We start from the raw sequence: 72,089 nt of genomic DNA, 5'->3' as shown, positions 1-72,089 counted from the left end.
ACTGTACTAGCTTCTATCCCTGATGAACACAAAGCCAAGCAGATAAAAGAACTGGACCTGGACAGAGAAAAGCTGCCTGTTGAAAGAGCACTTGGAATCCGATGGAACATTGAAAGGGATGTGTTTACCTTCCAGGTCACTGTCAAGAACAGACCCCTTACAAGAAGAGGTATTCTCTCAACTGTCAGCTCTATTTATGATCCATTAGGTTTCCTCGCCCCATTCGTATTAAAGGCAAAGCAAATTCTTCAAGTGCTCTGCAAGCTAAAGTGTGGATGGGACGAAGTCATCCCTGAAGAACACTCTATTTCATGGAAGAGATGGCTCTCAGAGCTGGACCAGCTCTCCAGATTCCAGATCAACAGGTGTATGATGCCGGAGAACTTTGGTCAAATCAAGACCGCACAGCTGCATCACTTCGGTGATGCAAGTGAACAAGGTTATGGCACGGCAAGCTACCTTAGGTTCACAAACGTTATGGAAAAGGTCCACATCGCATTCATACTGGGGAAATCAAGGGTGACTCCACTCAAGCAGATGACGATCCCCAGACTGGAACTTGCTGCAGCAACATTGGCAGTGCGAGTGGACAGGATGTTAAGGTTGGAGCTCCAGATTGAACTTGAGGAGTCAACTTTCTGGACAGACAGCCAGTCGGTGCTAAAATACATCCGCAACGATACCAAGAGATTCCATACTTTTGTGGCGAATAGGGTTGCTATGATCCGTGACCTATCGAAAGCAAAACAGTGGAGGTATTTGAACTCCAAACACAACCCAGCCGATGATGCCTCAAGAGGATTACATGTTGAAACTTTCCTGAACTCAAAGAGATGGCGCAAAGGACCAGAATTCCTGGAGAAAACAGAAACACAATGGCCGAAAGTCCCCGAGGAGCTTGGCTCCATCCCTCCAGATGATGCAGAGGTGAGAAAAGACGTCATCGTAAACAGTACATGTGTGGAAGAAAAGAGTCCGACCAGCAAACTGATTGAGTACTATTCAACATGGAACAGCTTGAAGAAAGCAGTTGCCTGGATGCTGAAACTGAAGAGACTTCTACTACAGTTAAGCCAGAAAAGGAAAGTTCTCACCCAAACTGATCCAGGATCAGATCAGAGTCTGACAAACTCACTGAAGGAACAAATTGACAAGTTCAAACTGACGTTTGGAAAAGAAAGTCTGTCTGTAGATGACCTAGATGAAGCAGAAAAGGTCATCATTCGATTTGAGCAACGACAGCACTTTAAACAAGAAATTGCACTAGTTGTAAAAGGAAAACAATGTGCCAAGAGAAGCGGCTCAATCTGTAAGCTTGATCCAATAGTTGACAATGGCATTCTGAGAGTAGGAGGAAGGTTAAGCAAAGCTGCTATGCCTACGGAACTAAAGAATCCTATGATCCTGCCCAAAGACTCCTACATCTCCAGACTGATCTTACTCCACATCCATGAGCAGGTTGGCCACTCTGGGAGAGGTCACATGCTTTCTAGACTTCGCCAGCGATATTGGATACCCTGTGCCAACTCCTTAGCAAGGAAGATCCTTAAGAGCTGTGTCTTCTGCAGGCGGATGCAAGCCAGAGCTGGGGAACAGAAGATGGCTGACCTTCCACAAGATCGGGTAGCACCTGATTTGCCGCCTTTCACCCATGTGGGCATAGATTACTTTGGCCCCATAGAGGTGAAGCGAGGCCGCGTTCATGTGAAGCGGTTTGGTGTGATCTTTACTTGCCTTGTGAGTCGAGCTGTCCATCTAGAAGTTGCTAGTTATCTGGATACTGATTCCTGCATCAATGCCCTGCGCAGGTTCATCTGTCGAAGGGGCCCAGTAACAAGTATCAGAACAGACAATGGCACCAACTTTGTTGGAACACACAGAGAGCTAGGAGAAGCTCTGAAAGAGCTGGATCACAACAAGATTCAAAATAAATTACTGAAGGAAGGAGTGACATGGTCATTCAACCCTCCCTCTGGAGCCCACCATGGGGGGGTATGGGAGAGGTTGATCCGACTGGTGAAAAAGATCCTCTATTCAGTCCTTAAAGAGCAAGTACTGGATGATGAGGCTTTGCAGACAGCCTTGTGTGAAGTTGAGGCGATTATGAACGACAGACCAATCACTACTGTAACAAATGACCCTAACGATCTAGAACCCCTGACTCCGAACCATCTGCTTCATCTGAAAGCAAAGCCAGTCCTGCCACCAGGACTATTCCAGAGAAGTGACCTATACTCACGAAGGAGATGGAAGCAAGTACAATATATCACTGACCTCTTCTGGAAGAGATGGATCAGGGAGTATCTTCCACTTATGCAGGAGCGGAACAAGTGGAACAAAACTAAGAGAAACTTCAGTCCTGGTGACCTTGTGGTCATCGTCGATGACACCGCCCCAAGGAACTCTTGGCTAATGGGGCGTGTGGTGAAGGCTTTGCCAGGGGCCAAAGGTCTTGTCCGGAGCGTCATGGTTAAGACTAAGACCAATATCCTACAGAGACCTATCAATAAACTCTGTCTGCTCCTTGAGGCGACGAAGTGAGACACACACACACACACACACACAGTGCTCCATCTTTGAATCACGTGCACCTCTGATTCGTTGATGTCGTACTCTTACATTCTTTGATGTCATACATTTTGTGGACGTCAAACTATTGACATTTTTTGGAAGTTGAACACCTTTACACTTCAACTCAGACTGAGATCTATGGACTATTTTCCTATATGGCACCTTGTATATTTGTATATAGCTATGAACTGTAATGGTGCTCTGGTATAGAATGTTTTTGTATTGGCTCTACGTTTGAATATTAAGTAATTGTTGTGCATTCAGTGCAGTCAACAATTAGGGGCCGGTATGTTAGAGCCGATTTGGGCATATTTTGTATAAAAGACTGAACATACTGAGCTCCATGTACATTTGTGTAAATATATTAAATATTAATGTATATGATGAAATATTAGGTACGTACCTTTATGATTTATTTACCGGATTGAGATATATTCATTTGTTATTAGTGTAACTCAGTTTTTGGCCCCCCCTCTTGCCCATTCATTGTACTGTGTTAATTGGGTTAGTATAAAGGCAGGAAGTTGGGCCTTCGGGGGGAGGAGTCCTTGCTAGATGCGGGAGCGGTATAGTTTTTTGACCATATAGACATACAGAAATACAGACAGACAGGTCATATTATATTATGTATTTGCATTTCAAGTAATCTCTGCTTTAAGTTGATTGGAGAATACCTTTTTGTTAGATAAGAAGAATAAACATTTTCTGTTGCACTATATCCCTGGATCTCATTGAATGTTTGGCCGTTTGGAAACGTTGAGTGTGGACTGTATGCGTCCGAAACAACCCCGCTTCAGGCTAGGGCAGTGGCTATGGTAAAGAGGAAAGGAAGCCACTACACAGGAGATTGGAGGGAGAAGGATTGAGCAGAGGGAAGAGATGATAGGATGGAAGAGGAAAGAGTAGCGGGAGAGAGCGAAGGTTGCGACGGCGCATTACCATCTGAGTAGGGGCAGAGTGAGTAGTGTTGGAGGAGAGCGAGAGAGAAAAGGATACAAAGTAGTGGTCGGAGACATGGAGGGGAGTTGCAGTGAGATTAGTAGAAGAACAGCATCTAGTAAAGATGAGGTCAAGCGTATTGCCTGCCTTGTGAGTGGGGGTGGGGGGACGGGGGGGGGGGGGGGGGGACGGTGAGAGGGTGAGGTCAAAAGAGGAGAGCAGTGGAAAGAAGGAGGCAGAGAGAAATTAGTCAAATGTAGACGTAGGGAGGTTGAAGTCACCCAGAACTGTGAGGGGTGAGCCATCCTCAGGAAAGGAGCTTATCAAGGCGTCAAGCTCATTGATGAACTCTCCAAGGGAACCTGGAGGGCGATAAATGACAAGGATGTTAAGCTTGAATGGGCTTATATAAGGTCCCACAGTTGACAGTGCATATCAGAGCAAAAACCAAGCCATGAGGTCGAAGGAATTGTTCGTAGATCTCTGGGACAGGATTGTGTCGAGGCACAGATCTGGGGAAGGGTACCAAAAATGTCTGCACCATTGAAGGTCCCCAAGAACACAGTGGCCTCCATCATTCTTAAATAGAAGAAGTTTGGAACCACCAAGACTCTTCCTAGAGCTAGCTGCCCGGCCAAACTGAGCAATTGGAGGAGAAGGGCCTTGGTCAGGGAGGTAACCAAGAACCCGATGGTCACTCTGACAGAGTTCCAGAGTTCCTCTGTGGAGATGGGAGAGACTTCCAGAAGGACAACCATCTCTGCAGCACTCCACCAATCAAGCCTTTATGGTAGAGTGGCCAGGCGGAAGCCACTCCTCAGTAAAAGGGACATGAAATCCTGCTTAGAGTTTGCCAAAAGGCACCTAAAGGACTCTCAGACCATGAGAAACAAGATTCTCTGGTCTGATGAAACCAAGATTGAACTCTTTGGCCTAAATGCCAAGGGTCATGTCTGGAGGAAACCTGGCACCATCCCAACGGTGAAGCATGGTGGTGGCAGCATGATGCTGTGTTGATGTTTTTCAGCGGCAGGGACTGGGAGACTAGTCAGGATCGAGGGAAAGATGAACAGAGTAAAGTACAAAGAGATCCTGGATGAAAACCTTCTCCAGAGCACTCAGGACCTCAGACTGGGGTAAAGGTTCACCTTCCAACAGGACAACGACCCTAAGCACACAGCCAAGACAACGCAGGAGTGGCTTTTGGACAAGTCTCTGAATGTCCTTGAGTGGCCCAGCCAGAGCTCGAACTTGAACCCTATCGAACATCTCTGGAGAGACCTGAATATAGCTGTGCAGCGACGCTCCCCATCCAACCTGATCGAGTTTGAAAGAATATGCAGAGAACAATGGGATAAACTCCCCAAATACAGGTGTGCCAAGAATACCTTAGTGAAGGGTCTGAAATGTGATATAACTGTTTTTGCTGTGTCATTGTGGGGTATTGTGTATAGATTGAGGGAAAAAAAACAATTGAATCCATTTTAGAATACGGCTGTAACGTAACAAAATGTGGAAAAAGTCAATGGGTCTGAATACTTTCCGAATGCACTGTAGCTTGATCAAATTCATTGACATTTAATTAAGGCTATGAGATGGCCCTTGTAGCAATTGAAGCTCCAGCTCCGCTTGCCTAAAATACTTAATGACATAATCACGTTCAAAAACTTTTCCTATAACTTTGACTCAAAACATATGCTGCTGCTACTGTTTCTTATCTTTCACTGTCTTCCTAGCTATATGTACCTATCTACCTCAATGACCTCGTACCCCTGCACATCGACTCAGTACTGGTACCCCGTGTATATACAGTGAGCTCCAAAAGTATTGGGACAGTGATTATTTAATTTTTGGGACTCTGTACTCGAGCACTTAGGATTTAAATTATAGAATGACTATGAAGTTAAAGTTAAAGCGCAGACTGTCAGCTTTAATTTGAGGGTATTTTCATCCACATCGGGTGAACTGTTTAGCCATTTTTTTACATAGTCCCCCCATTTTAGGGGACCAAACGTATTGGGACAAATTCACTTATGTGTATTAAAGCAGTAAAAGTTTAAGTATTTGGTTCCATATTCATAGCATGCAATGACTATTTGTTGGATGCATTGCTGTTTGTTTTGGTTGTGTTTCAGATTATTTTGTGCCCAATAGAAATGAATGGTAAATAATGTATTGTGTAATTTTGGAGTCACTTTTATTATAAATAAGAACAGAATATGTTTCTAAACACTTATACATTAATGTGGATGCTTCCATGATTATGGATAATCCTGAATAAATCGTGAATAATTATGAGTGAGAACGTTATAGACGCACAGATATTATTGTGTGTACTCCTGCAGATGTTGCTCAAACACATATATTACCTGTGGAGCTCTCTATTGAATGGTGTTTACCTCTTTAAACATCACACTGCAGAGTGCATCTCTCGCTCCCTCTCTCTCTCCCTTTCTCTCTCTATCCCCATCTCCCTGCCTCCCTCTCCCTCCCCCCTCTCTCAATTTTAGGCCCTTTTTAGACCTACACATGCCTCCTGTAAGACCCTATGATCCGTGAACCGTACATGATAGACAACATATTTGGTGTCATTATATAACACTTTAGAACCCATGGCAGATGTCGACGGCCATTCTTTAAATTACTATAGCTGCCGCGAATGGCCTTGTTTTTCTAACAATAATATCTGTGTCAATATCGCAAAATTAACTTGCTAACAACCTGTTGTCGTATTCACGTGGCTGTTGTCATCAACCAGAAACAGCGTATGCTGTAATTTTACTTTTCAACCTTTTTTAAACTTCATTACTGAAAAAGACAGCGCCGAAGCAGACACGACTTTCCACTGAGAAAGAGGCTTTATCCATGGTGGTTGGTGATACGGATGTGGAGCTCATATGATGACTTGGATATTTGTTTACATAGCCAGCTAACAAGTTGCTTGTTTCAATTCATTTGGAAACTGTCCCAGCTTCGTAACTAATCAGCTAACATTGGCGAACACTGTAGTTAGTCTGTCAGGCAAGAAAGCAATAGTTGATTGGAGGAGAGTGAGCGAGAGTGTGTGTGTGTGTGTGTGTGTGTGTCATGGGAGGCGTGTAACTGTATGTGGAATGAGAGGCGTGTAACTGTATCACACAATTTATTATGGAAACCCCTTATTAGGAAGAGAGTATGTGTATGGTTGAGAAAAAGACAGGAAGGAAGGGAGAAAGTGTGAAAGGCAGAGAGAGAGATTATGTTCCTGACTACAATTGTATCCTATTTGTTGCTTCTCTCCTCTCCCTCTTTTACTCTATTCCTTTAGATTAGTGAAAGCGAAGGAAGTGATGTGGAGAGTCAGGGCTCAGCAACAAAAGGCAGGGAGGAAGAGGAGTTAGAGATGATTGGAGGGATAGAGATGTGGAGCGAGAGGAGAGTGAAGAGGAGGGTGAGGAGAGTGGAGGGAGAGGAACATGGAGAGGGAGAGGAGGAAGAGGAGGGAGAAGACAAAGCAGAGGGAGAAGACAAAGCAGAAGGAGAAGACAAAGCAGAGGGAGAGGACAAAGCAGAGGGAGAGGACAAAGCAGAGGGAGAGGACAAAGCAGAGGGAGAGGACAAAGCAGAGGGAGAGGACAAAGCAGAGGGAGAGGGGGAGGAAGAGGGATGGGAAGAGGGAGAACACACCTGAGAGGGGAGCCTACGTTTCCATGGCGTGTCTGCCCCAAGTCCCACCATTCACCCTTGTACCACACAATCTGGGCCTAAAGTGACAGTGGCAGGGGTTTTGGAGTTGTTTTTAAAAGTGGTAGGAACTTATATCTGCTCCAGAGCTTGTAATGGATTACAACAGGAAAATGGGCAGGGTTGACTATCCTGACCAACTGAGGAGCTATTACAATGTTGGACGCACAGGCAGAAAATGGTGGAAGTAAGCGTTTTGGGGGATGCTCAACATTGCCATCATAAATGCGTACATTGTGTGGGGGACTCTGCAAAGTCCCCTTCCCAGAAACCGCAGGCGCTTGTCCCTGAAGGCATTCGAAATGCAGCTTGTGCATTCACTTTGTGATATGGCTATAGTGGCAGGAAGAGGGGATCCAAGGGTGAAGCATCAGGGCGTGTGGACTGAGTTGTAACTCATTTGAAAGCAGGTGAAGTTTGAAGGGTGCATCCGGAGTGGGCGCAGGGTAAAGAGTGGGAGATGTGTAGACATTTCCTTTGGGTGCTCTATGTGCCACTTTGCAGGATGGGGCCGTGCTTCCATTAGTTCCATGACATGTTGTAGGCTAAATTGAAACACTAAAGTGTTTATATTAATTTATCCTACAAATATTTTGTCTCTGAAAAGTTGTTGTGTATTATATCTTCTGTCATTATCTAATACTTGTTGCATTCACTGAATTGTCAAAGTAGGCTACTATTTCTACATTTTGTTACAGGCCTGGTCTGTACTAAATCTTATTGAGAGAGGTTACCTACAGTACATTTTGAAATAATCTGCATTTTTACATTGTTACAGAAGTAAGAATCATTGTCAATCAAATAGCCTACTTTGTGTGGGTTTTGAAATACTTTCTGAATATAATCCTCTGGTAACATTTTGGATAATTTTTTATTCATATGTAAATAATATATATAAGTAAAATATGTTATACTTGGTAGATTGTGAGTGAGTCATTTTGTTAAATTTACTACAATTTAAATACTCTAGGGCAGGGGTGTCAAACTCATTTTAGCTCAGGGGCCACATGGAGGAAAATCTATTCCCAAGTGGGCCGGACCGGAAAAATCATGGTATATATAACTTAAAAACAACAACTTCAGATTGTTTTCTTTGTTTTAATACGATCAACATACAACATAAAGCTGGAGCCTGAGGACAGTGTGTCCAAAATAGTACAAGCACAACATCACTATTAATCATAAAACACGTCAAGTTTATTTGAAAATTCTAAAGAAAAAGAACACACAAACACACAATGCCTCAGTGATTAACAGAACTGTTTCACAGATCACATAACTATATCAGGGTGTCATTTCTCAGGCAGAAATGTAGATAAAAATAATGAAATCATGTTCCCCAAACAAGTGCAAGAACCACAGAGTCAAGAATAGGTTAAATATACAAATAAAATAAAATCAATTAAAAACAATAGCACATCAACATAAAAACATATAAACATAAAGCTGGAGCCTGAGGACAGTGTCCAAAAGCACAACATCACTATAAATCATAAAACACCTCAAGTTATTTGAAAGTTCTGAGGACAAAGAACACACAAACACACAATGCCTCAGTGATTAACAGAATTATATCACAGAACTATATCAGGGTGTCATTTCTCAGGCAGAAATGTAGATAAAAATAATGAAATCCTGTTCCCCAAACAAGTGCAAGAACCACAGAGTCAAGAATAGGTTAAATATACAAATAAAATAAAATCAATTAAAAACAATAGCACATCAACATAAAAACATATAAACATAAATCTGAAAGCGTTGCTCAAACTCCCGTAACAGTCCCGTTATTTTATCTTTGAACCGCTTCATGTCTGCCACATGTTGGGTCGCGCACACATTTTTCAGACAGGGGAAGTGAGCTGCATCACCACCGGCAAGTTGCGTCTCCCACAATGACAGCTTCAACTTGAAAGAAGGTATGCTGTCATAATACTGCGTGACAACTTTGTTGCGCCCTTGCAGCTGTTTGTTCAAGTTATTCAGGTGCTCTGTAACATCCACCATAAATGCAAGGTCCTGCATCCATTCTGCGGAATGAAATTCTAACACTGGTTTGCCCTTTTCTTCCATGAACTGTTCAATTTCTTCTCGTAAATCAAAGAAACGCCTCAGCACAGCACCTCGGCTTAACCATCTTACCTCAGTGTGGTATGGCAGGCCATAGATGTGGTCTTTCTCTCTGAGAAGGCTGTCAAACTGACGGTGATTCAGGCTTCTGGATCGGATGAAATTAACAGTTTGGATGACCACCTTCATGACGTTATCCATCTTTAATGACTTGCAACACAAAGCCTCCTGGTGCAAAATACAGTGAAAAGTCAAAAAATCACGTCCTCCATTTGCAGATTGCACTTTCTCTCTGAACTTTGTCACAACGCCTGCTTTTTTCCCGATCATTGAGGGCGCACCATCTGTAGCCAGGCTGACAGCGCGGGACCAGTCCACTCCGACCCTGTCCAGCGCGCCGACGAGTGCGGTAAAAATATCAGCTGCTGTCGTTGTATCTGTCATCGGCACCAACTCCACGAACTCCTCGGTGACGGTCAATGTGTCATCAACTCCGCGGATGAAAATGGCCAGTTGTGCAACATCTGTAATGTCCGTGCTTTCATCAATTGCAACCGAAAACGCAATAAATGACTTTACTTTTTGCTTCAACTGGCTGTCCAAATCCACTGAAAAATCGGAAATCCTGTCTGCAACTGTGTTTCTTGTCAGGCTGATATTTGCAAAAGCCTGCTGCTTTTCAGGGCACACAATCTCCGCTGCCTTCATCATGCATGTTTTTACAAATTCACCCTCACTAAATGGTTTTGAAGCCACTGCGATTTCATTAGCAATGAGGTAGCTAGCTTTCACTGCAGCGTCACTGATGTCTCGGCTGTGAGTAAACACAGACTGCTGTTTCTTCAGACCCGCCAACAGTTCATTCACCTGCTCTCATCTCCGCTGTCCTTGAAAGTTGTCATATTTGTCGGCATGAAGACTCACATAGTGGCGACGAAGGTTATATTCTTTCAGCATAAATAGGATGACCATTTTTCTTGGAACACTCTGCACTCTGCGTCCACTTTTTTCTTTTTTGACAGAGACATATTGGGGCAATGAGGGTGCCAAAGCACATAATGTTAAAAGTAGAAGCCGTAATAAATATCGCGGGCAAAACAAAGTAGCTCATTGGCTGCATGTGCTTGACCTACTTGCTCTGCCCCGGTATAAACAGTTTGCTTGCTTAACACAATTGCTATTGCGCCATCCAGTGGACGCAATTGGAACAGCAGTTTATTTTATTGAAAAATTGCAGCGCATTTTTATACTTTACAAAATTATTATTATTATTATTATTTTAATTTTTATTTATTTTTTAAATCATCTCGCGGGCCGGATTAAACCCGTTTGCGGGCCTGATCCGGCCCGCGGGCCGGTTTTTTGATAGTGAGTGTCTTTTATACAATGGAAGAAAACATTATTGTTATTCCTATTGACATGAATATGGTGTCATATTAAATAATAGGTTTTGCTCTTTTAAAACTAAGTTAACTTGTAATTGTCATTTGTTCTTTGTTTTTGAGCTATGTCTGTTTGAAATCTGTGAAAAAATTAGCTTTAGCTTGAATATTCTCAGTATTCTACAGCAGCATTCGAGAATTATGTTGGGGTCTAAAGGGTTAAACTCCTTATTGTGTGCTCTAACACATGCATGACTAGATTGTGAAATGAAAAAATGCACATTACTTTATACAACAAATAATATGAATATCTCAAAAGTACCCTTTTTGATTTTGTTCATTTCAAGACATTGTTTGGAACAATATACTTTATACGTACACCAAATCTCCAGAGCTAATTTTGAAGTTATTATCAATTGTATAAGCACCACTAACAAAGTGAACCTGAAGATTGTTTCAAAGGGAACTCCCCCTGCTGGTGATTTGCTGAATGTGCAATCCAAAACGAGGGCTATGATTGGTTAATGACCTATGCTGTCAATTTCTGTGTACAGTTGTGGTCAAAAGTTTTGAGAATGACACAAGTATTGGTCTTCACAAAGTTTGCTGCTTCAGTGTTTATAGATATTTTTGTCAGATGTTACTATGGTATACTGAAGTATAATTACAAGCATTCCATAAGTGTCAAAGGATTTTATTGATAATTACATTAAGTTTATGCAAAGAGTCGATATTTGTAGTGTTGACCCTTCTTTTTCAAGACCTCTGCAATCCGCCCTGGCATGCTGTCAATTAACTTCTGGGCTACATCCTGACTGATGGCAGCCCATTCTTGCATAATCAATGCTTGGAGTTTGTCAGAATTTGTGTGTTTTTGTTTGTCCACCCGCCTCTTGAGGATTGACCACAAGTTCTCAATGGGTTTAAGGTCTGGGGAGTTTCCTGGCCATGGACCCAACATTTCGATGTTTTGTTCCCCGAGCCACTTAGTTATCACTTTTGCCTTATGGCAAGGTGCTCCATCATGCTGGAACAGGCATTGTTCGTCACCAAACTGTTCTTGGATGGTTGGGAGAAGTTGCTCTCAGAGGATGTGTTGGTACCATTCTTTATTCATGGCTGTGTTCTTAGGCAAAATTGTGAGTGAGGCCACTCCCTTGGCTGAGAAGCAACCCCACACATGAATGGTCTCAGGATGCTTTACTGTTGGCATGACACAGGACTGATGGTAGCTCTCACCTTGTCTTCTCCGGACAAGCTTTTTTCCGGATGCCCCAAACAATCGGAAAGGGGATTCATCAGAGAAAATGACTTTACCCCAGTCCTCAGCAGTCCAATCCCTGTACCTTTTGCAGAATATCAGTCTGTCCCTGATGTTTTTCCTGGAGAGAAGTGGCTTCCTCGCTGCCCTTCTTGACACCAGGCCATCCTCCAAAAGTCTTCGCCTCACTGTGTGTGCAGATGCACTCACACCTGCCTGCTGCCATTCCTGAGTAAGCTCTGCACTGGTGGTGCCCCGATCCCGCAGCTGAATCAACTTTAGGAGACGGTCCTGGTGCTTGCTGGACCTTTTTGGGCGCCCTGACGCCTTCTTCACAACAATTGAACCTCTCTCCTTGAAGTTCTTGATGATCCGATAAATGGTTGATTTAGGTGCAATCTCAATAGCAGCATATCCTTGCCTGTGAAGCCCTTTTTGTGCAAAGCAATGATGACGGCACGTGTTTCCTTGCAGGTAACCATGCTTAATAGAGGAAGAACAATGATTTCAAGCACCACCCTCCTTTTAAAGCTTCTAGTCTGTTATTCTAACTCAATCCGCATGACAGAGTGATCTCCAGCCTTGTCCTCGTCAACACTCTCACCTGTGTTAACAAGAGAATCACTGACATGATGTCAGCTGGTCCTTTTGTGGCAGGGCTGAAATGCAGTGGAAATGTTTTTTGGGGATTAAGTTAATTTTCATGGCAAAGAGGGATTAATTGCAATTAATCTGATCACTCTTCATAACATTATGGAGTATATGCAAATTAGCATCATAAAAACTGAGGCAGCAGACTTTGTGAAAATTAATATTTGTGTCATTCTCAAAACTTTTGACCACGACTTTATATAATGGGTAATATCTTCAAATGTACCATAGAGCCCACTCTGGAAATTTGACGTGTTTGAAGAGTATATTGTTCCAAACAATGTGTAAAAAAATAAGCAATATTAAAACAGGTACTTTTTAGATATTTAATGTTGAATAAATTCATGTGAAAATTGTATTTCAGATTCTAGTTATATGCCACACTTGAGAGCAAGGAGTATAATGACACCAAGATGTTTTCTGGATCATGTACTGTTCACGAATCATCGGGTCTTACAGGAAGCATGTACAGTACCTTCAGAAAGTGTTCATACCCCTTATTCCACATTTTGTTGTGTTACAGCCTGAATTCAAACTGGTTTTTAAGCTCAGCCATCTACACACAACAACCCATAATGACAAAGTGAAAACATGTTTTTTAGAAATGTTTGCACATTTATTGAAAATGAAATACAGTACCAGTCAAAAGTTTGGACACACATACTCATTCAGGGGTTTTTCTTTATTTGTACTATTTTCTACATTGTAGAATAACAGTGAAGACATCAAAACTATGAAATAACACATATGGAATCATGTAGTAACCAAATATATTTTATATTTGAGATTATTCAAAGTAGCCACCCTTTGCCTTGATGACAGCTTTGCACACACTTGGCATTCTCTCAACCAGCTTCACCTGGAATGCTTTTCCAACAGTGTTGAAGGAGTTCCCACATATGCTGAGCACTTGTTGGCTGCTTTTCCTTCACTCTGCGGTCCAACTCATCCCAAACCATCTCAATTGGGTTAAGGTCTGATGACTGTGGAGGCCAGGACATCTGATGCAGCACTCCATCACTCTCCTTCTTGGTCAAATAGCCCTTACACAGCCTGGAGATGTGTTGGGTCATTGTCCTGTTGAAAAACAAATGATAGTCCCACAAAGCACAAACGAGATGGGATGGCTTATCGCTGCAGAATGCTGTGGTAACCTTGCTGGTTAAGTGTGCCTTGAATTCTAAATAAATCACTGACAGTGTCACCAGCAAAGTACCATCACACCTTCTCCTCCATGCTTCACTTTTGGAATCACACATGCAGAGATCATCATTTCACCAACTATGCGTCTCACAAAGACTAGGTGGTTGGAACCAAAAATCTCAAATTTGGACTCATCAGACCAAAGGACAGATTTCCACCTGTCTATTGTCCATTGCTCATGTTTCTTGGCCCAAGCAAGTCTCTTCTTCTTATTGGTGTCTAGTAGTGGTTTCTTTGCAGTAATTCACCCATGAAGGTCTTGTTCACACAGTCTCCTCTGAACAGTAGATGTGTCTGTTACTTGAACTCTGTGAAGCATTTATTTAGGATGCAATTTCTGAGGCTGGTAACTGTAATTAACTTATCCTCTGCAGCAGAGGTAACTCTGGGTCTTCCTTTCCTGTGGCGGTCCTCATGAGAGCCAGTTTCATCATAGCGCTTGATGGTTTTTGCGACTGCACTCGAAGAAACTATAAAAGTTCTTGAAATGTTCCGGATTGACTGACCTTCATGTCTTAAAGTAATGATGGACTGTCGTTTCTCTTTGCTTATTTGAGCTGTTCTTTCCATAATATGGACTTGGTCTTTTACCAAATAGGGCTATCTTCTGTATACCACCCCTACCTTGTCACAACACAACTGATTGGCTCAAACGCATTAAGAAGGAAAGAAATTCCACAAATTAACTTTTAAGAAGGCACACCTGTTAATTGAAATGCATTCCAGGTGACTACCTCATGAAGCTGGTTGAGAGAATGCCAAGCGTGTGCAAAGCTGTCATCAAGGTAAAGGGTGGCTGCTTTGAAGAATATCAAATATATTTAGATTTGTTTAACACTTCTTTGGTTACTACATTATTCCATGTGTGTTATTTCATAGTTTTGATGTCTTCACTATTATTCTACAATGTAGAAAATAGAATGCATTGCATTGATATGGGCATTGGGTTGCTAAGCAGAGAAGTGTTGCACGTCATCATCACTGGCAATTCCTGTTCTAATTATGCCTGAATTTCACACATAGAACTGAGGTCACCACACAGGTGTTTCTTTCACTCTCTTCCCCAATAAAAAAAATAAGAAAACATATTAACCATTGTCTATAAATAGTGTATTACGCACAAGCTGCTGATATGACGGCAAAGGTGTTTTTGTCACTCTCTCCTTAGTTAAACCACATGTAAGATGTACATGTAAAGATGGAAACATAATATACTCATACAATAGTTGTTTGTCCTATTAGATGAAGTACAAACACAATCAACCTGAAACTAATCTAAAGCAAAAAATGTAAGAGAAATACAGTAATGGTTTACTCTCTAGGCCCTACATATCTTACTAAGCCATAACTACTCCTCCCTCTAATACTACTGATAGATTAATTATTAATGACTAATTATTACACCCTGAAACTGTGTATAATGTGTGAGTGTAGGACCAGTAAAGGCTATGGCATTGAGCCACTATTTAGCAATGTGAGTAAGAGTCAGGCCAGACAACAAAGACAACTGAGAAACTAAGATAAAGAGGCCTCCCAATTTAGGGAGGGGAGAAACTGTTATGAAAACATGGTGCAGAATATTGTGAGAACGGCAATAACTGAGTAAAGCAGGGAGTAGGATATGTGTGTGTGTGTGTGTATGTATGTGTGTATGTATGTGTGTATATGTGTGTGTGTGTGTGAACTGAAGGTCAGTAGAGCAGTTTTAGAGTGGAAAACTACAGCCCGCCTACAGAGGGAAGGGATTTCTTTTTGTATGACGTATGAGTATAAAAGATGGACTCTGAAATTGTGATGGCAGAATTCTCAATGAATAAATATCTCTGACCATGCAGACCGGGACTCTGGCCGTTACTTAAATCCCAAAAGACTTACAACCTTTTGGGAGACGCACAGAGACACTAAAATAGTTTGTTAAAAAATTCACTTAACAGCTTGGTCCTTCTGAGCCGGACTCCAATACCCTGTTTCTGTCATTCCAGGTAACTCTGAAAACCGTCGACGGGCGAATGATACATTCGTAAATAGAAAGTCCTGCCCTTTGACATTAAGGGTTAAAACAGGCCAGAGGACACCTGATTAATGACAGAGACGGTGACGGAATCCAAACCTACATTGAATCTCGGCTGCAAGGATAAGGTCAGTAGTCTTTATTCATTAACTTGGTGAAATTGATTGGAGGACTTGCTAAAATATTGAAAAGTAGCAAATTGATCAATGCGTAGCCATTTTAAGTGAAATGTGGGGTTGACTGTCAGGAATTATCAAGATTACATTGTGAGGATAGACTCCTCCGTAGAGTAGGAGATAATTCTGGGGGACTAGTCAACCTGGTGGTGGGTCCGTAATGATTCACGGTAATAGGCCATTACCAAAAGAAACTACCCGGTGTTGAAATAGAAGGAACTATTAAAAGTACACCTATGGGATGTAACCTGTAAGAGATTATTGAGCAGTCAACAAATAATCCTGGTTAAACAAATACAAAAAGTACACCAGAAGGAATTAAAATAGCATGTGTGAGAAATAGAATATTAGTAAAGTCAAAAGTCACAAACAACTGTAGATTTTGCTGTAAACTCTATCCGTTCTGGAGCCTTATAAACTCCATGTTACCGATATAACACCAATAATCATGTAAGGTTGTATACGTGTGAGACCTAATGTTTACTCAGAAGTCACATCTATGAATAATTCCAGGTGGTTGTATAGAGGAGGGAGAACCCATTCCTGTTGTATGAGACTGTCAGGAATTATCAAGATTACATTGTGGGGATCAATCCCTCTGTAAAAGTATGAGATAATTCTGGGGGACTAGTCAAGACTACATATACAGGGAGAGGTGGTTGTATAGAGGAGGGAGAACCCATTCCTGTTGTATGAGACTGTCAGGAATTATCAAGATTACATTGTGGGGATCAATCCCTCTGTAAAAGTATGAGATAATTCTGGGGGACTAGTCAAGATTACATATACAGGAAGGGGTGATTCAAGGTGTTGTTGTGTGAAGCTATTTTGAATTACTTGTTAAATTGACTTGTTATATAGAAGAGGTGGCTAAGGGATTTTTAACAGTACCAACCATGGGGGGGCAAATCCTCACAAGAGGTCCCAGAATTTACTGGGGACGAGAAATACTTGATGTAATTAAAATGGAATCCAGGGATAGAAGAAATGTCCATTATGTAACCAGGTGGAGGGAGAGGTATGGTTTTGAGGGACGTCTAGACGCAGATAAACTCGAATCCATGCTTAAACAGATACATAAGGTGTGTAAAGGAGAAATAAGCAGTGAGAGAGAGAGAGAGTAGGAGGGGGCCAGTACCCACTGATAGCCTTACCTAATCTATTAGCGGGGAATGAAAGGGGCCCCAGCAACCTTAGATGTATACAGTAATAATAATAATATGCCATTTAGCAGACAGGCCATGAACACAGAGGACGTGGCCAGAGCGGTAGAAGGAATAACCCACCCCGAAACAGGAATAGTAAGGTTTGGGCTGCCGTTAGAGGGCAGTGGGTTTCAGGGGATGCCCAGAGGACACTTTTGCCATGGGCCGATTACGGAGAATATGTTGGGAAAATAACTGAATTGTGTAATAGCCTCAGAGAGACATGCAATCCATCATGAGCAGAATAACAGACAGGACAGAGCCAAGAAAGAAGAGGAAGATGCAGAGTAACTAATTGCCACTCTGGGAGAGATGGCGGGTAGAACTAGAAACTTAGGAGAGAGAGGAGATAAGGCAGGAAGAAAAGAGAAGTGAGTGAGAGGGAAAGAGAAGTGAAGGTTGAGGTCTCCGTGCCTCCCCCAGAGCAGAGGGCAGAAAGGTTATATCCAAACTTGGCAGACCAGGCATGGAGAGAAAATCCAGATGATGAATACGTAGGGAGGAGAAGGAGAGTGCAGGGGAATAATGTTGCCCCCCCAACCGGCCCCACCTCCCTATGAGGAAGAAGGGGCTGGAGGAGGAAGGGAAGATGAAGGTGAGGAAGAGCCAGAGGTAGAGGAGTACCAGACAAGGGCAGAGAAAGTCAGACAGGAGAGAAAAGAGAGAAAAGAGAGAAGAGAGAGAGAGAGAGAAGTCCATCCCCCAGCTTTGAGCGTGAGGAAGAGGAAGATAAGGCGTGACTAGTCCTTGAGGGAGAAATAGTAGACTCTAGTGGGGGGAAGACTAAGGAACCCTTTGATCCAAATTGTGAGGTGTTTGAATTGGCTACTATTGACTTAGCACTTCAACAGGAACAGAAACCTTATTTGACATTGACAGTAATGGGTATGAAAATTAAATTCCTTTGTGATACGGGAGCCTGCAGGACAGCAACCTGTGCAACAGACAAGCCAGATGGAGTCAGGATTGATGGGGAGAAAATCATAGTGCGATCTGCATCTGGTCATCAATTTATTGAAAGGTTATCAGCCCCAATAACCCTAAAACATGACCAATCAGGATGAGAGGCAACCATACCCATCCTGATATCTAAGCTGTGTCGGGTAAATTTACTAGGACGTGATGCAATGACTAAATTGAATGTGGCTGTCATTTCCGCTGAGAGGGGAATGAAAGTACACATAGTCAGAGACAATATGGTGGTCCGTGGGGAAGGGGAGCCATGTTATTGGGATAGGCAAGATTTGTTTAGGGTGGGAATAACTGATATTCCCCGAACCTTGATGGAACTTGCTGATGATGTAGTACCAGGCCCCACTAAAATGTCCCCCGATTGTCATGAGCCTCTCACTCCACCGGGTTACCACCTTAATTTTCTTCCACTCTGCTCACCACTCTCTCTACTCAGCCTAACTAGCTCCACCTGTCCCTGCTCTGCTCTGCTCTAATTACTCTGCCAGCTGCGCTGCATTACCCACTACCTCTCCCAGTATTTAAGGCCCTGTCTTTCAGCTCTCCGGTGTCAGATCGTCTGCAAAGCTCACACCCGGAACCTGTTTGCTCGCGCTTCTGGCTCACCCTGGTTTTGTGACCCCGGACCTGCCTGATTTTTGGATACTCTTCTGCCCCAGGAGATCCAGACCTGCTTCTGCCATTACGACTCCTGACTACTCTTCAATCCCGGTAACTCTGACCAGCCTTCTGCCTTGCTACTACGAATTTTGGATTTCCCTTGAACTGTACTGCTGCCTTGTTTCATTCCGCCCTGTTGTGTCTGTGTCTCCCCCCCCCAGGACTTCTGGACCACCCACCACCGGCTTCATAGGACGCATCGCTGCCACTGGGGGGGGCACAGACCCAGCACATTGGACGGGATCCCTGTTACCCCTGGAGCCTTCATTCACTCCCTACTTCCCTTTTCCCTTAAGTTTTAATAAACTTTCTGGTGTGACGCAATTGTGGTCCTCTGGTCGTCTGTCTGAACCGTGACAGTACGATCTGACCATTATGGACTCAGCGCACACTTTCCCCGACATGGAAACCGATGAGCATGAGCAGCAGTTCCAGCAGCAGCAACAACAACTCGCCAGGATCATTCAACTCCTCACCAACCTTACCCCAGCCAGTCTGCCCACCAGCCCTGCCCCCGAGTTACCTGCCCCGGTCATTGCAGCCGCTGCTCCGGAACCCAAGATTGGAAACCCCGAGCGGTTCAACGGCGATTCAACCCAGGTCCGGCCATTCCTGACTAGCTGCCGACTTCAGTTCTCCTTGCAGCCAAGGACCTTCGCCACGGAGGGGGCTAAAGTTGGGTATGCCATCACTCACCTGACGGGCCGAGCTCGACTCTGGGGAACAGCAGAGTTCGAACGTCAAACCCCCGCATGTGCAACCTTCGACCTGTTTGCTGAGGAGATGCTGAAGGTGTTTGACCTGGATTCACCAACCGCAGAGGCGTCTCGTGAACTGTTCAGTATTCGACAAGGCAGACGTACAGTCGCAGACCATTCCATCGACTTCCGAACCCTGGCTAGACGAAGTTCTTGGAACACACCATCGTTGGTGGACGCGTTCTTCCATAGTTTGGCTGACTATATCAAGGACGAGTTGGTCTCCCATGAACTGCCTTCCACTCTTGATGAAGCCATCGCACTGACTGTCAGGATCGACAGAAGGATACAGACCCGTCGTCGTGAGAGGGGGCGCCAAGGTCCACCTACTACCGGCATTCGGAGAGATCCGACTGGGCTCCTGTCATCTACTGCCACTCACCCAGGTCAGCTTGATCAGTCTGAGCCTATGGAGATTGGGCGAGCCTCTCTCACTCCTGCAGAGCGCCAGCGCCGCTTCACCTCAAACCTCTGCCTCTATTGTGGAGGTGATGGACATCGTGTGGTAACCTGCCCTTTAAAGGGCCGAAGCTCACCGGGCATAGGGGGAGTCCGGTTGAGTTCAATGACCATCCAGTCCTCCGACCGCAAACCCCTGCTGCAAGTTCACCTCCGCCTCTCTGACTCAACTCACACCCTGGCTGCTCTGGTGGATTCTGGCGCCGAAGCCAACATAATGGACATCAAGCTGGCACGCCAACTGGGACTGGAGAACCTCCGTTTGACACCTCCTATTCCTGCCCGGGCACTGGACGGACACTTACTCGGATCGGTCACTCATGTCACGGCCCCGGTCTCGATGGGTCTGTCCGGAAACCATCAAGAAACTATCCAGTTTCACCTGCTCCCCTCTCCAGGCCAACCCCTCATCCTGGGTTACCCATGGCTCCGCCGGCACAACCCTCAGCTCGACTGGGTGACCGGGGTGATCAGGGAGTGGGGAGAGGACTGCCACCGAACCTGCCTGCTTGCTGCCGCACTACCCCCTCGGCCAGTACCTACTAACTCCGCTCCTGACCTCTCCAATGTCCCAGAATGCTACCATGGTCTCAGAGAGGTGTTTAACAAAGCAAGAGCCACATCTCTGCCCCCTCACCGACCGTACGACTGTGCCATCGACCTCCTCCCTGGAACAGCCCCTCCAAAGGGTCGTCTTTATTCGTTGTCTGCTCCTGAAAGAAGGTCCATGGAGGACTACATCAATGGCTCTCTGTCCGCAGGATTAATCCGTTCATCTTCATCTCCTGCTGGTGCTGGCTTCTTCTTTGTGGGGAAGAAGGACGGATCTCTTCGCCCCTGCATCGACTACAGGGGACTCAACGACATCACAGTGAAAAACCGTTACCCTCTGCCTCTGCTCACCTCTGCTTTTGAGTTGCTCCAGGGAGCCACTGTTTTTACCAAGTTGGATCTCAGAAACGCTTACCACCTAGTGCGGATCCGGGAGGGAGATGAATGGAAAACCGCATTCAATACACCAACAGGCCACTACGAGTATCTGGTTATGCCTTTTGGCCTCACCAATGCTCCTGCTGTGTTCCAGGCTCTAGTGAATGATGTACTGCGGGACATGTTAAACAAGTTTGTCTTCGTTTACCTGGATGACATCTTAATCTACTCCAGAAACCTGTCTGAACACACCCGCCATGTCCAGCAAGTCCTTCATCGTCTTCTGGAGAATTCCCTCTACGCCAAGGCAGAGAAATGTGAGTTTCACGTCAAGACAGTGGCCTTCCTGGGGTACATAGTGGCAGAGGGAAGTATCCAAATGGATCCTGCCAAAGTATCAGCAGTTACTTCATGGCCAGTTCCGGAGAACAGAAAGAAGCTGCAACAGTTTCTGGGGTTTGCTAACTTCTATAGAAAGTTTATCCGGAACTACAGTACCGTTGCTGCCCCTCTCACTGCTCTAACCAGCACCAAGCAACCCTTCACCTGGACCCCAGCAGCCGACAAAGCCTTCAGTACCCTCAAGGTGAGGTTCACCTCCGCTCCCATCCTCCAGATGCCTGATGTGGACCGGCAATTCATTGTGGAGGTGGACGCCTCGGATGTGGGAGTTGGTGCTGTGATTTCTCAGTGGGCTGCGGAGGATAGGAAGCTCCATCCCTGTGCCTTTTTCTCACGTCGGTTGTCCCCCTCTGAGTGCAATTACGACATAGGGAACCGTGAGCTGCTGGCTGTGAAGCTTGCCTTGGAGGAGTGGCGTCACTGGCTGGAGGGGTCCACCATTCCATTTCTCGTTTGGACCGATCATAAGAACTTGGAGTACATCCGCACGGCCAAACGGTTGAACTCCAGGCAGTCCCGCTGGGCCCTGTTCTTCACCAGGTTTAATTTCACTCTGTCATACCGGCCTGGATCACGCAACACCAAGCCAGACGCCCTCTCCCGTCAATTCCAGAAGGATGACACCCCCTCCAAGGACCCTGTGTCGATTCTGCCAAGTCCCTGCATCGTTGCAGCTCTGACCTGGGCTGTTGAGGAACAGGTGCTGGAGGCTCTCCGTAACCAGCCAGGTCCCAGCACTTGCCCAGCTGACCGCCTTTTTGTCCCCGAAGACCTGAGGTCCCAGGTCGTTCAGTGGGGACATGACTCCCGCCTAGCTTGTCACCCTGGCTCCACCCGCACTTACAACCTGCTCGCCCAGAGGTTCTGGTGGCCCTCTCTGAGGAAGGATGTACGGGAATTCGTCCAAGCCTGCCCCATCTGCAACCAACACAAGTCGTCCTGCCAGCCCCCAGCCGGATTGCTGCAGCCCCTGCCTGTGCCCAGACGTCCCTGGTCTCACATCGCCCTTGACTTTGTCACGGGGCTGCCCCCTTCAAGTGGCATGACCGTCATTCTCACCATAGTGGACCGTTTCAGCAAGATGGCACACTTCATTCCCCTCCCCAAGCTCCCAACCGCCAAGGAGACCGCCCAGGTGGTCCTGGAACACGTCTTCCGGATCCACGGACTGCCAAAGGATGTAGTTTCTGACCGTGGTCCACAATTCTCCTCCGCTTTTTGGAAGGAGTTCTGTCACCTGCTGGGAGCCACAGTCAGTCTGACTTCCGGATTCCATCCCCAATCCAATGGGCAGTCAGAGCGGGCTAATCAGGAGCTCGAGAAGGCACTGCGATGCATGACTTCACGCAACCCCCACTCCTGGTCGCAGCAATTGACATGGGTGGAGTACGCACACAATTCTCTGACCTGCTCTGCCATCGGTATGTCCCCTTTCCAATGTGTTTATGGATACCAGCCTCCTCTATTTGCCAGCCAGGAAGAGGAGGTTACTTGCCCATCTGCACTTGCTTTTGCCCGTCGATGTCGCCGCACCTGGTCACAAGCCCGAGCCACACTCCTCAGATCCGTTGCCAGCTACACTACCGGGGCCAACCGTCGGAGAATTCCTGCTCCCACCTACCATGTTGGTCAAAGGGTGTGGTTGTCATCGAAGAACCTGCCACTCAGGGTGGAGTCGCAGAAGCTGGCACCTCGGTTCATTGGCCCATTCCCTATCATAAGAGTGATTAGCCCAACTGCTGTCCGGCTCCAACTGCCTAATTCCCTGAGGGTGCACCCCACTTTCCATGTGTCTAAGATTAAGCCCATCCATGAGAGTCCGCTGGTCCCTGCTGCGCCTTGTCCTCCTCCTCCACGGCTCGTCGATGGTGGTCTGGTTTACACCGTCCGCCGCCTGCTTCGGTCCAGACGGAGGGGTAGGGGTCTCCAGTACCTCATTGACTGGGAGGGCTATGGACCTGAGGAAAGGACCTGGGTGCCAGCTAGTCGGATTGTGGATAGGACTCTCATCACCGCTTTCCACCAACGGCATCCTGATCAACCTGCAATCCGTAGGGGCCGCCCCAGAGGGGTCCCTAACCGTCCTGCCCGCTCGGCTTCCTGTCCTGTGCCTGATCCTGTCTCGGGACCTGTCCCATCTCCCGACCACGGCCCTCCGGCTTCCTCCGAGGATGAGGACGTTCACTCGGACCGTTCGGAGGAGTTCTAGCCCTCCTCCGGCTCCCCTCCTCCCGCCCGGCGTGGTGTTGCTCTTGGGACTTCTGGGGCCGTCCCTTGGGGGGGGGGTTCTGTCATGAGCCTCTCACTCCACCGGGTTACCACCTTAATTTTCTTCCACTCTGCTCACCACTCTCTCTACTCAGCCTAACTAGCTCCACCTGTCCCTGCTCTGCTCTGCTCTAATTACTCTGCCAGCTGCGCTGCATTACCCACTACCTCTCCCAGTATTTAAGGCCCTGTCTTTCAGCTCTCCGGTGTCAGATCGTCTGCAAAGCTCACACCCGGAACCTGTTTGCTCGCGCTTCTGGCTCACCCTGGTTTTGTGACCCCGGACCTGCCTGATTTTTGGATACTCTTCTGCCCCAGGAGATCCAGACCTGCTTCTGCCATTACGACTCCTGACTACTCTTCAATCCCGGTAACTCTGACCAGCCTTCTGCCTTGCTACTACGAATTTTGGATTTCCCTTGAACTGTACTGCTGCCTTGTTTCATTCCGCCCTGTTGTGTCTGTGTCTCCCCCCCCCAGGACTTCTGGACCACCCACCACCGGCTTCATAGGACGCATCGCTGCCACTGGGGGGGGCACAGACCCAGCACATTGGACGGGATCCCTGTTACCCCTGGAGCCTTCATTCACTCCCTACTTCCCTTTTCCCTTAAGTTTTAATAAACTTTCTGGTGTGACGCAATTGTGGTCCTCTGGTCGTCTGTCTGAACCGTGACACCGATGACCTACACTGTACTCTCTGGTATAACAAACACCCAGGTCCAGATGCAATCTATGAGAAAGCATTATTTAAAACCACAGAAAGGACTATAGCCTTGAAATGGTTTCACTATGACAACACCCACGCAGTAGTGGAGGTGGAAATAGGGCCCCAAAGTCAGAGACTGTTCAGGGAAATATGGAGCCCACATGTGTCCCTAGCAAAGGAGCCAGCAGAGGACTGGAAAGACATGGGCCAGTGGGTATCCAAGGGTAAGAGGATCACTGATTGGGTCAATATTGTGAGTGGCGATCAACACAGCCCATCCACAGATAGTACATTTAGATGAGAATAGCAGATGCTGAGGAGAGGAATACCTGTTGACAGAACAACAGGAGTCAGACTTAAAAGAAGTTCCAGAGCATTTGTGGTCCCGGGGTCCAGCAGACGTAGGATTAATAAAAGGGGTAATTCCAGTACAGGTGATACCCAAATCTAATCATAGGCCATATCAGAAGCAATACCCTATGTAACCAGAAGCAATACAAGGTTTGCAGTTACCAAGAGCAGATTGGGAGGGACCTTGAGGGAGGGCCAATTCCCGGGGAGATAGTGAGGCCAGAAACAAAGGTGCAGTGTCCTGGAAATCACAGTCTGTTTTGTTTTTTTCAGTTCTGCTGGGAGTACATTGGATGATGGGGTTTTGTGTTGAATTAGAGACAGTGAGACTATTAGTCAATACCTAGGAGAGAAGAGAGGTTACGGTAGCAAAGACAGACAAGAAGGAAATGGTAATAGTGGAGACAGGAGTGAGTGGAAGTGTTACAATTGTGACAAAACGGGACTTTTTGCTAGAGAATGTGAGGAACCGTGTAGTTACTGTGCAAGGAAAGGGCACCAGTTAAGAAACTGTAGGCAGAAGGGGAAGAGAGAAATCAGGAGTCCTCATGACCTGGCTGTTTGGTTGTTGTTTTTTAATTGGGGTTTTCAAATTAAAAAAAACACACCTAGTATGATGTTTATAAAGCCTTGTTGTTTCAATTTTGGGGGGTTTTCAGCAGGTCAAGGGTGATAGGTCTTAGAGGAGCACACAGTGAATTTTATGGAGTTTTTTAGGTTTTGGCTGAGTTTGGGGTATATATGATTTCTTATGAGAATGAATGTCATGAGGATTAATGAACACTTGGGATAAGTAACATTTATTAAATATTTAGAATAATGGTAATGTTTGGTATACTATGGGATGGAATTTCAATTGCCTCTGAACTCTGTTTTAACTTTCTGGTGTTAATTAATCATCCACACTGGTAAATTCTAAAGGCATGAGAGGAGGACTTTAAGATAGTTTATTTTACCAATAAATAAAAATAAGGGATGGCAATTGGATGATAAATTACCAATATTACCTAAGTGATTGTTAGGTAGGTGATAATATTGACACATGGGCAGTGACATGTGTCAAAAGGAGGGATGGATGGTAGAACAGATTAGACAACACTTTGTGGCATATGGGATTACTCATTATAAAAAAATTAGACAACACTTTGTGGCATATGGGATTACTCATTATAAAAAAATATATATATATAAAATAAAAAATGTTCAAGATGTGTTATCTGTGCTCAAAATAATCACCAGGGCAGACAAAGGGCACCTCAGGGTGAGTATCCTCCGGCTAAGTACCCTTTCCAGCAATTGGAAATGGATTTTATAGAGTTATCACGGAGTGAAGGGAAGAAATTTAGAGTAACCCCAGATAAAGATGGGTTATCCCCCTTTGAGAAAGTGTTTGGAAGACCTTACAGAATGCCACAGTTGGCAGGACCAGACAGGCAGACATAGAACTAGAGAGCACCCTAGCAGAACACGTGAGAAGGTTGTTTATTAACCACACCTGTATGTCAGAGGTTTTGTGCCCCCACAGGTGAATTAAAGGAGAAGGTGACCCACTCTATCTAACCAAGAGACTGAAGCAGGCCTGGCGGGAAGGGCCCTACCAAGTACTGCCTTTGCCAGCAGAATAGCTGAGAGATCCATCTGGGTGCATGTCACACACTGTAAAAAGGTAAAACCAGCTACACCTGACGAACAAACACAGAGTTAGGAGAAAGATCCGATCACCACTAGGGCTCGGGGGTTGGCTCCTTAACGAAGATTCCCTTACCCTGTCTGATCATCCCTGTGTGAGTTCGATAGAAGGTAAAGCAATGGGTTGGCCTCTGGCATCTGACATGTTCTCAGGGCGAGGGTGGGGATTCACAGGTCTCCCGACGGTAGGTAGCTGTCTGATTGTGGGGGCCATATTCCTAACACACACGGACCCTCCTGTTTCAGCCAGAAGTGGTAGTTAACCTAACACAAGTTGAAAAGGCATAGGAGACAGCTAGACGTAGGGAAAGGGGAAATACTAGGGACTTTAGGGAAGGACATCACCATATGTATGTCACCATGTACATCCTGGGACTATGTAGTTGCTTATACCAAGCGGGGGGGGATATGTCAATCTCCATACACAGTTTAGGGACAGGTGTAGTATTGTGAAAGTAGGGAATTATCAGAAATGGCAGTGCGACCCATATGAGGGTAGGTACTGTCTGAAAGTCTGAATTATGCTAAAACAGATTACAGACCTGACAAGTGAGATATCTTCTTCAACTGGGGCACCCTATAGAGTAAACCTCTCTGAGGGAGGTAGTGAGACAGTGCAAACTATAGACCTGAAGGAAGTAGTACAGATGGAGACGGAGTAAATAGATTTTAACCTGTGGTTGGAATGGATTCAGTATACGGTCTAAAAAGGACTGTTATGCCTGTAGGACAGCCAAACCAAGGTTAACAACTACTCCGTTCCCCTTGACAGGCTTTAACTCTCTGTCAGGTTCCATGCAAGCCACCTGGGAATGTGGTGAAAGAGTCTTGTAGTAACTTGCACTATCTGTATCCCCCGATAACAAAGTCATCCCGACCTGGGTTGCCTCAGTTTGAAGTCACAGGGGATTCTTATTATTGTTTTTCTAGGACTAGTAAGGATAGGATACAGGGTAGGGCATCTTAGCTCCTGCTCCCACACAGAGAATGTCACACCTAAAGAGACCATGACTAATCTCTCCTCTTTGTTGCAGCCAGAGGATTTTAGGAACCAAAACCAGGCCCGTGCTGACATCTGATGGTTGTGTGGTGATAACTGATTGTGAACTCACCTACATACGCAAACAATCAAACGTGTCAGAGACTGGTGAGTTGTCACGTAGAAAGTAGAACCTCCTCCCGGGATCCTTTGATGAAAGGATATATATTGATGGGATAGGAGTACCTCGAGGGGTTCCAGAAGAATTCAAAGCTAGGAATCAGATCGCAGCTGGGTTTGAATCAAGTCTTTTCTGGTGGTCAACAATTAATAAAAACGTAGATTGGATAAATTATATTTACTATAACCAGCAAAGATTTATAAACCACACTCGTGATGCAATAAAGGGATTAGCTGAGCAGACAGCGGCAACTAGCTTAATGACATGGCAGAATAGAATAGCTTTAGATATGCTTTTGGCTGAGCGGGACGGGGTTTGTGTTCTGTTTGGATCTATGTGCTGTACTTTCATCCCCAACAATACAGCACCGGACGGGTCCGTGACCAAAGCGCTTCAGGGACTCACCACGCTGGCGAACGAACTGGCTGAGAACTCTGGTATTGATAGCTCCCTAAATGGTTAGTTTGATAACATATTTGGTAAATGGAAAACTATTTTTGTAACTATTCTGGGTGAAGTTATAGCTTCTATGGGTATACTTGTTCTTTGTGGATGTTGTCTTATTCCCTGTGTCTGAGGGTTGGTGAGCAAGGCGGTTTCCCAACAGATGGTGAGATACGGCCCAATCCCGGACTCCGACTGAAGGATATGACCTACCAGGCTTGGTGGAGGACGACGACGATCCAGATAATTTGAGACTGGATGTTTTCCTAGAACTATAAATCTCTAGTTTAAAAGTTATTGTAATGATCTTTTGTGTATTAAAGTCTCGTTTTAAGTATGATGTACTAGTTACCATTGCTAAAAAGTAATGTTATGCTTTTAATCATGGGGTAACCCTGATGAACCTGTAATGTTTTAATATGCAAACCAACTTATATACTTCAATGAGTGTGATTCATTTCTATAACAACATATATTTTGTATGTGTGTAATATTTAGTCAAAGGGTGGAATTGATAGATTAATTATTAATGACTAATTATTACACCCTGAAACTGTGTATAATGTGTGAGTGTAGGACCAGTAAAGGCTATGGCATTGAGCCACTATTTAGCAATGTGAGTAAGAGTCAGGCCAGACAACAAAGACAACTGAGAAACTAAGATAAAGAGGCCTCCCAATTTAGGGAGGGGAGAAACTGTTATGAAAACATGGTGCAGAATATTGTGAGAACGGCAATAACTGAGTAAAGCAGGGAGTAGGATATGTGTGTGTGTGTGTGTATGTATGTGTGTATGCATGTGTGTATATGTGTGTGTGTGTGAACTGAAGGTCAGTAGAGCAGTTTTAGAGTGGAAAACTACAGCCCGCCTACAGAGGGAAGGGATTTCTTTTTGTATGACGTATGAGTATAAAAGATGGACTTTGAAATTGTGATGGCAGAATTCTCAATGAATAAATATCTCTGACCATGCAGACCGGGACTCTGGCCGTTACTTAAATCCCAAAAGACTTACAACCTTTTGGGAGACGCACAGAGACACTAAAATAGTTTGTTAAAAAATTCACTTAACAGCTACTCTGTGTCCTACAGTAGCTACCATATGTGTCAGAGCTGATCTAATATGAATGGTTTGGGATTAGTGTTGGAGCATACACTGTTGATGATGTAATCAGTGCATACTTATAGACCTATTGCCCTCTAGCCCAGGCTTTATTAAACCACTTCAGCGCATGAGCAGCCGCTTCCTTAATTAGAGCAGGCCTGGGGTAACTTTGGCAGTCTAGTTTCTAACCTTTCTCTGTCTGACACCTATAAATCATTTTCTAATCCCAGGCAGCTAGCACTGCAAAATCAGCAGTCATGATTAAAGGAAGAGAGACCCATAATGCAACATTCGCTGTCGCTCATAGGGTGTAAGGGAAGGAAGGCCATCGCCATCAATGTACAGGTACAGCCTGGCGCTGCTGATCTTTAGGATAATGATAATATGAGGTGAAATAGTGACTTTTCCCACCTTGCCGTTTGTTGGAAGGTAATTTAGGGGAGATTACCTCCGATACTGGGCACCATTATTGGTAAAGAGGAGACCAAGTCTACAGCACCAGTAAAAAGTTTGGACACCTACTGTCACGAATTCAGCCGAGGCTGCTCCTCCTCCTTGCTCGGGCAGGCTTCGGCGTTCGTCGTCACCGGAGTACTATCTGCCACCGATCTATGTTTCTGTGTTCTACTTGTTTTGTCTATATTGCACACACCTGGTTCTAATTACGATAATTTGTTTCCCTATTTTACCCTCTGGGTCCCTCATGGTGTTGTGCGTGATTGTTCGTTGTTTTGTTGTCATTGACATTGTGAGTCGGTATTTTCTTCCCTGCGTGGAAGATATGTTTATTTACTTGTGACAAGTAAAGTACGTCGTTGACTAAGTTCTCTGTCCTGCGCCTGACTCCGTCCTACCGCTACACACTGACGCATGACACCTACTCATTAAAGGGTTTTATTTTGACTATTTTCTACATTGTAAAATAATAATGAAGACATCAAAACTATGAAATAACACATATGTAATCATGTAGTAACCAAAAAAAGTGTTAAACAAATCAAAATATATTTTACATTTGAGATTCTTCAAAGTAGACACCCTTTGCCTTGATGACAGCTTTGCACACTCTTGGCATTCTCTCAACAAGCTTCACCTGGAATGCTTTTCCAACAGTCTTGAAGGAGTTCCCATATATGCTGAGCACTTGTTGACTGCTTTTCCTTCACTCTGCCGTCCAACTCAGCCCAAAACATCTATTAAACTCACATTGTGGAGGCCAGGACGTCTGATGCAGCACTCCATCACTCTCCTTCTTGGTCAAATAGCCCTTAAGCAGCCAGGAGGTGTGTTGGGTCATTATCCTGTTGAAAAACAAATGATAGTCCCACAAAGCGCAAACCAGATGGGATGGCGTATCGCTGCAGAATGCTGTGGTAGCCATGCTGGTTAAGTGTGCCTTGAATTCTAAATAAATCACAGACAGTGTCACCAGCAAAGGACCCCCACACCATCACACTTCCTCCTCCATGCCTCACAGTTCGACCATGAAGGCCTGATTCACGCAGTCTCCTCTGAACAGTTGATGTTGAGATGTGTCTGTTACTTGCACTCTGAAGCATTTATTTGGCTACAATTTCTGAGGCTGGTAACTCTAATGAACTTATCCTCGCAGCAGAGGTGACTCTTGGTCTTCCTTTCCTGTGGCGGTCCTCATGAGAGCCACTTTCATCATAGCGCTTGATGGTTTTTGCGACTGCACTTTCAAAGCTCTTGAAATGTTTCGGATTTACTGACCTTCATGTCTTAAAGTAATGATGGACTGTCGTTTCTCTTTGCTTATTTGAGCTGTTCTTACCATAATATGGACTTGGTCTTTTACCAAATAGGGCTATCTTCTGTATACCACCCCTACCTTGTCACAACACAACTGATTGGCTCAAACACATTAAGAAGGAAATAAATTCCACAAATTAACTTTTAAGAAGGCACACCTGTTATTTGAAATGCATTCCAGGGGACTACCTCATGAAGCTGGCTGAGAGAATGCCAAGAGTGTGCAAAGCTGTCATCAAGGCAAAGGGTGGCTACTTTGAAGAATCTCAAATATAAAATATAATTTGATTTGTTTAACACTTTTTTGGTTACTACATGATTCCATATGTGTTATTTCATAGTTTTGATGTCTTCACTATTATTCTACAATGTAGAAAATAGTAAAAATAAAGAAAAACCCTGAAATGAGTAGGTGTCCAAACTTTTGACTGGTACTGTACATATAATATTTTGCATCATGTTACTGTATATTTTGCCTGTGTATAGCCTACCATATATCATATGTATGCAGTGAGTTTGGTATGGTTAACTAAAGAATGGATTCAATGTATTCAATCACAACAGCATGATGCTGCCACTATTCCTCAGGTGGTCAAATGGCTGTCATTTCCCATCACCTTACACAGCTAATACTACAGGAAATAATAATGTCTCCATGGAGATTGCAGAGCAACAGTCCAATAGCACAGTCGATGACATTTGGCTGATCCAGCACTGCGCAAGCATCTGCCTCTCCAGTCACACACAATGTGGCCAATCTATACTCTACTTTCTCCAAGTAACTGTTCTTCTCTATGAAGTTAAGATAGAAGTAGCTGATGCTGATAGGCTAAATGGACACTAAAAAGACAATATAAAGGGTGAAAGATAGCATGTATGTCAACAACTGTCCTATAGATGTGTATGGGCGTGTGGATATGAGTGTAGGTGGGTGTGGGTGTGTGTGTCTGTGCATATGAATGGGAGTGTGAGGGAAGATGGATATGAATATGTGTAGGAGAGCAGGAGAGAATGGGTGTGTGGATACATAGGGTATATGTGACTTGCTCTAACATAATCAGTCACATTGACCCCAAAACACATTTGGAGTTTTACACAGTGCTGGAAAGACGAGAATGTTAGCTTTCTAATGCCAAACGAGTTACGGGCCATTACATGCTGTGTCATCAAACCATGTTTTTAAGAAAATCGCAGTCAAAGTTGGCAGTTACTTTTAAGATATTTATTTAAATAACTAATAACTATTTACTTAATACAAAACACAATACATGAAATCGATTGAAATGTATTTATTAGAGATGTTATTTAACATTGGAATTTATTCATAATTTATCCTCCCAAGCCTTATCTTTGAATGTAATCTGGCATGGAAAAACTATTAGCCACAACCATTATACAGTACCAGTCAAAAGTTTGGACACCTACTCAGTCAAGGGTTTTTCTTAATTTGTTATATTTTTTACATTGTAGAATAATAGTGAAGACATCAAAACTATGAAAAATCACATATGGAATCATGTAGTTGCCAAAAAAGTGTTAAACAACTCAAAATATATTTTATATTTGAGATTCTTCAAAGTAGACACCCTTTGCCTTGATGACAGCTTTGCACACTCTTGGCATTCTCTCAACAAGCTTCACCTGGAATGCTTTTCCAACAGTCTTGAAGGAGTTCCCATATATGCTGAGCACTTGTTGACTGCTTTTCCTTCACTCTGCCGTCCAACTCAGCCCAAAACATCTATTAAACTCACATTGTGGAGGCCAGGACGTCTGATGCAGCACTCCATCACTCTCCTTCTTGGTCAAATAGCCCTTAAGCAGCCAGGAGGTGTGTTGGGTCATTATCCTGTTGAAAAACAAATGATAGTCCCACAAAGCGCAAACCAGATGGGATGGCGTATCGCTGCAGAATGCTGTGGTAGCCATGCTGGTTAAGTGTGCCTTGAATTCTAAATAAATCACAGACAGTGTCACCAGCAAAGGACCCCCACACCATCACACTTCCTCCTCCATGCCTCACAGTTCGACCATGAAGGCCTGATTCACGCAGTCTCCTCTGAACAGTTGATGTTGAGATGTGTCTGTTACTTGCACTCTGAAGCATTTATTTGGCTACAATTTCTGAGGCTGGTAACTCTAATGAACTTATCCTCGCAGCAGAGGTGACTCTTGGTCTTCCTTTCCTGTGGCGGTCCTCATGAGAGCCACTTTCATCATAGCGCTTGATGGTTTTTGCGACTGCACTTTCAAAGCTCTTGAAATGTTTCGGATTTACTGACCTTCATGTCTTAAAGTAATGATGGACTGTCGTTTCTCTTTGCTTATTTGAGCTGTTCTTACCATAATATGGACTTGGTCTTTTACCAAATAGGGCTATCTTCTGTATACCACCCCTACCTTGTCACAACACAACTGATTGGCTCAAACACATTAAGAAGGAAATAAATTCCACAAATTAACTTTTAAGAAGGCACACCTGTTATTTGAAATGCATTCCAGGGGACTACCTCATGAAGCTGGCTGAGAGAATGCCAAGAGTGTGCAAAGCTGTCATCAAGGCAAAGGGTGGCTACTTTGAAGAATCTCAAATATAAAATATAATTTGATTTGTTTAACACTTTTTTGGTTACTACATGATTCCATATGTGTTATTTCATAGTTTTGATGTCTTCACTATTATTCTACAATGTAGAAAATAGTAAAAATAAAGAAAAACCCTGAAATGAGTAGGTGTCCAAACTTTTGACTGGTACTGTACATATAATATTTTGCATCATGTTACTGTATATTTTGCCTGTGTATAGCCTACCATATATCATATGTATGCAGTGAGTTTGGTATGGTTAACTAAAGAATGGATTCAATGTATTCAATCACAACAGCATGATGCTGCCACTATTCCTCAGGTGGTCAAATGGCTGTCATTTCCCATCACCTTACACAGCTAATACTACAGGAAATAATAATGTCTCCATGGAGATTGCAGAGCAACAGTCCAATAGCACAGTCGATGACATTTGGCTGATCCAGCACTGCGCAAGCATCTGCCTCTCCAGTCACACACAATGTGGCCAATCTATACTCTACTTTCTCCAAGTAACTGTTCTTCTCTATGAAGTTAAGATAGAAGTAGCTGATGCTGATAGGCTAAATGGACACTAAAAAGACAATATAAAGGGTGAAAGATAGCATGTATGTCAACAACTGTCCTATAGATGTGTATGGGCGTGTGGATATGAGTGTAGGTGGGTGTGGGTGTGTGTGTCTGTGCATATGAATGGGAGTGTGAGGGAAGATGGATATGAATATGTGTAGGAGAGCAGGAGAGAATGGGTGTGTGGATACATAGGGTATATGTGACTTGCTCTAACATAATCAGTCACATTGACCCCAAAACACATTTGGAGTTTTACACAGTGCTGGAAAGACGAGAATGTTAGCTTTCTAATGCCAAACGAGTTACGGGCCATTACATGCTGTGTCATCAAACCATGTTTTTAAGAAAATCGCAGTCAAAGTTGGCAGTTACTTTTAAGATATTTATTTAAATAACTAATAACTATTTACTTAATACAAAACACAATACATGAAATCGATTGAAATGTATTTATTAGAGATGTTATTTAACATTGGAATTTATTCATAATTTATCCTCCCAAGCCTTATCTTCGAATGTAATCTGGCATGGAAAAACTATTAGCCACAACCATTATACAGTACCAGTCAAAAGTTTGGACACCTACTCAGTCAAGGGTTTTTCTTAATTTGTTCTATTTTTTACATTGTAGAATAATAGTGAAGACATCAAAACTATGAAAAATCACATATGGAATCATGTAGTTGCCAAAAAAGTGTTAAACAACTCAAAATATATTTTATATTTGAGATTCTTCAAAGCAGCCACCCTTTGCCTTGATTACATCTTTGCGCGACTCTTGGCATTCTCTCAACCAGCTTCATGAGGTAGTCACCTGGAATGCATTTCAATTAACAGGTGTGCCTTCTTAAAAGTTAATTTGTGGAATTTCTTTCCTTCTTAATGCGTTTGAGCCAATCAGTTGTGTTGTGACAAGGTAGGGGGGGTATACAGAATATAGCCCTATTTGGTAAAAGACCAAGTCCATATTATGGCAAGAACAGCTCAAATAAGCAAAGAGAAATGACAGTCCATCATTACATTACGACATGAAGGTCAGTCAATACGAAACATGTAACGTCTATGGGATCGGTGTCCTGTATATGGGATGGTTGAGCTAACGTGCGCTAATGTGATTAGCATGACTGTTGTAAGTAACAGCAAACTTTCCAGAACATAGACATGTCTTATATGGGCAGAAAGCTTAAATTATTGTTAATCTAACTGCACTGTCCAATTTACAATAGCTATTACAGTTAAGAAATGCCATGCTATTGTTTGAGGAGAGTGCACAACAACAAAATACTTATCACGCCAACTGGTCTGATACATTCACCTCTGAAGGTAAATAATGTACTTCCATTCAGTAATCTTGCTCTGATTTGTCATCCTAAGGGTCCCAGAGATAAAATGTAGCATAGTTTTGTTTGATAAAATGTATTTTTATATTCAAATGTAGGAACTGGGTTCTACAGTTTGAACCCCTGATGTCTCTGGCTCAACACCCACCCCGCCTGGCCATCTAGATGTGTGAAAGTTAGTGTATAAGCTAATGATCCATCATGTATAACATTCCTAGGAGTGTGTAAACTTACATTTTGTATTACCATATCATCATCATACGGGGATGATTTCTGTATTTTGAAAGTTACATTTCTTGAAAACTTGATTGCTGACAAGCAAAACATTTTGGGACTATGCAACAATGGACTAATGAAACAAATACCAAAAGATAGTTTTTGGGTGGAATTTTCCTTTAAGGACTGGAAGTCAAATGTCACGCCCTGGCTCTGGGGACACTGTTATGTTGAGCCAGGGTGTGTAATTCTATGTTTGTATTTCTATGTTGGCCTGAGTGACTCCCAATCAGAAGCAACGAGTGTCAGCTGGTTGTCTCTGATTGGGAGCCATATTTAACTGTCTGTCTTTCACTTTGTGTTTGTGGTTTCTTGTTCTTATTTGGTTTGTGTTAAACCGTAGACATCACGTTTTCGTCTGTTATTTTGATCGTGTGATCATACCCTAATTAATAGAAATATGTTCACCTTCAACGCTGCGCATTGGTCTCTCCCTGACGATCGTGACAGAAGAAACCACCAGAACTGGACCAAGCAGCCTAGTGAGGAGCAGAGTGGGTGGACTTGGCAACAGTGGAGGCAGAGCTTCGACTGGGTCAAGCCGAATGAGGAGCTGAATGGCGGCGATTGGAAGCAGAAGAGCGAGAGTTGGGCGAGAATTATCGAGGCCTGGCCCACGGGGAAGAGAGACTCCCGGAAAATTTTTAGGGGGGGGGCTCACGACGTCGGACCAGCAGGAGGCCGCGATAGAGCGGTCCAGCGGGTTGCCAGAGGAGGCCGCCAGGTTACGGGGGCCACTGGTCGAAGAGGGGATGGAGGATGTAGAGGCACGGCGAGAGGTACTGGCGTGTGTTGCCAGTCCGGTCCGGCCCGTTCCAGATCCCGGTGTAGGGCCAGTGGTGTGTGTCCCCAGTACGGTCCGGTCCATTCCTGCTCCCCGCACCAAGTCAGTGGTGCGTTTCGTCAGCCCTGTCCGGCCCGGTCCTGCTCTCCGCACCAAGTCTGTGGTGCGCGTCGCCAGCCCAGTCCGGCCCATTCCTGCTCCCCGCACCAAGTCTGTGGTGCGTTTCGTCAGCCCTGTCCGGCCCGTTCCTGCTCTCCGCACCAAGTCTGTGGTGCGCGTCGCCAGCCCAGTCCGGCTCATCCAAGCTCCCCGCACCAAGTCAGTGGTGCGCTTCGTCAGCCCGGTCCGGCCCGCTCCTGCTCCCCGCACCAAGTCAGTGGTGCGTTTCGTCAGCCCGGCTCGGTCCGCTCCTGCTCCCCACACCAAGCAAGTGGTGTGCGTCGTCGGTCCGGCACGGCCCGTGCCTGTTCCACTGGTGCCTGGTCCGGCACCGGTCAGATGCGTTACGCCAGAGCTAGAGCAATCCGCTCCATCAGTGTGCAGTCCAGCTCCGGCCAGCGGGGCCAGACCGGACCAGGGGTACTTTGGGGGGTTGGAGAGGGAGTGGGGATCAGGCCCGGAGCCGGATCCGCCGCCAAGGCGGAGTGCCCACCCGGTCCCTCCCCTGTGGTATTTAGTTGGCGCGGTCAGAGTCCGCGCCTTTAGAGGGGGGTACTGTCACGCCCTGGCTCTGGGGACACTGTTATGTTGAGCAAGGGTGTGTAATTCTATGTTTGTATTTCTATGTTGGCCTGAGTGACTCCCAATCAGAGGCAACGAGTGTCAGCTGGTTGTCTCTGATTGGGAGCCATATTTAACTGTCTGTCTTTCACTTTGTGTTTGTGGTTTCTTGTTCTTATTTTGTTTGTGTTAAACCGTAGACATCACGTTTTCGTTTGTTATTTTGATCGTGTGATCATACCCTAATAAATAGAAATATGTTCACCTTCAACGCTGCGCATTGGTCTCTCCCTGACGATCGTGACATCAAATGATACCCCAGCCTAAAGAGAATGAAATAATAAAATGCTTTATTATTTTAAAAAAATATATATATATATATATATATATATATATATATATATATATTCAATCTGGCTACAGACAGAAACAGCATTGTGCAGGGACAAGATTGTAGACCTACACAAGGCTGGAATGGGCTACAAGACCATCGCCAAGCAGCTTGGTGAGAAGGTGACAACAGTTGGTGCGATTATTCGCAAATGGAAGTAACACAAAATAACTGTAAATCTCCCTCGGCCTGGGGCTCCATGCAAGATCTCACCTCGTGGAGTTGCAATGATCATGAGAACGGTGAGGAATCAGCCCAGAACTACACAGGAGGATCTTGTCAATGATCTCAAGGAAGCTGGGACCATAGTCACCAAGAAAACAATTGGTAACACACTATGCCGTGAAGGACTGAAATCCTGCAGCACCCGCAAAGTCCCCCTGCTCAAGAATGCACATATACATGCCCGTCTGAAGTTTGCCAATGAACATCTGAATGATTCAGAGGAGAACTGGGTGAAAGTGTTGTGGTCAGATGAGACCAAAATCGAGCTCTTTGGCATCAACTCAACTCGCCGTGTTTGGAGGAGGAGGAATGCTGCCTATGACCCCAAGAACACCATCCCCACCGTCAAACATGGAGGTGGAAACATTATGCTTTGGGGGTGTTTTTCTGCTAAGGGGACAGGACAACTTCACCGCATCAAAGGGACGATGGACGGGGCCATGTATCGTCAAATCTTGGGTGAGAAACTCCTTCCCTCAGCCAAGGCATTGAAAATGGATCGTGGATGGGTATTCCAGCATGACAATGACCCAAAACACACAGCCAAGGCAACAAAGGAGTGGCTCAAGAAGAGGCACATTATGTCCTGGAGTGGCCTAGCCAGTCTCCAGACCTTAATCCCATAGAAAATCTGTGGAGGGAGCTGAAGGTTCGAGTTGCCAAACGTCAGCCTCGAGACCTTAATGACTTGGAGAAGATCTGCAAAGAGGAGTGGGACAAAATCCCTCCTGAGATGTGTGCAAACCTGGTGGCCAACTACAAGAAATGTCTGACCTCTGTGATTGCCAACAAGGGTTTTGCCACCAAGTACTAAGTCATGTTTTGCAGAGGGGTCAAATACTTATTTCCATCATTAAAATGCAAATCAATTTATAACATTTTTGACATGCGTTTTTCTGGATGTTTTTGTTGTTATTCTGTCTCTCATTGTTCAAATAAACCTACCATTAAAATTATAGACTGATCATGTCTTTGTCAGTGGGCAAACATATAAAATCAGCAGGGGATCAAATACTTTTTTCCCTCACTGTATGTAAATGGTAAGTTGTGTATTGGTTTTGTACATGTAAAAAATAAATAAAAAATGAATAAAAATTTACATCCAAAAAAACTGTGGCCAATCAGTCTATAACTAATGTTCAATCAGAAGTGCATGTGATCTGGTTAATCTGCTTGTATTGACATCATTTCGACCAATTTTGCCCCACTAGGTCTAATACCTTCAAGCCAGAGGTTCTAACCCTTAACAGGCAAAAGGTCCATCATCATCCACCAGTGATGAAAGATTGATGATGCTATCCCCTACCCCTCTAGGAGACCCTGTTACTGTCTCAACTTTGACTGTTGATGGCTGCACCTCACCTAGCTACTGCTGCTCTCCCATGGAATCAGTGATTACCTACCCTCTGATTACCTGTTCTGTTCTCCCAGGCTGATTTCATCCCCCTCTTTCTCTCTTCATCCAGCTCTTTCCTCTCTTCTCTCCTGCTCCTCTAGACACATGGCATGGCACCAGCACCATAAATTCACCTATGAGAAGGAAGCCTCCTTTCCACACATAAACTGTCAGGCAGCGATGCAATCACCTCCATGCTCACCTGCTGACCCTTTGAAATGGATGAGGCTGGGGGGTGAGGCTGGGGCTGGCTGTCAAGCTGGACTGAAAGGGAAGATATAAAGCATCATTCAGCTTATAGAGTGTGTATGGATTCCCTTTGAATATGGCGTCTGTAAGAGGTGTGGAAGTCACAGAAGAGATGTAAACAAACATACAGGATGAATGCTAATAACTTGATGAGTCATACATAGGTGGTAGACAATGGATGATCCTTAGATGATAAAGATAATTTATTATCAGTCGTTTTGGCCCAGCACTAGTAGTGAAATTTGTGATACACCAGTGGAGGCTCCTCAGAGGACGAAGGGGAGGACTATCCTACGCAGTGAATTTCAGAAAAATGTAAATAGTGAAACATGAAAAAAACATATAATTTTTAGTTAAAACTATACAAAATAACCTCAACAGCACTGGTGTAGACGGAGGACATCTATTTTCCGTCCTCTTCTGGATACATTGACTTCAATACAAAACCAAGGAGGCGCATGGTTCTCACCCCCTTCCGTAGACTTACAGCAATTATGACGACTACCGGAGGACGTCCTCCAACCTGTCAGAGCTCTTTCAGAATGAACTGACACGTAAGCTAAAGCTAGCTAGCACTGCAGTGCATAAAATGTGGTGAGTAGCTTACTCAAAGAGGGAGAAAGACAATAGTTGAACAGTTAACAAATTAATTTCTTAAAAAATTAAGGAGAAGCATCAAAGAAAGAGAGCTATTTATATTTCAATAAAAAATTTACTTACATACAGTGGGGAGAACAAGTATTTGATACACTGCCGATTTTGCAGGTTTTCCTACTTACAAAGCATGTAGAGGTCTGTAATTTTTATCATAGGTACACTTCAACTGTGAGAGATGGAATCTAAAACAAAAATCCAGATAATCACATTGTATGATTTTTAAGTAATTAATTTGCATTGTATTGCATGACATAAGTATTTGATCACCTACCAACCATTAAGAATTCCGGCTCTCACAGACCTGTTAGTTTTTCTTTAAGAAGCACTCCTGTTCTCCACTCATTAACTGTATTAACTCTACCTGTTTGAACTCGTTACCTGTATAAAAGACACCTGTCCACACACTCAATCAAACAGATTCCAACATCTCCACAATGGCCAAGACCAGAGAGCTGTGTAAGGACATCAGGGATACAATTGTAGACCTGCACAAGGCTGGGATGGGCTACAGGACAATAGGCAAGCAGCTTGGTGAGAAGGCAACAACTGATGGTGCAATTATTCGAAAATGGAAGAAGTTCAAGATGACGGTCAATCACCCTCGGTCTGGGGCTCCATGCAAGATCTCACCTCGTGGGGCATCAATGATCATGAGGAAGGTGAGGGATCAGCCCAGAACTACACAGCAGGACCTGGTCAATGACCTGAAGAGAGCTGGGACCACAGTCTCAAAGAAAACCTTTAGTAACACACTACGCCGTCTAGGATTAAAATCCTGCAGCGCACGCAAGGTCCCCCTGCTCAAGCCAGCGCATGTCCAGGCCCGTCTGAAGTTTGCCAATGACCATCTGGATGATCCAGAGGAGGAATGGGAGAAGGTCATGTGGTCTGATGAGACAAAAATATAGCTTTTTGGTCTAAACTCCACTCGCCGTGTTTGGAGGAAGAAGAAGGATGAGTACAACCCCAAAAACACCATCCCAACCGTGAAGCCCACATAATCCAAGATGGCGAAGTAGTGCAGTTCTGTTTTTGTCGTGTGTCGTGTGTCTGTAAATAGCCTGTAAATACCCTGTTTTTGTTGTATTTTTGTTGTATTTTTCATACATATTTCCCTATCAGACTTTTCATCCTTCTAAAAAATATACTTTCCTGCAACCCGCCTCACTCAATGTGGAACGGATTCTATTATTGACTTACCTTTTATCTAGAATCTCCAGTTGAAACTAGCTAGCCAGCTAACTAGCTACTTGCTATTAGCCACAGTTAGCGGTATTTCACCCAGAACATTGGATTTTTTTTCTGCGGGATTAATTTAATCACTGGATATTAATCACCGGATATTCGGCCAGTCTGCACAGCACGTTATCGACCCAGAACATATCAGTTTTTCTGCCGGAATCACTGAATCACTGGACCTTTAACTCCGGATTCATCGCTACCAGCTAGCTGCAACTATATGGACGCTGTGGTCTGGCTAATCATCCTGAGCTAGGCCCATCTCCCGGCTATCCACCTCTCTGTCAACCGGACGGGACCAACTAGTGTTGACACGGAGCCCCGCCGATCCTACACGACTGGTCTGCCGACCCTCTTACTCGCTAGTGCTTTAGCAGCCTCCGAACTATCCTATTGCTGTTCACCGGACCTTATGATAACTCAGCTATACAGCTGATGTCTGCTGGACTGTTCCTTTTTACGGTACTACATCCTGTTTATGTTTAGCCTCAGCCCAAACATGGTTAGCTTATTGTTGTTTCGGTTATTTCTAATTGTACTATTTCACTGTAGATCCCCCAGCCCAGCTAAACCTGCCTTAGATAGCTCCTTTGTCCCACCCCCCATACACGCGGAGACCGACTCAATTGGTGCCTCTAGTGAAACTATCTCTTTCATTGTTACCCAACACTTAGGTTTACCTCCACTTTACTCATATCCTTCCATATCCTTGTCTGTACATAATGCCCTGAATCTTTTCTACAACACCCGGAAATCTGCCCCCTTTATTCTATGTACCCAACGCACTAGAAGACCAGTTCTTAAAGCCTTTAGCCGTATCCTTATTCTACTCCTCCTCTGTTCCTCTGGTGATGTAGAGGCTAACCCAGGCCCTGCAGCCCTCAGTATCACTTCTACTCCCCAGGCGCTATCATTTGCTGACATCTGTAATCGCAAAAGTCTTGGTTTCTTGCACGTAAATATCAGAAGTTTACTTCCTAAGTTTGAGTTATTCACTGCGTTAGCACACTCCACCAACCCTGATGTTCTAGCAGTGTCTGAATCCTGGCTCAGGAAGGCCACCAAAAATTCTGAAATTTCCATCCCCAACTATAACATTTTCCGTCTAGATAGAACTGCCAAAGGGGGTGGAGTTGCAATCTACTGTAGAGATAGCCTGCAGAGCTCTATCATACTATCCAGGTCTGTGCCCAAACAGTTTGAGCTTCTACTTCTAAAAATCCACCTTTCCATCAATAAGTCTCTCACTGTTGCCGCTTCCTACAGACCCCCCTCAGCCCCAGCTGTGCCCTGGACACCATATGTGAATTGATTGCCCCCCATTTATCCTCAGAGTTCGTACTGCTTGGTGACCTAAATTGGGATATGCTTAATACCCCGGCCATCCTACAATCCAAACTAGATGCCCTCAACCTCACGCAAATTATCAACGAACCTACCAGGTACAACCCTAAATCCGTAAACATGGGTACCCTCATAGATATCATCCTGACTAACATACCCTCTAAATACACCTCAGCTGTCTTCAACCAGGATCTCAGCGATCACTGCCTTATTGCCTGCGTCCGTAACGGGTCCGCGGTCAAACGACCACCCCTCATCACTGTCAAACGCTCCCTAAAACACTTTAGCGAGCAGGCCTTCCTAATTGACCTGGCCCAGTTATCCTGGATGGATATATATCTCATTCCATCAGTAGAGGATGCCTGGTTGTTCCTTAAAAGTAATTTCCTCTCAATCTTAAATAAACATGCCCCATTCAAAAAATACAGAACTAAGAACCGATATAGCCCCTGGTTCTCCTCAGACTTGACTGCCCTTGACCAGCACAAAAACATCCTGTGGCGTACTGCATTAGCATCAAATAGCCCCCGCGATATGCAACTTTTCAGGGAAGTTAGGAATCAATATACACAAGCAGTCAGGAAAGCAAAGGCTAACTTTTTCAAACAGAAATTTGCATCCTGTAGCACTAACTCCAAAAAGTTTTGGGACACTGTAAAGTCCATGGAGAATAAGAGCACTTCCTCCCAGTTGCCCACTGCACTGAGGCTAGGAAACACTATCACCACCGATAAATCTACAATAATCGAGAATTTCAACAAGCATTTTGCTACAGCTGGCCATGCTTTCCATCTGGCTACCACTACCCCGGCCACCAACTCTGCACCCTCCGCTGCAACTTGCCCATGCCCCCCCCCCCCCCGCTTCTCCTTCACACAAATTCAGACAGCTGACGTTTTGAAAGAGCTGCAAAATCTGGACCCCTACAAATCAGCTGGGCTAGACAATCTGGACCCTTTCTTTCTAAAACTAGCCGCCGAAATTGTCGCAACCCCTATTACTAGTCTGTTCAACCTCTCTTTCATAACGTCTGAGATCCCCAGAGATTGGAAAGCTGCCACGGTCATCCCCCTCTTCAAAGGGGGTGACACTCTAGATCCAAACTGCTACAGACCTATATCCATCCTGCTCTGCCTTTCGAAAGTATTTGAAAGCCAAGTTAACAAACAGATCACCGACCATTTCGAATACCACCGTACCTTCTCCGCTATGCAATCCGGTTTCCGAGCAGGTCATGGGTGCACTTCAGCCACGCTCAAGGTCCTAAACGATATTATAACCGCGATTGATAATAGACAGTACTGTGCAGCCGTCTTCATCGACCTGGCCAAGGCTTTCGACTCTGTCAACCACCGCATTCTTATTGGCAGACTAAATAGCCTTAGTTTCTCAAATGACTGCCTCGCCTGGTTCACCAACTACTTCTCAGATAGAGTTCAGTGTGTCAAATCGGAGGGCCTGTTGTCTGGACCTATGGCAGTCTCTATGGGGGTGCCACAGGGTTCAATTCTTGGGCCGACACTTTTCTCCGTGTATATCAATGATGTCGCTCTTGCTGCTGGTGACTCTCAGATCCACCTCTACGCAGACGACACCATTTTGTATACATCTGGCCCTTCATTGGACACTGTGTTAACAAACCTCCAAACGAGCTTCAATGCCATACAACACTCCTTCAGTAGCCTCCAACTGCTCTTAAACACTAGTAAAACTAAATGCATGCTTTTCAATCGAACGCTGCTGGCACCCGCCCACCCGACTAGAATCACCACTCTCGACGGGTCTGACCTAGAGTATGTGGACAACTACAAATACCTAGGTGTCTGGTTAGACTGTAAACTCTCCTTCCAGACTCACATAAAGAATCTCCTATCCAAAGTTAAATCTAGAATCGGCTTCCTATTTCGCAACAAAGCCTCCTTCACTCATGCTGCCACACATGCCCTCGTAAAACTGACTATCCTACCGATCCTTGACTTCGGCGATGTCATTTACAAAATAGCCTCCAACACTCTACTCAGCAAATTGGATGTAGTCTATCACAGTGCCATCCGTTTTGTCTCCAAAGCCCCATACACTACCCACCACTGTGACCTGTACGCTCTTGTTGGCTGGTCCTCACTACATGTTCGTCGTCAAACCCACTGGCTCCAGGCCATCTATAAATCACTGCTAGGCAAATCCCCGCCTTATCTTAGCTCATTGGTCACCATAGCAGCACCCACCCGTAGTCTGCGCTCTAGCAGGTATATCTCACTGGTCATTCCCAAAGCCAACACCTCCTTTGGCCGCCATTCCTTCCAGTTCTCTGCTGCCAATGACTGGAACGAATTGCAAAAATCTCTGAAGCTGGAGACTCTTATCTCCCTCACTAACTTTAAGCCTCAGTTGTCAGAGCACCTTACCGATCACTGCACCTGTACACAGCCCATCTGAAATTAGCCCACCCAACTACCTCATCCCTATATTGTTATTTATTTTGCTCTTTTGTACCCCAGTATCTCTATTTGCACATAATCTCTTGCACATCTAGCATTCCAGTGTTAATACTATTGTAATTATTTTGCACTATAGCCTATTTATTGCCTTACCTCCATAACTTGCTACATTTGCACACACTGTATATATATTTTCTGTTATATTTTTGACTTTATGTTTTTTTTTACCCCATAGGTAACTCTGTGTTGTTGTTTTTATCGCACTGCTTTGCTTTATCTTGGCCAGGTCGCAGTTGTAAATGAGAACTTGTTCTCAACTGGCTTACCTGGTTAAATAAAGGTGAAAACAAATAAAAAAATAAAAAAACAAAGCATGGAGGTGGAAACATCATTCTTTGGGGATGCTTTTCTGCAAAGGGGACAGGACGACTGCACCGTATTGAGGGAAGGATGGATGGGGCCATGTATCACGAGATCTTGGCCAACAACCTCCTTCCCTCAGTAAGAGCATTGAAGATGGGTCATGGCTAGGTCTTCCAGCATGAGAACGACCCGAAATACACAGCCAGGGCAACTAAGGAGTGGCTCCATAAGAAGCATCTCAAGGTCCTGGAGTGGCCTAGCCAGTCTCCAGACCTGAACCCAATAGAAAATCTTTGGAGGGAGCTGAAAGTCCGTATTGCCCAGTGACAGCCCCGAAACCTGAAGGATCTGGAGAAGGTCTGTATGGCGGAGTGGGCCAAAATCCCTGTTGCAGTGTGTGCAAACCTGGTCAAGACCTACAGGAAACGTATGATCTCTGTAATTGCAAACAAAGATTTCTGTACCAAATATTAAGTTCTGGTTTTCTGATGTATCAAATACTTATGTCATGCAATAAAATGCAAATTAATTATTAAAAAATCATACAATGTGATTTTCTGGATTTTTTTTAAATTACAGACCTCTACATGCTTTGTAAGTAGGAAAACCTGCAAAATCGGCAGTGTATCAAATACTTGTTCTCCCCACTGTAGCTAGCTAATGCAGCTAGCTAATTTAGCCTACTCAAACACCCAGCTCAAACCAAGTGGAATACTATTTGTTAGCAAGCTGGCTAAGACTATCCAACACTGGAACTCTTCCAAATCAAGGTAAGCTTTCAGTTTTATTAATTTATTGCCACCGGGTCCCGCCGGTATAACTGCTAAACTGCACACTGTACTGTTTGATTGTAGCGGGTTTACTAATGCATTAGTTATAGTAGCTATGTTGACTATGACGTTAGCTAATATGGTGACAACGATGTAGGCTGTGTGTAGCGGTTAGGGGTTATGGTATGAAGATTTGGCTTGGAGAGGTTTTTTCGCCTGGTCACCAAGCTGTTGTGTTGTACACTGAAGTCCACAAGCGAAGGGAAGAGGTGAGAGGAGGAGAGTGCATAGATGCAAGAAGGAATTATACAATGAGCAAAGTGATGTTGCTGTTTGTATGTGGCTGCTATGAAAGTGAACTGTGTGTGCGGGTAATCAGGGGTGTATTCATTCCACTGAATCTGTTGAAAAATGTTTCTTAAATGGAAGCAAACGGAACTATAGATCTACCTGAATTTGTCCAATAGCAACTCCAATTTTGGACTAATGATTACACTCTAGATCAGCTAGATGCAGGCAAGAATGAAATCAAATCAAATTTTATTGGTCACATACACATATTTAGCAGATGTTATTGCGGGTGTAGCGAAATGCTTGTGTTCCTAGCTCCAACAGTGCAGTAGTATCTAACAATTCATAACAATACACACAAATCTAAAAGTAAAAGAATGGAATTAAGAAATATATAAATATTAGGACGAGCAATGTCGGAGTGGCATAAACTAAAATAAAGTAGAATTGAATACAATATATACTGTCGTGACGTGACATTCATTAATATGATGACTGTTATTTATCGAATTAACTATGTTTAATTGTTACTCGATTAAATTAATCATATAACAATTAACTAATTAAGATTTGGGGCACCACCAAGTTGTTTATAGAGTTACCATCTCCCAAATTAAACTCTAAAAGTCTTTACCTATCAATATGTATAAAACAGTCAACGTATTAATCATTACCTCTGATCAGTCTCATTCTGAACGGTCGTAGACTTCTTGGATCTGCACGAACCCCAGCTTTACTTATGATTCAGCACTACACAAATTGGCTAAATTATTGATTTACTATCTAACTAAATAATGACACAGAATAACATACACACTTAATACATGAGGAAAAAGTCCCTAGCGGACTAACAACAACATGACTGCTTGGTTACCAAAAGAGGGAGGGGTAGAGGAGAGGGCGAGAGAGACAAAGAGAGAGTCAAACTTATCGTTGATACATTTGGAAACTACCCTCAAAGTAATCATAATACTTTGCTCAAGAACTACCGCCCGTTTGGGGTAAGAAATCATAAATGTATTTATGTGTTTGCCGTCGTCTATCTCTGTTGACACCAATCAATCCTTCTATGGGGAAAGGGTCGGTTGGTGTAAGGCTCTGGTTGTCCTGGCTTGTAATGGAGTGTTTTCAGAACAGCTACTCAGCTGTACCAGTGATTGTCTTGAGAGGGGATTTTCTCCTTCCCAACTCATGTGGTTAGTCAGAGTTTGAGCCACTTTACACGCACAGCTGCAGCCTTGCAATGTTCGGGTCTAGTCTGGGAGGTGATCTTCTTCACCTCGTGTTGAGGTTCAATGTTCCAACCATTTTCAAACGTGTAGACCACCGTCTCACGTCTTTCTGGTCTGATGTGAATTTCGTTACCAAGGCTTTTTATGCACTCTGGGTAAAAAGGGGCGTTCCATCGTGCTGACATGATCTCTGATCTCACTCGGGGCGTGGCTAGTCACATGAAAAACAATTATCACATTCCTATCTTAACAAAAATACTCTCATCATATATTTTACACAACATTTGGATGTAAACTTGACAGATGAATGTGTACACTTTCCGAGTTACAGTATTTTCTTTATACCATCCTTAATGACATCACAAAATAAAACACTGTGACATGAATATTCTTTAGATCCCCACTGACCATTCGAAACATTCGAATGTTAGAAATATTGTTCCAGTGTTTACTTTTTGGAAGTTATAGTTTTGGCTGCAAAAGTATTCTGCAGACAAAGGGCATTCCTTTAGTAATACTGAAGAGCAAGAGGGAGATTCCCCTCCTGCCTAATTTATGACAGAGTGTTAAGGTGTCAAAATCGGCTTCCTGTGACATCGGGTGCTGTAGGTGTCCTGGAGGGCAGGCAGTGTGCCCCCGGTGATGCATTGGGCAGACTGCACCACCCTCTGGAGAGCCCTGTGTTTGCTGGCAGTGCAGTTGCCACACCAGGCGGTGATACAGCCCAACAGAGTGTGCAAGGCTTTTGCAAGAGTGTGCCACTGTCTGTCACTGTCTGTCACCTTGATTACTCCAATTTGTCTCTCGACATGTGCACCTATATTATAAACTTTCATTCGTAGGCTAGGTTGTAGCATGATGAGTATCATGTAGTAGCCTTATCCTATCGATGTTACATTGAGCTGGGTGAATGGAATATCAATGACAGTCATCCAGTATGCTGTAATAGAAGTAAGGCCATGCTCATCAAAAAATATTTTCCTCCCTAATCTTAAACGGCACCAATCGCCACTGTGATACACATTATCCATTTGTTTTTAAATTGAGGTCTTGTTTCATTGCATATAAAACCCCAATGATGATAATTTTTTTGTTAAACCTTTGGTCATACATTGGAAATTATTAATGTCATATAATTGTTATGTAGTGGCCAGGGCCTAAAGGAAAAAATTGCTTTGCAAGATCTTTACAATAAAAATAGAAAACAGAAGAAGGCCTAACTGGAATATATTTGATTAGAAGACCAGACCATGACTCCCTTTATGTGCTGCTGGTCCTGCTGTGAGAGGTGGATGGTGCATGGTGTTAGCGTACATCCCAAATTTCACCATATTCCCTACATAGTGCACTACTTTTGGTCGAAAGTAGTGCACTATAGAGGGAATAGTGTTCCATTTGATATGCAGACTTGGTCCTGCTGTGAGGCTGTGAGAGTTGGACGGTCTCGGTCTCCAGTCTTGCTGCTGTTCAGAGTTTGCTGGTTGTTCCATCCCGGCTGTCTACTTGCCTTTAATTACAGACAGATCTAGAGTGGCTTCTCCATAGAGAGCTTCCCCATTTCCATCCCCTTGCCTGACTGCCTGTAAGCTGCCTGCTGCAAGCATGTCGCCTGGCCGGCCATGAAAAATCTGAGGCAAGATCACATCATCGGTAATGAAGGAAAGAAAATTACGTTGAGATGCGCAAGTCAGAGCTACAGTCGAGCCTTTAAGCAAATGTGGAAATTTGTCCCTCCACAAAGCCTTAATGAGCTTTGCATCCACAAAGTGTGATTTGTAATGGTGAAAATTCTCCATTAGCCTGTCTGAGATGCCTGTGACCCGACAGCCTTCAAAAAGTGTAAATAAAAATACAGATTCAGCTCGGCAAGCAAGGGACAATATTGCAAGGCTGTTGCTGGGTACTGCCTGTTCTAGCCTGCCTCATCGATTTAATAAATAGGAGCAATTACATGCATTTGTGTAGTGCTGTTATGTATCAGGTCTGTTGTGCTCCTTTATTCCTGGTATTGTAATTTTCTGCATCGTGAGTACAGTGCTCCTTCAATCCAACGTTTATTTTTTGGGAATACAATATGCCAAGAGGCCACTTATTCTGTACGTAAACCTTGGTAATATAAATATAAATCCTTGTTAATATAATCCTATGTTCCATTGGGATTTCTGTTTTAATTTGCCCAGGCACCATTATCTTGATCGTCCTAATTGGACAGTGTGTGCAATAATTAGTTTTTCAAATAGAGCGTTCTAAAAGGCAACAGGATAGTTTAATTAATACGTCTCATTGGGGAGCTTCCATCGGGGAGCTACCATAGATATACGCAACAGACTGTATAAAAACACCGACTTTAAACATCATGCTCGGGATCATCTGTTTATACACTGCTAAATGGCATGAATATAACATGTCGAAAAAACATACCGTCATTCATTATAATTCCGATTCAACACAGTCCATCTACTGTTAGTATACATAGTTATACTGTTAGCAAACATTATACCCCTCCATTGTGCCCCCATATCATAAAGTCGTTTTCATATGTTCTTATTTTTCTATTTTGAAGACAGTCTAATCCATTCTGGTTTTCAGATCCATTTCTCTAGTCTATCTGATTCACTGTTTCAGAATACCACTCAGTGTCAGAATCCAGTAGCCTGGCTCTTAAAGATGCAGTCCGGGATCTTAAGCACAACAAATGCGTAACATATTGTACGAATTGGATTCGTTATCATATGAATTTCACCCACACTTAAAATGTTTGCAGAACGTAACATATCATTCAAGTTCCCGAGCATCACTTTAAGTCTCTGGTCTCTCGGGGAGGAGTGTAAGCCCTAGCAGCTGTATCAGAGGGTGGGAGTGTGTTGGCAGAGACAGGCCTGAATAGGCGTGGATCTGCCATTACGGACAACACCAGCAGGCAGTCTCTCACATCCAGCTGTTACCCCCCTCTCCCTCCATTACACTGATTGACTAATGACACCACATCCTCATTCCTGACAAGCCTCACTAATCCCAGGTATGTTGGTTCGCTCTGTGTGGACGGATGCTGTGGAGGAGGAAGTATTTGCTAAGGTAAAAAACTCTGAAGGCAAATGTTTGTGTTTGAGGCAGCAAGCGTGACAATGTGTGATGGTGGGGGTCTGGACTGCCTGATTGATGTGAAATTAAACAATGTCTTTGCAGTGAACAGTAGGAGAACGGTTTCAATCAAATCAATTTCAACAAGAGCAGCTTGGCCGTCTGAGGAGAGCAGAGTCAAAAGGGTTGACCTGAGGAGAACGCCAGCCTACAGTAATCATGTGCACTACAGTGTATATATTAGGACAGAGTCACATATACAAGCAACAATGACACCAACTCTAAACTCCAAGTGACTATGACAACTTCCATTGATATGTGACTCTGTCCTAATATGGATACCGTATTTGTCCACGCAGCACCTAGCATGCTTTCTTAGAGTATGCAGAGAGGGATAATTATGCAGTTCTTATTTCATTATTTTGACTCAAACCCAAAATGAAAGCCAATTAAACACTCCCCAGGTCTCTGACTGACTCATCTACACAAATGAATGAGGACGACAGAGCTACAGTTTCTCGCTAAATCAAGTTTTCATTAAGTTGATTCTCAGTACTTTGGACTCTTAATTAAGGAATCTCTCTCAACTACTATGCCTATACATTTTAATAATGTATTCTATTCTCCTCAGGAAATAGCCTAGATTAGGCAAAGCTAAAACGGACAAACTGTCCGGATGACTACATGTCAACTCTGCATTTATGAACAACATTATCCTTAAACTGACAAAAATGCCTGTTTTCTATGCTGTCGTCAGATGTCAGTGTCATAAGAATTGATGCCAGTTCGTTCCTCAGCTGGTTAGTGAATAGACCTGGAGCTGAAGCCCCATTCAGCAGGTCTTCAAGAACCCTCCAACGGGCCTGTTTATTAATCTAATTTAACATTTCACTCCGGAGCCTGTAGTAATGATCAAATAACCTGAGTCTTAAATTCCACTTGTATTGGCAGTGGAGTGCTAAAGATCTTTTAGTGGAACAAATACATTATTGAAAAGCTGCTTCTGGGTAAAATCCCCTCGAGTGCTTGATTGACACCCTTTAGTTTTCATTGTGAGAAAAAACTAAGGAGACCTTTGATGGTTGATTAATCCATTTCCTTATAGGACGAAGAAGAGGAAGCATGCCAGGCACACTGGACACACTCCAATTTGCTTACCACCTCAACAAATCTACGAAAGCCATTTCCATCGCTATTCACACGGCCGTGACACATCTGAACAAGAGGAGCACCTATGTGAAAATGCTGTTCATTGACTACAGTTCAACATTCAACACTATTGTTCCCCCCAAACTTGACACCAAGCTCAGAGCCCTGGGTCTGGACACCCTCTGCAACTGGATCCTGGACTTCCTGACAGGGAGACCACAGGCTGTGAGGATTGGCAAAAAAACCTCCTCCAAACTGACTCTTAACACAGGGGCCCCCCAGGGGTGTGTCCTCAGTCCTCTGCAGTACTCCCTGTTCACCCACGACTGCACAGCTTTTCACGACACCAACTCCATCAAGTTTGCTGACGACACCACGGTTGTAGGACTGATAACCAACAACGATGAGTCAGCCTATAAGGAGTTGACTGTTGACTTCAGGAAGCAGAGGAGGGAACATGCCCCAATCCACATCAACGGGACTGCAGTAGAGAGAGTCACAAGTTTTAAGTTCCTCGTGTCCACATCACAGGACTTGTCATGGACCAACAACACTACCACTCTTGTCAAGAGGGCGCAACAGCATCTCTAATTCCTAAGGAGGCTGAAGAAATTCGCCATGCCGCCCCGGGTCCTCTCCAAATACTAACGCTGCACCATCGAGAGTGTCCTGACCGGTTGCATCACAGCCTGGTACGGGAATTGCTCCGTCCACAACAGCAAGGCCCTCCAGTGGGTGTTGAAGATGGCCCAGTACATCACTGGGACAGTACTCCCACCCATCCAGGACATCTACTCAAAACAGTGCCTAAGGAAGGCACCCAGCATCATCAAGGAACCCACACACCCCAGCCACGAGATGTTCTCTCCCTTACCATTGAGCATGAGGTCTGATACCAACAGGCTCAGAGACAGTTTTTATCTACAAGCCATCAGACTGCTGAACACTTGAACTGGACTGACCACCTGCTCTGATTCTCCGCACCTTAGCACACATGCACACACAACCACACAGACATACACACATATAAATGTATGCTACACACACACACACACACACTGCTGCTACCAGGCTCTTGTTAAACTTCTAAGTTTATACACTGCCCCCCATCCCCCAATACACATGTAAATATTGGACTATAAATTGTGCCTTCCTGTATTATACTTATGCTAAAATATTTGTTAAATTCTACTGTGCCATTTACTTTGTTCATATTCTTATCTTTAATTATTTATTGTTGCCATCGAGAAGGAACCTGCAAGTAAGAATTTCATTGGACAATGTATACCATGCGTATCCCATGCATACGACTAACGAAAACTTGAAACTTGAAAGCTTGTCATATTGGTGACATCTTAAAGGAAAGCTTGTCCTATATCTGACATCTTAATGATAATGAATCCCAATGGATGCATCACTGATGAATGATTTAGGGGGCAGTTACCCCAGAATTCAAATAAATCTGTAGCAGTTAATGCTAACACCAACACCTATGTTTAAAAATTGCAACAAATGTTTATGGCAAATGTTCATTGTAAGTCATTATGAAACAGAGATTGAGTGTGATTTTAAGAACAAGCTAACCATATTGACATAATGTCTGGTATGCATGTATTTGATTATGAATACATGAATAGTACGGTATACTGAGAGATTTGGAAACAGGTTGAAGAAAAGAGACTTTGCATTATTACTGTACATCAGAGTAGCTAATGACTTCGGGGAGTATACATTGCACTCCAGAGCTCTCCTGCTATCTCTCATATAGAGTAATTTCCTTTCCTACCTCGTGTAGGGATGAATAACAGTTCTTTCACTCCAATTGAGCTCCTGTATGGCCCTCCCACTTACTTACCAGTAAATGGAGAGGTACCGTCTGGGTGCCAAATAGTACCTTCTTCACTATATAGTGCATTGCTTTTACCTATAGGCCCTGGTCAAAAGTAGTGCACTATATAGGGAATAGGGTGCCATATGTAAATGAGTACATTTCACCTTGAGGCAGAGATTCCAGTAATTAAACTGTAATGATAGGAGTTTTATTGAATAACATCATTTTTCTTGCCAGGCCTTTTATGTCAGTGCTGGATGTAGCTGCAATGAACGAGCATGTCCCTGAAATATCCCGAGTGTATTATAGGTAGTTATAACTACAGTGAGCCGAAGAGAAACCTCATTATGGAGAAGTTTATACCCGACAATGGATTGCTACGGATTATAAAATGTTTAGTTCTGGCTGTGCAATTTCATTGGTCAACTTCCATTCAAGCTGTGCTAATAATTGCAGAACACCTGTATATCATTACACTTTGATAATCAGAGACCTTGCACCTGATTTTAAGGCAAAATGGATAGGCAATATTATGTTGGATTAATTTAGTCTGGTTTCTCTGGAGGAGTGGGTGAATACTACCGGTCAAAACTTTTAGAACACCTACTCATTCAACGTTTTTTCTTTATTTGGACTCCAGGCCAAAGGACAAATTTCCACCAGTCTAATGTCCATTGCTAGTGTTTCTTGGCCCAAGCAAGTCTCTTCTTCTTATTGGTGTTCTTTAGTAGTGGTTTCTTTGCAGCAATTCGACCATGAATGCCTGATTCACACAGTCCCCTCTGAACAGTTGATGTTGAGATGTGTCTGTTACTTGAACTCTGTGAAGCATTTATTTGGGCTGCAATTTCTGAGGTTGGAAACTCTAATGAACGTATCCTCTGCAGCAGAGGTAACTCTGGGTCTTCCATTCCTGTGGCGGTCCTCATGAGAGCCAGTTTCATCATAGCACTTGATGGTTTTTGCAACTGTACTTGAAGAAACTTTCAAATTTCTTGAAATTTTCCATATTGACTGACCTTCATTTCTTCAATTAATGATGGACTGTCGTTTCTCTTTGCTTATTTGAGCTGTTCTTGCCATAATATGGACTTGGTCTTTTACCAAATAGGACTATCTTCTGTATACGAACCCACAACCCTGGCGTTACAAGCGCCATGCTCTACCAACTGAGCTACACCACCGAAACACACGTTACAGTCAATACATTGATATATAACCTCCACAATAAACAATCACACACAAAGACAAGGGGGCAGAGGGAACACGTATACAGGTACTGATGAGGGGATATGAACCAGGTGTGTGTAATAAACAAGACAAAACAAATGAAATGAGGAGCGGCAGTGGCTAGAAGGCAGCTTCGGAGGAAGTCGTGACAACTCCAATCAAGTTGTAGAAACATTACATTTACATTTTACATTTTAGTCATTTAGCAGACGCTCTTATCCAGAGCGACTTACAGTTAGTGAATACATATTTTTTTATACTGGACCCCCGTGGGAATCGAACCCACAACCCTGGCATTGCAAACGCCATGCTCTATCAACTGAGCTACATCCCTGCCGGCCATTCCCTCCCCTACCCTGGACGACGCTGGGCCAATTGTGCGCCGCCCATGAGTCTCCCGGTCGTGGCCGGCTGCGACAGAGCCTGGATGATCAATGGAAACAGGATGTGCCTGAGTTCAATTTCGAATCTCATGTAAATAAGGTATTTTTGTTTTTTATTTTTTATAAATTCCAATAAATTCTAAAAACCTGTTTTCACTTTGGCGTTATGGGGTATTGTGTGTAGATGGCAAAATATATATATATGTATTTAATCCATTTTAGAAAAAGGCTGTAACGTAACAAAATGTGAAAAAAGTCAAGGGGTCTGAATACTTTCCAAAGGCACTGTATCTATAGGCTGTTTCAACTTGGCAATTTCAAATTATTTTCTAACAACAGTTTGAATTGAGGGGTGTTCTTCCTCCTCATTAATTCACATAGAATTAGAACATTTCACTGTTGCGGACAATTTACATTTGAGGCATTAATGAGCAGGACAAACTTCTCTCTTCGACGAGAGCCCAAGCACAAACTTTTTCCTCCCTGGCACATTTTCCGGCTGGCGGCCCATTGCCTTCACTACTAATAATAACTTTGGACATGTGTGCGTGCCTATCAAAGTGCCTTATTGCTTTATCATTATAGTTTCTGTATATTGTGTTCTCGTTTCTACTGTAGCACACCGTATGTACAGTGCATTCGGAATGTATTCAGACCCCTTGACTTTTTCCACATTTTGTTACATTTGTTAGGTTCTAAATAACCAGAGTAAAAAAATCAACGGACGACCAGTAAAAATCTAACCAAGTTTATTCACCCAAAGGGTCAGACAGCTGAAAAGACAAAAACATATTCACAGACGCACTGGTATTTAACCCTTCCTATGCTGAGTCTCCTCCTCCCACATCTGGACAGCCAATACATCTCTTTGCTAGACAGAACTTTAGTGATGCCTGTTCTTTCTCACTTCATCTGACCTGACCCCGGCCCCAAATTCCTCAATCATCACTAACTCAGAGCTGTCCTGTTGACTTGTACCAGTCGGTGGCCCTCCTCCTTCCCATAGGATCCCTGATGTCTAACAATAACATGTTCTGACACAATGTAAATGTCATGCATTCCCCTCTCTCCCTCTGTGACATGATTAAGGATGTTTCAAGTTTATAAGTCAGAACCCATCACATTACAGCCTTATTCTAAAATGGATTAAATAAATGTTTTTCCTCATCAATCTACACACAATACCCCATAATGACAAAGTGAAAACAGTTTTTTAGAAATTCTTGCAAATAAAATACATTTAAAAAACCAAAAGACATTATTTACATAAGTGTTCAGTCCATTTGCTATGAGACTCGAAATTGAGCTCAGGTGCATCCTGTTTCCATTGATCATCCTTGATATTTTTCTACAACTTGATTGGAGTCCACCTGTGGTACATTCAATTGATTGGACATGATTTGGAAAGCCACACACCTGTCTATATAAGGTCCCACAGTTGACAGTGCATGTCAGAGCAAGAACCAAGCCGTGAGGTCAAAGGAATTGTCCATAAGGCTCCAAGACAGGATTGTGTCAAGGCACAGATCTGGGGAAGGTTATCAAAAAATGTCTGCAGCATGGAAGGTCCCCAAGAACACATTGGCCTCCATCATTCTTAAATGGAAGAAGTTTGGAACCACCAAGACTCTTCCTAGAGCTGGCCGCCCGGCCAAACTGAGCAATAGGGGGAGAAGGGAGGTGACCAAGAACATTTACATTTAAGTCATTTAGCAGACGCTCTAATCCAGAGCGACTTACAGTTAGTGAGTGCATACATTATTTTTAATATATATTTTTTATTTTTCATACTGGCCCCCCGTCGGAATTGAACGCACAACCCTGGCGTTGCAAACGCCATGCACTACCGACTGAGCTACATCCCTGCCAGTCATTCCCTCCCCTACCCTGGACGACGCTGGGCCAATTGTGCGCCGCCCCATGGGTCTCCCGGTAACGGCCAGCTACAACAGAGCCTGGATTCAAACCAGGATCTCTAGTGGCACAGCTAGCACTGCGATGCAGTGCCTTAGACCACTGCGCCACTCGGGAGAGACAACCATATGGTAATAAGTGGCTCTGAATGTCCTTGAGTGGCCCAGCCAGAGCCCGATCGAACGTCTCTGGAGAGACCTGAAAAGAGCTGTGCCAGCGACGCTCCCCATCCAACCTGACAGACTTTGAAAGGATCTGCAGAGAAGAATGGGAGAAACTCTCCAAATACAGGTGTGCCAAGCGTGTAGCATCATACCCAAGAAGGCTTGAGGCTGTAATCGCTGCCAAAGGTGCTTCAACAAAGTACTGAGTAAAGGGTCTGAATACTTATGTAAATGTGATATTTCTATTTTTTTATTTGTCAAGTTTTTGCTTTGTCATTATGGGGTATTGTGTGTAGGTTGATGGGGGGGGGGGGGGGGGGGGGATTTAATCCATTTTAGAATAAGGCTGTGACAAAACAAAATGTGGAAAAAATCAAGGTCTGAATACTTTCCGAATCCTCTGTTTGTATGGAGCATAATTTATTTGATTTATTCACATTTTTAAGTACTGGTGACAAATCATGCATTCCGATTCTTGCATAGATCGTAATGGACACGTGTGTAAAATACTTTTTTGAAGGTTGTGCTGATTATAATGAGCTAATGCTAAGCTAATTGCCAGCTATGTGTGGTGCCATGTTTGTTGACATCTTGCAATGCAATCTGGTTGTCACGTAAACTTCTGTCAGACCAAAGATTATTATAGCAAAACGAGGTGAAGGGATTGCTCACTCGTCTTTCAAGTAAACTTCTGGAAGTGAATGATGGTAGACGACAGACCTGCTTCAACATGCATAATGCAAATAGACCCAACTCATCTTGTAACCTCTTATCTTTGGTTGATGAGAAAAAACATACATGGCGGCACGCACAAACTACCCATCGTGAGATTACTTTCGATTTTTTAAAAGTGTTTTACTCAATTATTTAGATCACTGGTGAGGTCACCCGTCATGTGCTAAATTGTAAATAGTAATTGCTTTTAGCTAATTCATTATGGTTTCTGTCAGCCGAGAGTTAGCTAGCTAAATATGTCACTCAGTTAGCGCTACGACTAATGTAGCCTACATTTTCCGGTTTGGATGAGAATTGTGTTATGCTGTCACTACTTCTGTGAATGTCTGAACATTGTATCCAAAAATAAAACTGTAAAGACTGTTTGTGCAAAATGTTTGCGAAAAAACAGTGTGGCCAGCTCAATCGCTGACTGTTGTGTCAATCGTAACTGGATGTTCTACACACACTGGTTTGAGCGTATGCTGCAGGGACCACTGTAGAATGACTACACCCTTGTGTTTGTACATGTCAAAGGGTTAAGATACAGAATCACCCTGGGCTCTGGACCTGTATCATTTCTATACACCATCTTTTGTATATCTGTATTTAATAATGCTCCAATTGCAATAACCAGAATGTATGTAGCCCACCACTTATCCCCTATTGTACTGCTCTTATATATTAGACACCCCAATACTGTTATCTGCCCTCCCTTTGTGGAATACAGATCCCTCTTCACCAATGTTTAATTCTGTAATACATGTTTACCATTGCTATGGCTGTGCTGCAGTCAAAGGTATATGTGTATTTTTGCTTTAATTAAACAGACCATTTGCTTCAAACAATAATTTCATGTAATCTTCCCAGTGTAGCCTTTTCATTTTAGTGCTACATACACTACCGTTCAAAGGTTTGAGGTCACTTAGAAATTTACTTGTTTTCCATGAAAACATACATGAAATGATTTTGAATAGGAAATATAGCAAAATGAATAGGAAATGTAGTCATTGACAAGGTTAGAAATAATGATTTTTAATTGAAATAATAATTGTGTCATTCAAACTTTGCTTTCATCAAAGAATCCTCCATTTGCAGCAATTACAGTGAGGGAAAAAAGTATTTGATCCCCTGCTGATTTTGTATGTTTGCCCACTGACAAAGACATGATCAGTCTATAATTTTAATGGTAGGTTTATTTGAACAGTGAGAGACAGAATAACAACAAACAAATCCAGAAAAACGCATGTCAAAAATGTTATGAATTGATTTGCATTTTAATGAGGGAAATAAGTATTTGACCCCTCTGCAAAACATGACTTAGTACTTGGTGGCAAATCCCTTGTTGGCAATCACAGAGGTCAGACGTTTCTTGTAGTTGGCCACCAGGTTTGCACACATCTCAGGATGGATTTTGTCCCACTCCTCTTTGCAGACATTCTCCAAGTCATTAAGGTTTCGAGCCTGACGTTTGGCAACTCGAACCTTCAGCTCCCTCCACAGATTTTCTATGGGATTAAGGTCTGGAGACTGGCTAGGCCACTCCAGGACCTTAATGTGCTTCTTCTTGAGCCACTCCTTTGTTGCCTTGGCCGTGTGTTTTGGGTCATTGTCATTGCATACCCATCCACAACCCATTTTCAATGCCCTGGCTGAGGGAAGGAGGTTCTCACCCAAGATTTGAGGGTACATGGCCCTGTCCATCGTCTCTTTGATGCGGTGAAATTGTCCTGTCCCCTTAGCAGAAACCCCCCCCCAAACCATATGTCCATAAACCATGTTTCCACCTCCATGTTTGACGGTGGGGATGGTGTTCTTGGGGTCATAGGCAGCATTCCTCCTCCTCCAAACACGGTGAGTTGAGTTTATGCCAAAGGGCTCCATTTTGGTCTCATCTGACCACAACACTTTCACCCAGTTCTCCTCTGAACCATTCAGATGTTCATTGGCAAACTTCAGACGGGCCTTTATATGTGCTTTCTTGAGCAGGGGGACCTTGCGGGCGCTGCAGGATTTCAGTCCTTCACGGCGTAGTGTGTTACCAATTGTTTTCTTGGTGACTATGGTCCCAGCTGCCTTGAGATCATTGACAAGATCCTCCCGTGTAGTTCTGGGCTGATTCCTCACCGTTCTCATGATCATTGCAACTCCACGAGGTGAGAACTTGCATGGAGCCCCAGGCCGAGGGAGATTGCCAGTTCTTTTGTGTTTCTTCCATTTGCAAATAATCGCACCAACTGTTGTCACCTTCTCACCAAGCTGCTTGGCGATGGTCTTGTAGCCCAATCCAGCCTTGTGTAGGTCTATAATCTTGTCCCTGACATCCTTGGAGAGGTCTTTGGTCTTTTCCATTTACATTTTCGTCATTTAGCAGACGCTCTTATCCAGAGCGACTTACAAATTGGTGCATTCACCTTATGATAGCCAGTGAGACAACCACTTTACAATAGTTTATTTTTAGGGGGGAGGGGGTCAAATACTTATTTCCCTCATTAAAATGCATATCAATTTATAACATTTTTTACATTTGTTTTTCTGTTTTTTTGTTGTTGTTATTCTGTCTCTCAGTGTTCAAATAAACCTACCATTAAAATTATAGACTGATCATTTATTTGTCAGTGGGCAAACGTACAAAATCAGCAGGGGATCAAATACTTTTTTCCCTCACTGTACAGCCTTGCAGACCTTTGGCATTCTAGTTGTCAATTTGTTGAGGTAATCTGAAGAGATTTCACCCCTTGCTTCCTGAAGCACCTCCCACAAGTTGGATTGGCTTGATGGGCACTTCTTACGTACCATACGGTCAAGCTGCTCCCACAACAGCTCAATAGGGTTGAGATCCGGTGACTGTGCTGGCCTCTCCATTATAGACAGAATACCAGCTGACTGCTTCTTCCCTAAATAGTTCTTGCATAGTTTGGAGCTGTGCTTTGGGTCATTGTCCTGTTGTAGGAGGAAATTGGCTCCAATCAACCGCCGTCCACAGGGTATGGCATGGCGTTACAAAATGGAGTGATAGCCTTCCTCCTTCAAGATCCCTTTTACCCTGTACAAATCTCTCACTTCACCACCACCAAAGCACCCCCAGACCATCACATTGCCTCCACCATGCTTGATAGATGGCATCAAGCACTCCTCCAGCATCTTTTCATTAGGTCTGCGACTCACAAATGTTCTTCTTTGTGATCCGAACACCTCAAACTTCGATTCGTCTGTCCATAACACTTTTTTTCCCAATCTTCCTCTGTCCAGTGTCTGTGTTATTTTGCCCATCATAATCTTTTCTTTTTATTGGCCAGTCTGAGATATGGCTTTTTCTTTGCAACTCTGCCTAGAAGGTCAGCATCCCGTAGTCGCCTCTTCACTGTTGACGCTGAGACTGGTGTTTTGCAGGTACTATTTAATGAAGCTGCCAGTTGAGGACCTGTGAGGCGTCTGTTTCTCAAACTAGACACTCTAATGTATTTGTCCTCTTGCTCAGTTGTGCACCGGGGCCTCCCACTCCTCTTTCTATTCTGGTTAGAGCCAGTTTGCGCTGTTCTGTGAAGGGAGTAGTACACAGCGTTGTACGAGATCTTCAGTTTCTTGGCAATTTCTCACATGGAATAGCCTTCATTTCTCAGAACAAGAATAGACTGACAAAAGTTATTTGTTTCTGGCCATTTTGAGCCTGTAATCGAACCCACAATGGCAGATGCTCCAGATACTAGTCTCAAGAAGGCCAGTTTTATTTCTTCTTTAATCAGCACAACAGTTTTCAGCTGTGCTAACATAATTGCAAAAAGGGTTTTCTATTGATCAATTAGCCTATTAAAATGATAAACTTGGATTAGCAAACACAACGTGCCATTGGAACACAGGACTGATGGTTGCTGATAATGGGCCTCTGTACGCTTATGTAGATATTCCATTAAATATTAGCCGTTTCCAGCTACAATAGCCATTCACAACATTAACAATGTCTACACTGTATTTCTGATCAATTTGATGTTATTTTAAGGGATATCTAAGTGACCCCAAACTTTTGAACTGTAGTGTATATTGTCTCCTAACACAAGCCAGGAACCATATGTTCTCTTCAGCCTCCTCTTCTTTACCTTTAAATTATCTTGCCAGAGAGTAATCACACGTTTTATGTCTGGCCTAACTGAATTGTGCCAAGCATCTGTGCCATATTACCATAGCCAGATTCCATCTCCAGTCCGAATTCTGGATAGATAGCACTAATTGGCTAGTAAGTGCTGGCTCACTAAATTGCCTACTTTATCAGTGCTGAGGAAAACTTTACAGAAGCAAGGTCAGAACCCACCCACAGGCAAAGACATTCTAGGTCATTAAACTATTCAAAGGTGTTATTTTAGAGGTTTAGATTATTGACATGTTAAGGTAATCAGAGAAACTGATTGAACAGTAAATGTAAAGCACGTGTTATGGACGTCAAGCTGCTTGCTTAGCAAGGACCGCGTCCTCCTGATTCGGCTCACACCGAGGCTTGAACCCAGGACCTCTGCTTTGCTAGCACACTTGACCACCCTCCATGACAACATACCAACTGTTTGAGCTATGGAAAAATATCTAATTTGATACCTCCATTGGCAACATTTCAAGCTGTGGAGTGAGCTTACGGTACATTCTTAACTCCCTTACACTCACCCCTTCTAAACTCACTACACAGTGAGTGATCCCCGGCCGTTGAGCTGAGCCCAACTGTGCATCCGAGTCACTAGGCACCACTGTTACAGATGTCACACTGCTTGCTTAGGGGCCAATTCCGACCAAGTAAATGGAATGGAATTCCCTTTTTATGCACTTTTCTCCCTACTCGTATTCTGAGCTTGAACTTAATCATGAGAATAACATGCTATTCACCCACTATTCGTTGGGGGTGGAGATCTAATAAATGAAGGTGTGGCAGAGGTGTTTCTACAGATTACGTATTCTGACCTTGACTTAATTCCCTCAAAATTCCGCCACCTTGACGCGCGACGAACCGATGAATAAGGTCGAGCAACCTGTCGGTTCCAAGTGGAACAACATCTACTTGATTTTTTCCGATAGAAATAACACCATTCTCCATGCACTGTAATTTACAAATTGATTAGAGCTAGGTAAATGAGTAAGCAGTTTGGAAAAGGGGATTGTAAATATAAATGACAATTGTTTTAGATCTATGTTACCTTATGATTGCTGGAGACCTGTGAAACCAGTCATATGGCAGCAAACTGAAGCATATCAACCTATCACCTTTTCCACAGTGAAGTTTATGAAATGCTGGCCTTATAACTTGGGATGAAATTTGGAGACCCAAGCTATAGGCTTCTGTAGCCATGAGCAACTGACAGTACAGCGCCAAACCTACCGAGTTGATTTATAGAATGTTTTAATTATATGCCCAGACTTTTCACTGTATTTCTAACAATTTGTATCATGTTAAATATTAGCTACTAACTGTAGCCACCATTAGTTATACCCACATACATTTATAACGGTCACTGACTTTAGTGTTTTTATTTTTTTATTTTTTATTTTGTTTATTTTATTTTATTTATTGTATTATTTTTTTTGGGGGGGGAATGGATCAGCTTAATATTGCAGATAGATTGTATTGCAGATAGATTGCCAATGACCATCTGGATGATCCAGAGGAGGAATGGGAGAAGGTCATGTGGTCTGATGAGACAAAAATTGAGCTTTTTGGTCTAAATTCCACTCGACGTGTTTGGAGGAAGAAGAAGGATGAGTACAACCCCAAGAACACCATCCCAACCGTGAAGCATGGAGGTGGAAACATCATTCTTTGGGGATGCTTTTCTGCAAAGGGGACAGGACGACTGCACCGTATTGAGGGGAGGATGGATGGGGCCATGTATCGCGAGATCTTGGCCAACAACCTCCTTCCCTCAGTAAGAGCATTGAAGATGGGTCGTGGCTGGGTCTTCCAGCATGACAACGGCCCGAAACACACAGCCAGGGCAACTAAGGAGTGGCTCCGTAAGAAGCATCTCAAGGTCCTGGAGTGGCCTACCCAGTCTCCAGACCTGAACCCAATAGAAAATCTTTGGAGGGAGCTGAATGTCCGTATTGCCCAGCAACAGCCCCAAAACCTGAAGGATCTGGAGAAGGTCTGTATGGAGGAGTTGGCCAAAATCCCTGCTGCAGTGTGTGCAAACCTGGTCAAGACCTACAGGAAACGTATGATCTCTGTAATTGCAAACAAAGGTTTATGTACCAAATATTAAGTTCTGCTATTCTGATGTATCAAATAATTATGTCATGCAATAAAATGCAAATTAATTATTAAAAAATCATACAATGTGATTTTCTGGATTTTTCTTTTAGATTCCGTCTCTCACAGTTGAAGTGTACCTATGATAAAAATTACGGTACATTCTTAACTCCCTTACACTCACCCCTTCTAAACTCACTACACAGTGAGTGAACCCCGGCCGTTGAGCTGAGCCCAACTGTGCATCCGAGTCATTAGGCACCACTGTTACAGATGTCACACTGCTTGCTAAGGGGCCAATTCCGACCAAGTTAAGAGTGTGTAAATGGAATGGAATTCCCTTTTTATGCACTTTTCTCCCTACTCGTATTCTGAGCTTGAACTTAATCATGAGAATAGCATGCTATTCACCCACTATTCGTTGGGGGTGGAGATCTAATAAATGAAGGTGTGGCAGAGGTGTTTCTACAGATTACGTATTCTGACCTTGACTTAATTCCCTCATAATTCCACCACCTTGACGCGCGACGAACCGATGAATAAGGTCGAGCAACCTGTCGGTTCCAAGTGGAACAACATCTACTTGATTTTTTTCGATAGAAATAACACCATTCTCCATGCACTGTAATTTACAAATTGATTAGAGCTAGGTAAATGAGTAAGCAGTTTGGAAAAGGGGATTGTAAATATAAATGACAATTGTTTTAGATCTATGTTACCTTATGATTGCTGGAGACCTGTGAAACCAGTCATATGGCAGCAAACTGAAGCATATCAACCTATCACCTTTTCCACAGTGAAGTTTATGAAATGCTGGCCTTATAACTTGGGATGAAATTTGGAGATCCAAGCTATAGGCTTCTGTAGCCATGAGCAACTGACAGTACAGCGCCAAACCTACCGAGTTGATTTATAGAACGTTTTAATTATATGCCCAGACTTTTGACTGTATTTCTAACAATTTGTATCATGTTAAATATTAGCTACTAACTGTAGCCACCATTAGTTATACCCACATACATTTATAACGGTCACTGACTTTAGTGTTTTTATTTTTTATTTATTTTTTTGTTTATTTTATTTTATTTATTTTATTATTTTTTTTGGGGGGGGGAATGGATCAGCTTAATATTGCAGATAGATTGTATTGCAGATAGATTGCCAATGACCATCTGGATGATCCAGAGGAGGAATGGGAGAAGGTCATGTGGTCTGATGAGACAAAAATAGAGCTTTTTGGTCTAAACTCCACTCGACGTGTTTGGAGGAAGAAGAAGGATGAGTACAACCCCAAGAACACCATCCCAACCGTGCAGCATGGAGGTGGAAACATCATTCTTTGGGGATGCTTTTCTGCAAAGGGGACAGGACGACTGCACCGTATTGAGGGGAGGATGGATGGGGCCATGTATCGCGAGATCTTGGCCAACAACCTCCTTCCCTCAGTAAGAGCATTGAAGATGGGTCGTGGCTGGGTCTTCCAGCATGACAACGGCCCGAAACCCACAGCCAGGGCAACTAAGGAGTGGCTCCGTAAGAAGCATCTCAAGGTCCTGGAGTGGCCTAGCCAGTCTCCAGACCTGAACCCAATAGAAAATCTTTGGAGGGAGCTGAATGTCCGTATTGCCCAGCAACAGCCCCAAAACCTGAAGGATCTGGAGAAGGTCTGTATGGAGGAGTGGGCCAAAATCCCTGCTGCAGTGTGTGCAAACCTGGTCAAGACCTACAGGAAACGTATGATCTCTGTAATTGCAAACAAAGGTTTCTGTACCAAATATTAAGTTATGCTTTTCTGATGTATCAAATACTTATGTCATGCAATAAAATCCAAATTAATTTCTTAAAAATCATACAATGTGATTTTCTGGATTTTTATGGATAAAAATTACAGACCTCTACATGCTTTGTAAGTAGGAAAACCTGCAAAATAGGCAGTGTATCAAATACTTGTTCTCCTCACTGTATATATATAAAAAATGTTTCATTTTATTTATTATTAATTTTTTTCTCCTGAACTTCTTCTACTCTCAACCTCTCCGATCATTTTCATGATGTCCAGCCAGTTTGCTTCTATATGCCATATCTTTCTAACTGTGCTCTTTTCCAAAAGCTCCCAACATACAACCTATATACTTATTATGGACACAGTATGCTTACATTATTAGCTATCTTTGTTATTATTTGTTGTTATTTGTTTTTAGTCCCATCCTTCAACTCTATTCAATACCTCCCATCTATCTCTTAACACCATCCATATAGGATTTTTATTTGCCATATATATTTCAACCGTACTGTGATGTTTTACAAAAGTTCTGAACCTTTCTATTCTCATTGCTTCTACAGATTGTGAATTAAAAATAAACATTGTTGCTAAAAGTATTATTATATTATTGATTGATTGACTATGACTTTTCAGATCACCCAGTAATGCTATCTGCAAGGTTAGCTCCAGGTAAATATTGCAATCCTTTAGCCATTCCTGGACCTGTGTCCAAAAACAAGCTACAAATGGACAGAACCAAAACAAATGATCTAATGATTCTGTCTCTTCACAGCAAAATCTGCAGAGCTGGGAAGATTGTATCCCCCATATAAATAACATTCTATTGGTAGCAAGAATTTTATATAATAATTTAAATTGAAAGATTCTAATTTTTGAATCCGGTGTCGTTTTGCGTGTCAGTTCATAAACAGTATATTTATGCCATTTAGCAGACGCTTTTATCCAAAGCGACTTACAGTCATGCATGCATACATTTTTTTTTGTGTGTATGGGTAGTCCCGGGGATCGAACCCACTACCTTGACGTTACAAGCGCCGTGCTCTACCAGCTGAGCTACAGAGGACTATGCCATGGGATCGGTACGTCAAAGATCTCTTCCCAACTATTTTGCAATCTATATGGGACGGCTGTCAATCCTTTGGTCCTTAAGTGAAACTGATATACTTTTTTATTTATCACAGTTTTCCTTAACCAATTATGTTCTTTAATGCAAGGCCGACAGACAAGTTCCTTACTTTCTTCCCCTTCCACTTTCCTCTTCCACTTTTGCGGTAAGGCTGCAATTATTTGGTTGTAATTTTGGGTAGAGCAGACATTTCCATATGTTTTTGTTAGCTGCATGTGCGACATAACTCCACCAGTCCTACCGATGATATCATTTACGAAGATTATACCTTTTTTAAACATTCTGTCAAAAAATAAAGGTTTTTTGTCAATTAGTACATTTGAATTTAACCACAATATTTGTTGCATTATTTGTTCTGTCGTTTCTGGAGGATTAAATTGAAATTGCAACCAACTTTCTATGGCTTGTTTTAGAAATAGTGACATTTGGGAGATTATTTCCTTTTCAAATAACTGAAAGTGAGAGGTTGTAATCTGAATAAAGGGAAAAAGGCCTTTCTTGAACATTGGGTGAGACAATCTTACTAATTTGCTTGAGAACCAGTTCGGATTTAAGTATAACTTTTGTATGACTGAAGCTTTTAGTGATAGGTCTAATGCTTTAATATTTAATAATTTATGTCCTCCGAATTCATATTCATTATATAAATATGCCCTTTTAATTTTGTCTGGCTTGCCGTTCCAAATAAAATTGAATATTTTTTTCTCATATAATTTAAAAAACTGTTCGCTAGGCGTAGGCAAGACCATAAGCAAATAGGTAAACTGGGATAATACTAAAGAGTTAACCAGGGTGCTTTTTCCACAAATTGACAGGTATTTTCCTTTCCATGGTAGTAAGATCTTATCTATTTTTGCTAACTTTCTATTAAAATTTATTGAAGTGAGATCATTTATTTCCTTTGGGATATGTATTCCAAGTATATCTACATCACCATCAGACCATTTTATTGGTAAACTACATGGTAATGTAAAAATTGTATTTTTTAGTGATCCAATACGTAATATAGTACATTTGTCATAATTTGGTTGTAATCCAGAGAGGTTAGAAAATGTATCTAGATCCTCTATGAGGCTGTGGAGGGATTCTAGTTGTGGATTTAAAAGAAAACATGAATCATCAGCGTACAATGACACCTTTGTTTTTAAGCCCTGTATTTCTAATCCTCTGATATTATTATTGGATCTGATTTTAATAGCTAACATCTCGATGGCCACAATAAATAGATATGCCGATAGTGGACAACCTTGTTTCACTCATCTCTGACTTTAGTGTTAGTTTCCTTACATTTTGCATCATTCCATTACATCCTTAATTTACCTTTCTTACCTCTCTCCGTTTGTGTGGTTGTTCCTGAGGATCACTAGCAATAGTGGATCATATTAACCTTTTACTGCAGTGGGCTAAACAGGGTCACACAGCGTTTCCTGTTAGTCTTAAACAAATCTACTTTGAAACAAAAGTATACACCTCACATGGTTATGGGCTTAAAAAAAGAAGACACATGTACCATGTCAGATATAGAATTTTGAGTTTGCATTCCAATATTACACTTTATATACATCACAGAAGACTGAAATATAACAAAATCATTTGACATAGAAACACCAGATTTTCGATTTTCTTTTTTGAAATAATGTTTATTAATTATGAAAAATATTAATATAATTCCACCCATGAGGCAAATAAAGGGCGATTTGGTCATTTGACTGCAGGAAAGTGTTTTAATTACAAGTTGTGCAATGATTTTGGACAAGTAGCATATTTGAATTTTAATTCTAATTAAAGGTACACTACAGTTAAATGTACTGAAAACCCTATCGAACGAAAAATCTGTTGGCCAGCAAGTGGGAGGGTTTTCAGCGGTTGAATTAAATGTATTCAGTGCACGCAAGGGAACCAAGCCTGCCAAGCCTGTTATGCACCTGCATAAGGTAAATCTGAATACCAACTACTGATAAATGCGTAGGAAAAGCATAGGGTAGGTATACATTTCCTACGTCTGAATTGGACCGTTAGTAAGGACCGCTTCATCCTGATTTTGCTCATACCAAGGCTCTAACCCAGGACATCTGCTTTGCTAGTACACGTGACCACCCTCCTTGACAATGTACCAAATGTTTGAGCTATTGAAAAATATCTCATTTCATAGCTCCATCTCAAGCTAGCTGTGGAGTGAGCTTACAGTTCGTTCATGTGTTACACATGCACATGTTAATCTAAATGGAATTTATTTAATTATTTATCTTACCTTTATTTTACCAGATAAGTTGAATGAGAAAACATTCTCATTAATAGCACTGTTCCACTGACATGCATTTCACTGAAAAGTTTGGTAAAAATAAGCTTCTCTCTTTGGTGATCGTTGAACGCAAGTATTTGAGACTACTCTTCTATCAAAGGTTTGGTCATTCATCACAGAGTGCGTCTTGAGAAAAATGAATAAATACTTCCTTCAGTTGATTAACATGTTTTTAAGAGAGCAAAAATCATTTGACTACTTACAATAGTCCAGATAGAGCTATTTATCTAGTGTACTTCTCTCTCCACTTTACATTCTGAATGAACCCTTTCATTTGCAAGTCTCACATTACACAGGGTTGAGGAGGGTAGGCCTTTATTTGATGACTTCAAAAGGATGTTTTTTCAAGTGTCGATCACGATGAAGACAGGAAAAGCCCTTAACAGCACACACACACACACACACAGTATAGATAGGTAGGAGTGTGGTCCTGCCATGTGGCCAGAAAACAACCCCCTCTCTGCTCCTCACATATTCTTATGAGCAATTAATTCAGATCACTTGCCAAGTGAAAGGACATTATGCAAAATGTCTTGCAACTTCTGGTTTCAGGTAATCAAGACTTCTACTTGATTTGACCAATTATTCCGCCACATGATTTGCGTGACTTCCACTGATATTCTCATTAATCAGTGAATGGCAGCCAACAGAGGGAGGAGGGAGGGCTATCTTGGATATGATGCTACACACTTGGCACACCTGTATTTGGGGAGTTTCTCCCATTCTTGGTTGGATGGGGAGCGTCGCTGCACAGCTATTTTCAGGTCTCTCCACAGATGGTCGATCGGGTTCAAGTCCGGGCTCTGGCTGGGCCACTCAAGGACATTCAGAAACTTGTCCCGAAGCCACTCCTGCGTTGTCTTGGCTGTGGGCTTGGGTCGTTGTCCTGTTGGAAGGTGAACCTTCGCCCCAGTCTGAGGTCCTGAGCACTCTGGAGCAGGTTTTCATCAAAGATCTCTCTGTACATCTTTCCCTCGATCATGACTAGTCTCCCAGTCATTGGTGGAGTGCTGCAGAGATGGTTGTCCTTCTGGAAGGTTCTCCCATCTCCACAGAGGAACTCTGGAGCTCTGTCAGAGTGACCATCTGGTTTTTGGTCATCTCCCTGACCAAGGCCCTACTCCCCCGATTGCTCAGTTTGGCCGGCTCCAGGAAGAGTCTTGGTGGTTCCAAACTTCCTCCATTTAAGAATGATGGAGGCCACTTTGTTCTTGGGGACCTTCATAGCTGCAGCAATTTTTTTGGTACCCTTCCCCAGAACTGTGCCTCGACACAATCCTGTCTCAGAGCTCTACGGACAATTCCTTTGACCTCATGGCTTGGTTTTTGCTCTGACATGCACTGTCAACTGTGGGACCTTATATAGACAGGTGTGTGCCTTTCCAAATCATGTCCAATCAATTGAATTGACCACAGGTGGACTCCAATCAAGTTGTAGAAACATCAAGGATGATCAATGGAAACAGGATGCAACTGAGATCAATTTCGAGTCTCATATCAAAGGGTCTGAATACTTATGTAAATACATTTTTTTTGTTGTTGTTTTTTTTGCAAAAATGTCTAAGTGGTATTGGGGTATTCTGGGTAGATTAATGAGGGAAACATTTAATTTAATAAATTTTAGAATAAGGCTGTAACGTAACAAAATGTGGAATGTAAATACTTTATGTTAAGTTAAGGCTACTAAGCTACCAAGCTTTCTAGGACAGGACAGATATCCCGGCTGCAACTTAAATTTGTAGTTGAGCCCAACAATGGCAGCAGAGCATCACAGCACAGTACCTCTTAGATCCCCAAAAAAATAACACTCATCCCCATATTGTTATTTATTTTGCTAATTTGCACCCCAGTATCTCTATTTGCACATCATCTTTTGCACATCTATCATTCCAGTATTATACGAAATTGTAACTATTTTGCACTATGGCCTATTTATTGCCTTACCTCCATAACTTACTACATTCGCACACACTGTATATATATTTTCTGTTGTATTTTTGACTTTATGTTTTGTTTACCCCATATGTAACTCTGTGTTGTTGTTTTTATCGCACTGCTTTGCTTTATCTTGGCCAGGTCGCAGTTGTAAATGAGAACTTGTTCTCAACTGGCTTACCTGGTTAAATAAAGGTTAAATAAATAAAATAAAATAAAAATAAAAAGAGCTGGCTGCACTAAGGACTGAGGTGACAAAACTCAAACAAGAGAGGGAGGATCACACATCCCAGCTAACAGCACTGAAGGAGGAGGTGAGAAAGTTGAGGTACGACAGAACAGGCCACTCCCCCAGAGAAGCCAGCAGAACAGCTCTGTCGCACACTGGGTCTGTAAATTGTCAATGGTAGGCTTCGAGGGGACTCCTACAGTAGATTACTTTATCACTGACCTCAGCCCAGAGTCTCTCAGTGTTCACAGTCAGCCCACTGACACCCTTATCAGATC

This window comes from Coregonus lavaretus (genome assembly GCF_964263955.1).
Source record: "Coregonus lavaretus genome assembly, chromosome: 18".
Lineage (NCBI taxonomy): Eukaryota > Metazoa > Chordata > Actinopteri > Salmoniformes > Salmonidae > Coregonus > Coregonus lavaretus.
Note: the sequence above shows the minus strand (reverse complement) of the source record.